The sequence below is a fragment of the Malus domestica genome, chromosome 04 (genome assembly GCF_042453785.1).
Source record: "Malus domestica chromosome 04, GDT2T_hap1".
In the NCBI taxonomy this organism is placed as follows: domain Eukaryota; kingdom Viridiplantae; phylum Streptophyta; class Magnoliopsida; order Rosales; family Rosaceae; genus Malus; species Malus domestica.
Window position 1 is genome coordinate 17,168,463 of NC_091664.1, and position 72,089 is coordinate 17,240,551.

Genomic DNA, 72,089 nt, shown 5'->3' on the forward strand with positions numbered 1-72,089 from the left:
CTTCAAATATGGATACTACACCTTCTGAGATTTTGGGAAATCCGAAGTACGACCCATGGTTTCAGGTAACATATTTATAAAGTACATTTTATTATTTAGTTAGATCATGACTATTATTTTTCTACAAAACCTAGAAAGATACATGTTTAAAGCTCTAGAATAACAACTTAGGTTGAAGTAAACTATATTTTGTGTACTAACATGTTATGATTTGAACTATAAAATGGTAGAATTGCATTGGTGCTATTGATGGAACACATATCAGTGCATGGGCTCCTTCATCAAAACAAATTTCATACCGAGGTAGAAAAGTTAGTGTGACACAAAATATTATGTTGGCGTGTTCATTTAACATGATGTTCACATATGTCTACACCGAATGGGAAGGAACGGCTAATGACTCGAGAGTGTTGATGGATGCAATAACAAGAGAAGAGAATAGGTTTCCAATGCCTCAAGAAGGTACGAAGTCATTGAAACGTATCAAATTATTTGTAATTTTTTTCTTATTGTATTTGGCTCAAGTGAAATACTTATATGCATTGTTATTGGAATAGGAAAATATTATGTTGTTGATTCCGGCTATGCCAACATGAGTGGGTTTCTCGTACCATATCGCAAAGTGCGTTATCACTTGCGTGATTTTAGAGGAAGAGGTAAACGTCTAAGAGGAGCAATGGAATTGTTCAACTTTAGGCACTCATCACTACGTAATGTTGTTGAACGATGCATTGGAGTGCTTAAGAATCGTTTTCCTATTCTAAAGTTGATGCCAAATTATCCAATTAGGAAGCAAAGACGCATTCCTGTTGCATGTTGTGCCGTGCACAATTTCATTAGAATGCAATCAAGGAATGATACTTTGTTTCAACAATTTGAAGATAATGATGTTGATGTGGTAGATGAAGAAAGCTCGGGGGCGAATCAAGAAGGGGAAAATATGCATTTGAATGACGACAATGTTATGAATGATGTTAGAGACCACATAGCCAGATCAATGTGGCTTGATTATGTCAATAACAATTAGTCTCAAAGTTTATTGGTTTTCTATAATGTTTTGACGTAATATTTATTGTCTAAGACTTGAAGTTTAATTTGATTATCGAGCATATATTTGTTGTATTAGCACATGGATATCAAAATGGTATGTTTAACTTTTAATTTCATATGTTTTGTATATCTTAAAACAAATACATAATTGAAAAAAAAAAAAAAAAAAAAAAAAAAAAAAACCTGTTTTCAAGAGTTAAACCAAACAAGTTTTTAAATTTTTAGATTCAAAAATAGTTTTTAAGTTCAATGCCAAACACATTTTTGAAACCTTAAAAAAACTGTTTTTAAGAGATGTTTTTAAAAGTTAGTTCAATGCCAAACAAATTCTTGCCATACATACATTGCTTACTTATACATTGCCATCCCAAACTCTCGCAGACACTGGCTTGATATTGTCATGCTTTTAGTCTTGGAGAGGAGATAATTTATTTTCTGATTGTTCAATTTCTGAGGTAACAGCTGAGTTTTTCACCACTGCTCGTTCTATGCTGGAGCAAGCCCAGGCACGCAACGCTGAGGTTCTTGAGGCTTCTCGGGCGTTCAAAGGACATACATATTCAAATTCCATCTATTATTTAGAGCCTTGGAGTATGCCCGGATTTGTAAGAATTCCTTTCAACCATAGTCCTAATTTATGCTTTCAGTCGATGCGTACACTTTATTCTAATTTGAGCCTCCCTCCTTGCATGTGACCCGGGAGAAGGCTCAAAGAGAGGAAACTGCTGTGGCTTCCGGGATGGCTATGTTGAAGGCTAAGATTGACAGGGGCGAAATTCCTGGCATTGTTAAGGGGCAGGGGAGGTTGGTTGCCATTTCCCTTGTGCACTAGCTTTCTTTATTTTTTGCACCGCTTCAGCAGAACAAGATTTTGCTATATTTAATTGTATTTCTTCCTAAGCGGTTTCAGGATTTTCCTTAAGAAGCGCAGATGCGAGTTCCCAATTCCAGGAGCTGGGGAACTGAGGGAGAGGCGTCCAGATTATGTACCAGTAAGAATGCCACCACGTCAAACATGTTTTAGTTCCTTGCCGTGCATTCATTCAGTGGATATACTACACGTATATAATATGTTCCAAATTGAACCTTCATGTAGGTCACTGTGGAGAAAGATGCAAGGAGTAATGGCATTCCTGGCATTAGCATGAAGAAGTTAGTTTCCAATTCCCTTTTAATTAATTTGTTTCGTTTTTCATTTATGCCTTTCGGTATGCGTTTGTTTTATCGTGCAATTTAAGATTACATGCAGGCCATAGCCATTGGCACACAGATAGGATGTGGTCATGTGTGTTGTTCACTTGTTCGTTTAGATGTATGCATGAATGTATGCGTGTGTTGAAGGCTTCCTGCCAAGTAATTATTGTATGCCATATCAGTGTGAAAGATTTGCACACACAAAGCAAAACTTATATAACTCCAAAGTGAAGGTTCATTTGTCTGCACCTCTCTTCTCACATCATTTTGGTTGGACCATCTTGGTTTAATTTCCGACTGCAGATATCATGTCCCTGGTGAGATGCCAGTTGGGGAATTTGTTATTTTTATTCGGCAGCAGATCGCGCTCCCCCTGTCCAAGCCTCTGTCTGTCTTCTTCAAAAACACTGAACCTCCTGCTGGTGAGCCACAAACTCATTTTTATTTTAGGCATAACAATATCGCCTTGTCGCACAGTTAAAGTTGTGGTGGTGATGGTTGTAATGATTCTAACAAATGTAAATGTTACAGATGCCTTGATGTCAGAAGTGGATGGGGAAAATAGGGATGAAGATGGGTTTCTTCACATGTCCTACAGTGGAGAAGCGAATGCCTCTGGATCCATCAATCACGAGCAAGAATGGATGGACAAGGCACTGCCTGGATATCGCCGGTTGCACATGCAAGGTGCTTAGTCATCAAACTTTGATATCCAGAAATCTGTTCCTCTCGTGCCCCCTCCGCAACCTTCGTCTTCAACCTCCACTCTTCCCCTTGTCTCACTTCCCAACATTCCATTTTTCCTTCACTTCCAAGCAACCCATTTGCTCCCTTCTTTCTTCTGGGTCCATCAAACTCAAGAATTTTAGGATCTTAGACCATGTGCAATGGTGTGTGTGTCTCAAAACCTAACCGAGAAACAGCTTTTATCCTCCGATGATTTTGGCTTCAAATTTTAGGCCTGCACGATTAAAGAATATTTGTAGTCTATTTTTCTTTAGGTAACTTTCTTAAATGTAAATTATTATTTTTGAAAGCTATTCGTTGAATGTTCATTACGTCCGGCAATGTACTTGCCAAAGTCACTATTTTCCGCGCCTTCCAATTTCTAGAAAACTAACCTACGGACTATAAACATAGTCTCAGTGTGTGGCTTAATCTCATGAAGCTGCCACCAGATTTTGTTGTGGCAATTGTGCCTTCTTTTCCCCCATGTTTTCATTCTGTCGCCTAGCAGAGCAATGGAGATTCCGGTGCTAATGTGAAGCGCCTTGAAAGATCAGTCACCTCTCAGCAGAGCGCTCAAGGATTTCGAATGATGTTGTGCAGTTGCTTCTGAAGCAAGTGACTGACAGTTGAGTGAAATTTCAAACTCTTGCAACCATTGTATTCTTGTTGCCTGCAGACTCGTCCTATTCCATAAACTTGTGGTGCTGTGGTTGGTATCCATTTCAGATGAAAGAAAATTATGTTGCAGGAATTGTTCGGCCAATTGAGTGGAATTTGGTACTAGTTGCGTCTTGTTTTAGTCGTTCAAGTCGGGCTTCATTTGGCACAACTCTTGCACTTTTTAAGATTTTTCGAGGATTGGAATTGCGATTTTTACAGTTTATGAAGTTTGGCTGCAAGTCTTTTTTCACAAATTGTTTGCATTGTTCCTTGGATTTGAACTTGTTCCAAAGAAAATTTAAGATCCTGTGCTAATATTACTCTTCAAGCTGCCCTAAGTGTAAAGAAATGCAGTGTCATCTCTTCCTATCTTTTACATGCAACCAAGCTCCCTCTCTTTCTTACTCACCTCAACAATACCTCCTCATGTATACTCTCTACATTCCTAATCATTACTGGCAGCTTCAAACAAGTTCCAAATCAAAAGCCAAGAAATTATAGTGAGTGCCACTGAAGAATGATATGGCGAATCAAAGCTACTAAAAATTTTTTTGCCAGCAATCAAACAAACACTTGGACAACCCATATGAGCTCGTGTGCCCCTTAGGCTTCAGACGTGGATGAAAGAAGGTTGAGATTCAACTGTAAAAGCAATTGCTCTTTGATTTTAAGACCAAAACGGACTTGTCCTCCCAATATTTTCTCTTCCATTTTCTAAAGAGAACGACTCTTCATTTTGACCATATTCAAGGGATCTGACTAGATTATGGGGTTATTTCATACACACAAATTAAGAAGCAAATATAATATTTGCTATATTATTTGATTGTTAGTTTAAGCAATGCTATGCATGCGAGGAAACGTGGAGGTTTGAATCCCACGTTCAATTTTTTCCTTTTTTTTTTCTTTTCTCCTTTATCATACTAGTCTTTATGCACGCGCCTTGCGGGTGCAAAAGGTTTTTTTAACATAACAGCGCACTACGCGCGACATACAGAGTTTTAAGGAAGCTAATAATTTTGAATACACTAAATACCCAGGGCCAGATTTCCATACGCAACATATGTCAACATAGCGCATTCTATCAAGGACTTACAGAGAACTTTTCCATTGTAAGAACTCAATATAAAATTCACTAAACGGTTACCACAAATTGATCTTGGACTACATTGTCTCTGAAATTTGATGGTTAAATAGTAACAGTGAAAACTGAAATGCATGAAAACTCATCAACCAAAAGCAGGAGGCACATCGGGGTCCTCATCATTACCATCACGTGCTCGCTTGTGCTCCATTTCCGTAGACATGCCAGGTTTCAGTTTGTTATCATCGGTGGATGTTGGCATCAAATGAAACCTTTCTCATCTGACCAACTGTTGAAATCAATTGTCCAACATCGGACAGAGGAAAGGAGAAAGAGTACTTTAAATAGAATTACCGCACTCTAACTAACACCGAGGCCTTTTGTGATAAAACCCCACACCTGAGGATTGTACGGGTGGTTAATTGGGGACAATATCGGTGTTTTTGGAGTGGGCCCTCAGCCCGTCGACCTGAAAAATTCTACATGGTATCAGAGCCAGAGGACGGGCTCGTACTGCCACGTGCTTGGGTGGGTACTCGTTTGGCCTCGCGCGATGGGTGAGTCCCGACATGGCTCCACATAGGTCAAAGATGCCACGTGATTGGGTGGGTCCCCATTTGGCCCCGTGCGATGGATGAGCCCCGACATGGCTCCACGTGGTTGCCGATGTGCGGGGGAGTGTTGAAATCAATTGTCCCACATCGGACAGAGGGAAGGAGAAAGAGTACTTTAAATAGAATTACCCCACTCTAACTAACATCGAGGCTTTTTGTGATAAAACCCCACACCCGAGGATTGTGCAGGTGGTTAAGTGGGGACAGTATCAGTGTTGTTGGAGTTAGCCATTGGCCCGTCGACCTGAAAAATTCTACACCAACAAAGTACATTACACATTATATGCCATCATCATGGCTGCAAAAACCTTTTCGGTTAACACTCATAAATATGAAACAAACTCCAGAAAGTAAAGATTTCAAAAATAGTCAAATAGGTTAAAAAAATTTGAACTTTCAGTCAAATAGTCTACCTTGTCAATTTTTTTTTTTTTTTTGCATTACTGAAGGGGGAGATTTTTCTGTTTCTTTTGTCCTTTGCAGTGTTTGTTGGAATAAGAGTGTGTGCACCTAATGGAATCTGAGCAGGTTTTGTAACCTGCCTCTGGCCATTCTTTCTACCGCATCTTTCCTTCAACCTTAAGCCATGGCTGAAGAAGATTCAGTAAATATTGGGGGTGACATCTCGCATACCTCTCCTTCAAATTTCTCAGACGTCGAGATTAACACCAATCAACGCTTGTGCTCAATTATCTTCAATGAGTTTAATTATCTTCCTTAGTCTCGAGTTGTGTCACTAGCTTTCGGAGGCAAAGGGAAATTAGGGTTTGTAAATGGAAGTGTGGAAGCTCCAGTCAGCTTCTCCTCTACATACGGTGCATGGCTTTGCAAAGATCAACTTGTCATGTCTTTGTTGCTTAACACCATGGAGAAACATGTTGCTGAGATTTTTAGCTACTACAATTCTTCATGTGAGCTTTGGAAAGCCTTGCAAGATATGTATGGAAATCAAAACAACTATGCACATGTCTTTCAACTTAAGGATATTGTTAGTGCCCAACAAGAAGGGAAATCATTTGTTCAACATCTTGGAAGCCTCAAGGCCATGTGGAATGAGTTGGATGTATACCTTCCACATACCACAAATCCTACCATTCTCCTAAAATGAGCCGGGGAAGACTGAATCTACCAGCTGTTGAGGAGTTTGAACTTCGAGTACGAGGATCTAAGGAGTCACATCTTGATGAGTCAAGAGCTTCCCACATTCAACAATGTTTGTGCAACTATCCAACGAGAAGAAGCAAGGAAGAAAGTGATGAATGTTGAGCACAGCTCGAGATTAACTGAGACTCGTGCATATGCCTCAAACTAAAAGACCTCAGAGGCTAAAGTGTACAAGGGTAGAAATATACTTTTGAAATGCAAATATTGCAATGGCGTTGGCCATGTGGAAGACAAGTGTTGGGAACTTCATCCTGAACTCAAGCCTAAGTTCAGCAAAGATGGAAAAATGATACCAAGGTCCTCACAGCAATTTCAACCTCATTACAAGGCTCAACTTGTTAATGCTCATCCTTCTACTATCTCACAAGGATCCATGGAGTTCACTACCAACCCATTGTCACTTATCACTGAGTTTGCAGCTTACCTTCAAAGTAAGGGACATGGAGGAGGTTCACAAGCTCAAGGCAACGAAGAGAGCAGTCACACAGCCATGTTGGGATAGTTTGCCGGCTTTTTTGCTGGCAATGAGCAAGTTCCAAGGGATGAAGCACCAAGTATACTTAAAGCCTTCACTACTGTCCTATTAACTAGTACTGAAAGTGATTGTTGGATAATTTATTTAGGAGCCACTGATGATATGACAAACAAAGTCACAAATTTGCATCATTTTAAAAGTTTTTCAAGTCCCCACATGTGTCTGTTGCGAATGGAAAAAATGTCTTAGTTTTGGGAAAAGGAGAAATAAACTTACTCTCACACAAAACACCTTCCACTGCCTTATATGTACCAACTTTTCCTTTCCAACTTTTGTCAATTGGAAAGATCACAAACACCCTAAATTGCCATGCCATTTTCTCACCAGATAATGTGATGTTTCAGGATGTTCTCACCATGAAGATGATTGGTGAAGGGGTCTTCATAAATGGACTTTACTACCTATGCAAGAATGCCTATTTTACTTAAGCCCTTCAAGCTCAATCAAAGTCCATAGATGAAAACCAACTTTGGCATAAGAGATTAGCTCACCCCTCTGAAGTTATCTTATCTAAATTGTTTCCAAACTTTTGTAAATCTCATGTTCCTTGTGATACTTGTCAATTTTCTAAGTTTACTATACTACCTTTTGGTAATTCAATGTCTAGGACAAGTAAACTTTTTGAAATGGTGCACACCGATGTATGGGGACCAGCAAATGAATCAATAGAAGGGTTTAAGTACTTTGTACTATTATATATATATATATATATATATATATATATATATATAATAACATAAAGTTAAAGTAATTGCACTGAAATAAAAAAAAAACGAACATAGAAAGATTTCACCTATGCTCTCATAAACGGACCTAGTTGTCCACTTGCTTAATGAACCCAACAATAAGTTATTGATATTACAGTCTGCAGCCCGCAATACCAATAACTCACTGTCGTCTTAACAAACAAGTAAGGAATTCCCGATGGTGCAATATTACCATTTTGCCCCTCATTGGGAAATACACATACATCGCCTGAACAAAGCCTCGATCGTGCTCACGCACTACCTTCTCAGGCAACATCTTCAACATCATAAAATTTCTATGTCACAATCTCGATCATTCAATACCTGTTTGCAATACTCTTCTGTAAATGACATACTGCGCATATATATTTATACCATTTCTCAAACGATGCTATGCTCATAACCAGGAATGTAACCGCAGTTACACATAACTCTAACAAGATCTAAGTAACTTGTTTCAGACTAATCCTTAGTCTTAGGGTGGCAATGTGATACTAGACAAAATCTAGTACTTATGACCCTTGGAAAGGCTTCCCAAGGCTTGGAAGTGAAACGTGTAACACAGTGAAATAACAATACATCAAGATGATAATCTGGTCGGGTTTCTGTTTGCCTGAACTCATATAGAAGTCTGGAAGCATCTCTCACATAATGCCATCATTCTCCTAAAGCAAACAGATAAGAAACTGTGGTTGTCCAGGAAGTTTGGACTTTATTTCCTCAAACATCCTTTCTACTCTAACCAAAGGCGGGGCACGCCTAGACTGAGAATTCTCTTCAACCACATCAAATGGAGCCTCAATTTTAATTCCTTTCATATCTCCACATTTTATTAGATCACAAACAAGGGCTTTTAGATCACAGGGTGCCGAGAAATTAATAACAACTCACTTTTCTGGCTTAGTTGGTTTCACAAGTGTCTTGTTGTTGAAATTCCAGCGCCAATTTTAAGGAAAGAAATCATCACCATTTTCGACTTTAAGCTTTGGGGCTAGAAGAACACTGCCTTCCATTTGAGTAAAGCTACCACCAATTAAAACACCACATAAGAGTAACATTGGTTCAACATCATGGCTATTGATTTTCACATTCCCTACATGTACAAAATAGCTCAAATAAGGAGCTTACAGTGATGATTCCCCATCTCCAGTCGGATACAAAAAGTGATTATAATCATTCGAACAATTCTTGATAATTCAGGAGTAATGCTAAATCAATGCTGATGAACTCCAGCTGAAATAGTATAGGAATGGCTGGGAATGTTCAAGGGTAATTATATCTTTTGCGGTGGTAAACAGTAACTAAGTTTGCACAAACGGGATGATATACAATAGTGTAAGAGTAGACGTCTACCGTCTTGGTCAGAAATCTAATTCTATTCAGATGAATATGTGCTTGAGAAATCTAAAGTTGATAAAGATTTTGAACACGTTCTCCACAGAGAAATGTCATTCGATTTTTAAACAAAGATGATAAATGTTGACTCTAAGTCATGAATAGGATGGTTCATTTCAAACGGTTCTAACCATTGAGAGATATAGGCAATTACTCCATCTTGCTACCTCTACATAACTGAAACATCCAAGGAGCCCGTCATCGAAGAGTGTAAAGCGATGGTGAGATGAGACAACAGTTCGGTTGCTAGAAACTTTATTCATATCCAACTTTCCAACTAAGCTAACTTTCCTCGGCCAAAAGTGAAGAAGGATACTACATTCGAAAAATCTCTAACCAATTGTCGATAAAACTGACAAGACCAAAGATATCTCGTAATTCCACAATACTTTGTAAGAATTTCAACTTTCTTCCGCTACAACCTTTTTGGGAAAAGAAAATAATCTTGTCCACTGAGATCACGTCTCCCAAGAAGAGTATCAATTTAATCAAAGTTTACAATTGAGGAATCTGGTATAAAGCTGACTAACAGAGCTTAAAGAATTTGGTCTCACTGTCAAGGTAGATAAGAAGATCACCGATAAGACCACTATGAATTCGTCAGACCATGGAAGCAACTCGGGTTACAAAGGTTAGTTGACTAAACCATCAGTTCGAACACCCGATCAAGTTGCTAAAATCTAGGTACAAATCTAGGGTTCAATCTTTCGCCTTCGCAAATAGGTTTGAAGTTCTCTAATCGGTAAGCCGTAATGACTAAGTTCTCTCAATAAGGTAGGACTCGATCGAAAAGTCACAAGGAAACTTATATAGAAGTTGTTCGATAAGAAATAGGGAGAATAGATGTGGTGTTAACAAGGTAAATCATTGATGTATACTACTTCTCGCACTCGGTGGCATCCCAAGTAGAACTTTGAGAAATGATGCCAAAGATATACATCCTCGAAACATACTAAACTACTAACCAACTCTACGACATGAACTAAAAGATCTTTACAATTTTCTCGACACACAAAACATTCTAACAGTGAGATGTCATTTCGTATTTCGATACCACTGTCTGCCTGTGGAAGTGAACGAGAGGTGGCTAGTCGAAGAAGTTTTAATTGCCTAAATAGGTAATATGGTTAACATACTCGTGAGTTTACCGTCTTAAAAGAAGGTCTGCTACTAAGTTTCCACAATTTAGTTTCTCCGACTCAAGTAGTCACTGTTAATCAGCCCATCAGTTGCGCCTCTAATTAACGCATATACGATAACTTTAATATTGTTCGCTACTCTGAAACTGTAAACCAGCATTTTGGCACAAGGGTATCACTTCCAGATACTAGCATGTGTCCGATATTAGAAATCATACTGCCTAAATACTGGTTGACAGTTCCAAGATATCAAACAGTATTGTCAATTAATAACGCCACCATAGGCTAATTACAGGCTAGAGCCTGCTCGGATAGTTGGTCTTGGACGATTGGTAAGGAATTGATCTTGTGAGGTTGTTCATTAATTCTAGGGAAAAATACTTTCTACTTCGGGGATTTCTACTAACCATAAGTGTAACAACTCGTACACCTCTGCCTATACTCATCGAAATGACGAGTACAACACTAAAAGAAAACTCGGAAACTAGCATTGGCTGGAACGTCCTAAGACCAGAGAAAGAATTTTCTAACATTTTACTAGGGTTTGGAGGGAGGCATATGGGCTAACAGAGGGACTGTGGATATTAGAGCATATGGAAATGTGCTTGACATGGAGGCCGATATGGTCGCTCATGTTTATCCAGGTTTCGCGGAATTCCCTGCACACACATTCCAGTATTGGGTTGACGGGATATACATGACCACACAACAGATTTTAGGTTTGCAGTGGAATGTCATAGATAGGTACTAGCAAAAATGCCCGCGCGTTGCTGCGGGACTTGAATGCACCAACCTTAACCACATGCATAATTTCTACACACAATAATTTAAAAGACGGTGTAGCACCTAAGAACCAATGAAGTGAAATTTTGAAGCAAAAGAAAAAATCCAAAACAAATAAGATGCGATTTTGACACCATAAAACCCTAAAGCGTTGACCGAATGAATGAACGTGTTCTTTCATCATGAATCTGCAAGATAAAAAGGGATGAATATGCAAGATAAAAAAGGATAATTACCCAATGTAGGAGCGATTGGGAGAACCAAAACAAAAATCAAAAGGAATTATTTGCTGACGGCTTATATAACCGTTCCGCTCTGTTTGCAAGAGAGACTTTTCAATGTGACCGGAATACGGGGTGGTACACCATGTGTCACTAAAAAAGTTCTCTGTTTGCAAAGCCAAAGACGTAGAGGAAATACTGATGTGGGAGTAGGAAGTTAGGGGAAAAAGCAATGCTATGCGTGCGAGGAAACGTGCAGGTTTGAATCCCACATTCAATTTTTTCCTTTTTTTTCCTTTTCTCCTTTATCATACTAGTTTTTCTGCACACGCCCTGTGGGTGCAAAAGGTTTTTTTAACATAACGGCACACTACGCGCGACATACAGAGTTTTAAGGAAGCTAATAATTTTGAATACACTAAATACCTAGGGCCAGATTCCCATACGCAACATATATCAATATAGCGCATTCTATGAAGGAATTACAAAGAACTTTTCCATTGTAAGAACTCAATATAAAATTCATTAAGCGGTTACCACAAATTGATCCTGGACTACATTGTCTCTAAAATTTGATGGTTAAATAGTAACAGTGAAAACTGAAATGCATGAAAACTCATCAACCAAAAGCAAAAAGCATATCGGGGTCCTCATCACTACAATCACGTGCTCGCTTGTGCTCCATTTCCGTAGACATACCAGGTTCCAGTTTGTTATCATCAGGGGATGTTGGCATCAAATGAAACCTTTCTCATCTGACCAATTGTTGAAACCAAACAGCGGACAGAGGGAAGGAGAAAGAGTACTTTAATTAGAATTACCCCACTCTAACTAACACCGAGGCATTTTGTGATAAAACCCCACACCTGAGGATTGTGCAGGTGGTTAAGTGGGGACAGTATCTATGTTGTTGGAGTGAGCCCTTGACCTGTCGACCTGAAAAATTATACATAGTATCAGAGCTAGGGGACGGGCCCGTACTGCCACGTGCTTGGGTGGGTACCCGTTTGGCCCCGCACGATGGGTGAATCCTGACATGGCTCCACGTAGGCCAAAGATGCCACGTGATTGGGTGGGTCCTCATTTAGCCCCACGCGATGGGTGAGCCCCGACATGTCTCCACATGGTTGCCAATGTGCGGGGGAGTGTTGAAACCAATTGTCCCACATCGGACAGAGGGAAGGAGAAAGAGTACTTTAAATAGAATTACCCCACTCTAACTAACATCGGGGCCTTTTGCAATAAAACCCCACACCGGAGGATTGTGCAGGTGGTTAAGTGGGGACAACATCGGTGTTGTTGGAGTGGGCCCTCAGCCTGTCGACCTGAAAAATTATACACCAACAAAGTACATTACACATTATGTGTCATCATCATGGCTGCAAAAACCTTTTCAGTTAACACTCATAAATATGAAACAAACTCTAGAAAGTAAAGATTTCAAAAATAATCAAATGGGTTAAAAAAATTTGAACTTTCAGTCAAATAGTCTACCTTGTCAAATTTTTTTTCTTTTTGCATTACTGAAGGGGGAGATTTTTCTGTTTCTTTTGTCATTTGCAGTGTTTCTTGGAATAAGAGTGTGTGCACCTAATGGAATCTGAGCAGGTTTTGTAACCTGCCTTTGGCCATTCTTTCTGCTGCATCTTTCCTTCAACCTTAAGTCATGGCTGAAGAAGATTCAGTAAATATTGGGGGTGACATCTAGCTTACCTCTCCTTCAAATTTCTCAGACGTCGAGGTTAACACCAATCAACACTTGTGCTCAGTTCTCTTGAATGAGTTTAATTATCTTCCTTTGTCTCGAGCTGTGTCACTAGCTCTCGGAGGCAAAGGGAAATTAGGGTTTGTAAATGGAAGTGTGGAAGCTCCAGTTAGCTCGTCCTCTACATAAGGTGCATGCCTTTGCAAGGATCAAGTTGTCATGTCTTTGCTGCTCAACACCATGGAGAAACATGTTGCTGAGATTTTTAGCTACTACAATTCTACATGTGAGTTTTAGAAAACCTTGCAGGATATGTATGGAAATCAAAACAACTATGCACGTGTCTTTCAACTTAAGAAGGACATTGTCAGTGCCCAGCAAGAAGGGAAAGCATTTGTTCAACATCTTGGAAGCCTCAAGGCCATGTGGAATGAGTTGGATGTATACCTTCCACATACCACAAATCCTACCATTCTCCTAAAACCAGCCGAGGAAGACAGAATCTACCAACTGTTGAGGAGTTTGAACTCCGAGTATGAGGATCTAAGGAGTCACATCTTGATGAGTCAAGAGCTTCCCACATTCAACAATGTTTGTGCAACTATCCAACAAGAAGAAGCAATGAAGAAAGTGATGAATGCTGAGCACAGCTCGAGATTGACTAAGACTTGTGCATATGTCTCAAACTACAAGACCTCAGAGGCTAAAGTGTACAAGGGTAGAAATATACATCTGAAATGCAAATATTGCAATGGCGTTAACCATGTGGAAGACAAGTGTTGGAAACTTCATCCTGAACTTAAGCCTAAGTTCAGCAAAGATGGAAAAATGATACCAAGTCCTCACAGCAATTTCAACCTCATTACAAGGCTCAACTTGCTAATGCTCATCCTTCTACTATCTCACAACGATCCATGGAGTTCACTGCCAACCCATTGTCACTTATCAATGAGTTTGCAACTTACCTTCAAAGTAAGGGACATGAAAGAGGTTCACAAGCTCAAGGCAATGAAGTGAGCAGTTACACAACCATGTTGGGACAGTTTGCCGGCTTTCTTGCTGGAAATGAGCAAGTTCCAAGGGATGAAGCACCAGGTATACTCAAAGCTTTCACTACTGCCCTATTAACTAGTACTGAAAGTGATTGTTGGATAATTGATTCAGGAGCCACATATCATATGACAAACAAAATCACAAATTTGCATCATTTTAAACGTTTTTTAAGTCCCTCACATGTGTCTATTACAAGTGGAAAAAATGTCTTAGTTTTGGGAAAAGGAGAAATAAACTTACTCTCACACAAAACACCTTCCACTGCCTTATATGTACCAACTTTTCCTTTCCAACTTTTGTCAATTGGAAAGATCACAAACACCCTAAATTGCCTTGCCATTTTCTCACCAGATAATGTGATGTTTTAGGATGTTCTCACCATGAAGATGATTGGTCAAGGGGTTTTCATAAATGGACTTTACTACCTATGCAAGAATGCCTATTTTACTCAAGCCTTTCAAGCTCAATCAAAGTCCATAGATGAAAACCAACTTTGGCATAAAAGATTAGCTCACCCCTCTAAAGTAATCTTGTCTAAACTGTTTCCAAACTTTTGTAAATTTAATGTTACTTGTGATATTTGTCAATTTTCTAAGTTTACTATACTACCTTTTGGTAATTCAATGTCTAGGACAAGTAAACTTTTTGAAATGGTGCACACCGATGTATGGGGACCAGCAACTGAATCAATAGAAGGGTTTAAGTACTTTGTCTTATTTGTTGATGACTTCTCTCGAATGAGTTTTGTGTACCTTATGAAATCAAGGAGTGAAGTTCAAACTATTTTCAAAGACTTTCATATGCATGTTAAAACACAATTTCAATGAGACATTAAGGTGTTAAGATCCGATAATGGCACTGAATTTCTATCCAACAACATGCTTCAATACATAAGTTCTCAGGGCATAATACAACAAACCAGCTGTGTAGGGACTCCCCAACAAAATGGAGTAGTCGAGAGAAAAAATAAAGATCTCTTGGAGAAGACTCGTGCCCTCATGCTTGACATGCATGTTCCAAAGAAATTTTGGTCATTTTCCATCCTCACTGCCACTTACCTCATCAACCAACTCCCAAGTCGTGTGCTAGCGTTTAAATCTCCTTATGAAGTACTCAAGGGTAGAAAAATTAATTTGACACACCTCAAGGTATTTGGATGTGTTTGCTTTGTTCACATTCAAGCATTGAACTGTGACAAATTAGATGCCAGGGTAACCGAGTGTGTGTTTGTGGGGTATTCTTCCACCCAAAAGGGATACAAGTGCTACAATCCAGCCACTAAGAAGTTCATTGTGTCAAGGGATGTGAAGTTTGAAGAAGATTGCCCTTATTTTAGTCACAAGGGGAATACTACAAGTCAGGGGAGGAACTATTTGAAATGTTTCCACTCCCTCCGAGCATTAATAATCCAGTGTTAGAAGAAAGCTCAGTTACTGTGATACCAGATATTTAAGAGGTACAAACTGACTCAATCACTACTAGCCCTATTCATGCCAATGAGAGAGACGATGAGTCTCATTCTGATCATTTACAATCCCCTACAGAGTCTCAAGTGATTAGAAGAAATCATCCTCGAACCAGAAAACCTCCAACTAGGTTGCAGGACTATGTTACTTATGCCTCACGGTATCCTATCACTGAATGTATCAGACTTGGTGAGTTCTCAACTTCTCATGCTGCATTTCTCTGTGAATTTGATAAACACAGTGAACTAATAAGCTTTCAAGAGGCATATATCCTCCCACAATGGAATCAAGCCATGGCAGATGAGCTCCGTGGTTTAGAAGAAAATAAAACTTGGAGCTTGGTCCAATTACCACCAGGAAAAAAGGCTGTTGGAAGTCGTTGGATCTACAAGATTAAATTCAAGGCTGATGGTTCTGTTGAAAGATACAAGGCCAGGCTTGTTGCTCGAGGTTTCACACAAACATTTGGGGTAGCTTACAAGGAAACATTTGCACCTGTTGCCAAGATGAATTCAGTGAAGGTTCTACTCTCAATTGTAGTCAATTGTGGGTGGACCCTTTATCAAATGGATGTGAAGAATGCTTTCCTTCAAGGAGAGTTACAAGAAGAAGTGTATATACAGCCTCCTCCAGGTTCTAATGGTATTCAAGGAAGCATGGTTTGTAAGCTGCACAAGGCAATCTATAGATTGAAACAATCCGGAAGAGCTTGGTATGCCAAGCTCAGTTCAGTTCTAGAGAAGGCTGGATTTCTACGAAGTAATGCTGATTCCTCATTGTTTGTAAGAACTAGTACCAGTGGAAAGTTGGTGGTGTTCATTTATGTGGACGATCTCATCATCACAGAAGATAGTGCTACTGAAATTGAGCACTAAAGCTCTCACTACGTCAAACATTTGTTATCAAAGATCTCGGAAGGCTAAAGTATTTTTTGGGCATCGAAATGGCAACCTCTTCAAATGGGATGTTTCCACATCAACGGAAATATGTTTTAGGCCTTCTTTAGGAAGCAAAAATGCTTGATTACAAACCTGCCATCACTCCCATAGATTGTAAACTAAGGCTCAACACAAATGGAGAAGCCATGCATGATGTGAGCTACTATCAACGATTGGTGGGTAAGCTTATATATCTCACCATCACACGTCCAGATATCACTTATGCAGTGAGCTTGGCAAGTCAATTTATGCATTCTCCCACTGTTGATCATCTTAACATGGTTAAGAGAGTCATGCGTTATCTCAAGGGTTCGATAGGGCAAGGAATCATCATGCGTAACAATAAGTCCACTGCCATACGTGGCTGCACAGATGCAGATTGGGCAGGAAATGCACTTGATAGGAAATCTACCACGGGCTATTTGAAGGATTATTTTGTGAAAACATGTTCATTTGAGCAACATCATATAGCATGCAATTAACAATTAAAGGCGGAATCATGCTTACATGCACTCAAAAACAAAACATTACCCATGAAATTCAAAGCCTAGTAGATTGGTGAACCAAGACTCAACTCAAATCAAAGTGAGTTGAGAAATATATACCTTTGTAGATTCCTCTTTGCATAAGCAAAGGCTAATCAACCAAAGAGAGGGCCTTCATTCCTTGCATCTAAAATCTATGGATTTGGATGGATGAAAAGGTTTCTCCAAGTTCCCAAAATTGAGAACCTCTAAGTCTCCACACCAAGGAGAGATTGGAGAAGAAAATGAGTGACCTTGGAGGAGTAGTATTGCTAGCTACACCCTCCAAGGGGGCCGGCCTCCTAGAGAGAAAAATGAGAGAAATGTTCTCACCAATTTCCTCAAAAGAAACCTTAAATGAATTTTGGCTATAAAGTCATATTTATACCTTAATTCATTGGAGTGGCAAACTTGTAAATAAGTCCAAAACCCACTCCAAAACCAAATGGCCGGCCATGGGATATTATTGGCCTAATTGGGCCTTTGTGAATCATTATTCATTAAGTTGTCATACAACTTAAGTCAATGGACTTGACGTTCGAAGCCCATTGGGCCTTAAGGTCCAAAACTATCCCGAGGTCTTTAACGAACTTTATTTATTTGATTAATTAACATATTAATTAATCCTTGCCATAAATAATTAAACCATTTAATTATTCTTACTCATCTCCGTTGTTTCTTCAATCTCTACCTTACACGGTGTACGATCCATTAGGTTCCTTTTAGCGAGGCAGTGGGCGATTCAAACTCTTTCAAATCGATTGTGAATTGAAACTTACTTTCAATTCTCCCTTTAGTGTTTTTACACGTCTAGGGCTTCCACAAACCATGAGTGACACCTAGCAGCATATCATGGTTACCCAAGCTAATCAGAAGAGGTGGAGAACCTATTCAGTTTAGGATTACAAATGCAATACGGTCTTTCTCTAATACAATACTCTTGACCACATTGTTTGGTTTGATAGTTTATTTATTCATGTCTACTATCCAATGTGATTCATGTGCTTATATGATCACCTTGAATGTGATTTGGAACGCTTTCCTAAATCTCATTCATACTCTGGCCAAAGGTTCTAAATCATATCATAGAGTATTCTCCCTCAAACGGTTTGAAGGTTAGAGATCCCTTATTGCGCATTCACTTGTCTCCATGACTAAGTGGCTTAACCCCAATGATGCCGTGGACACCCTCCTAATGGAGTGACTTTGACATAATCAAAGATCAAGGACTTAACCACAAGACAACTATGATGCCTCAGGTCAAAGGACTACTTTGCATTATCCCAACCATGAGTTCTCATGTGACATGAATATGAGAACTCTTCGTTGATCGTGTTCAGTGAACTCATTCTCTATTGAGCACCTACATACTTGTCTTGATGTCACACACACCAATGACTCAAGACTAGTCACTCTCCCTGAGAGAAGATACAGTACGTACTGATCTTAACGGACTGTCAATGCCCAATTGGCAATCCTATGATCAGGAACGTTTAGGATGTCTACGAAAGAATGGTCTCATGAATCTAACTTCTTTAGATCGTATTCTCCCAACCACATATTCCTTGGACTTTATCGTTTAAGCATATAACATTTATATGAGACGGCTCAAACAATAATCTATGCCCTTTATAGTTAAACTAGATTAGTTTAACATGTGAAATGTCCGTACAGTATCATCATATGATTGGTTTTAGGGCACATTTCCAACACTATTACACGTTTGTTGGTGGAAATCTTGTCACTTGGAAGAACAATAAGCAACATGTAATTGCTCGCTCCAGCGCAGAGGCTGAATATCGAGCCATGATAGCCACTGCCTGTGAACTTATTTAGCTTAAAGGGCTTCTTTCAGATTTAGGGCTTCCCATTACTACTCTCATGTCTCTTATGTACGATAATCAAGCAGCCATGCACATCGAGGCAAATCCTATGTTCCATGAAAGAACGAAACATATTGAAATAGACTGTCATTTCGTTAGAGCTCAAGTGCAAACTCAAGTCATTAGAACCATCTTCACACGAAGCTATGATCAACTAGCAGATCTGTTTACCAAGGCTTTTGCATTCGCTTCATTTCATCGTTTTTTGGGTAAGCTTGGCTTAATTAATCTCCTCGATCCAGCTTGAGGGGGAGTGTTGTTGAAGTGTTCCTTACCGGTCTCTAGAGTTAGCTATCCCTAGGGTAAATCTCTAGGGTAAGGCTCAATGTATTATTGTAAATCAGCTATCCCTTGAATTAAGGGAGGTGACTGATTAGGTGTAATGTCTTTGTGTAAGATTTAGATAAGGTAGGCAACATGCCTTCTTTCTTCTTGTCGGCTGCTTGCAGCAGCCAACCCTCTCATCTCTCATTCCTCTATTTCTTCTCATATATAGGCGGTCTCTTGTACATGGAACATTACCATGAAATATACATGAAAACTTTAAACCAGAAAATCTACATGGTATCTGAGCCAGGGGACGGGCCCGTACTACCACGTTATTGGGTGGGTCCCCGTTTGGCCCCACACGATGAGTGAGTCCCTACATGGCTCCACGTAGGCCAAAGATGCCTTGGATGGGTCCCCATTTGGCCCCGCGCGATGGGTGAGCCCCGACATGGCTCCACGTGGTTGCCAATGTGTGGATCTCCACATGTGACCCATAAAATTGAGGGTCTCACGTGCGGGGTAGTGTTGAAACCAATTGTCCCACATCGGACAGAGGGAAGGAGAAAGAGTACTTTAAATAGAATTACCCCACTCTAACTAACACCGAGGCCTTTTGTAATAAAACCTCACACCTGAGGATTGTGCAGGTGGTTAAGTGGGGATAGTATCGGTGTTGTTGGAGTGGGCCCTCAGCCCGTCGACCAAAAAAATTCTACACCAACAAAGTACATTACACATTATATGCCATCACATGGCTGCAAAAACCTTTTCGGTTAACACTCATAAACATGAAACAAACTCCAGAAAGTGAAGATTTCAAAAATAGTCAAATAGGTTAAAAAAATTTGAACTTTCAGTCAAATAGTGTACCTTGTCAATTTTTTTTTGCATTACTGAAGGGGGAGATTTTTCTGTTTCTTTTGTCCTTTGCAGTGTTTCTTGGAATAAGAGTGTGTGCACCTAATGGAATCACCAACAAAGTGATTCAAACTTTTACAGAGCCTGCAGTTACTCTCTAGAGGCCCCATCATTGTTCGTAATTCTACAAAGAAAGAAGAAAATGAGGATGGTGATTGAAGTACACACATGGACCTTCAGAAAAGTTAGATGGTGATTGAAGCTACACATGAGAACTAAAAGATAGACCACCAAATTATCAAAATCCAGTCAAACATAAATGAGCAAAATAGAATAAAGAAACGAACTCCATCATCAAAATTAAATCCTACCTTTGCATCGCCTACTCATCCACAGGAACAGCGCATAGAAACCTTGCATTGGAATTTTTAGAAGGCATCCTCATCCACCGGAACAACACATAGAACACTCGCGGAAACTATGGGAGTCGCGGGTCGGGTTGCGGGTCTTCAAGAGGACCCGATTCCCTCATTTTCTCCTTCCTCCTTTCCCCTCCTTGCTTTCCTCTCCCATTGGCCGGTTCTATCATTTTTTCTCTCCCGCATTCTCCTCTTCTTTTCATCTCAGCCACACACGTGTCTCATGATCAAAGCTCCAACAAATCTGGAGCCTTCCAGATTAACAACCAATTTACCATTTTGTCCCTAATTTTAAACGTTAATGTCTCCTTCGTTAGAACCCCAAATTACGTTCCGTTTGCGCCCACACATCCGTAGCGATGAGTACTACAAGGATATGACAAGAAAACGAATCTTGCGTGACACGACACAACATTTAACAAAAGTCAACGCCTTTGCCTCGAAGGGCACTTTTGTAAATTCACTTATTAAAATTATAAAAACTACAATTTTTAGGGACGGGTCGTTACATAAAATAAGGAAAATTTGATGTTAAAAACATGAACTAGAAGAAAAATGGGAATAAAAACATAAATCGACACTAATATCCACCCTCCAAACCTTCATCCCTACTAATTAGACACCCTCAATTTCACCGGAAACCGCCAGGTCTCGGGTTCCAGCAGTTGGTACCCGAGACCTTATCGGAGACATTTTGCGATTATTTTTAGGAGCTTCCAAATTCTTGGAGAGATGGTCCTCCCCATCAGCAAGACGACGGCACCGTCGAGACCAGATGGGCTGTTCTGATCGCCTGCTCCAATGGATAATGGAATTATAGACACCAGGTTATAGTTCCCCTCGATGTCATCATAGTTCTTTAAACCTTAATTTAGTTTTGAGTGAAAATATTACCAGAATTTTTTTTTAAATACATAAAAACAGTTAAATTAATAGTGCCCAATAAGTCAGAGCGCTTACGCCATGAATCATGCAATGCCACACCATCAAATTAACCATTTCATCTGGTAAAGTCTCCAGCTTGCAACAAAACCCTACAAACACAAAAATTATGACCGCGATTCACAGAGAGAGAGAGAGGTGTGTATGGACATGAGGGTGGTTCTTATAAATGCCCATTGATTCAGCAAACCACTTTTGTAGTTGACGTTGATCAATTTTGTAAAATCTACATGGGCAGACCGTGGGATGAGAATGTGCATGTCTCTGTTATTTATTTTCTTTATTTGTTTTGATAGTATCCGATCTCTTTTCCAATATTTTTTTTGTTTTAGTTTTTTTTGTATCTATTTTTTTATGATAAAATTATCCCTGCAAATTTTGTTCTATTATTTTCAGTAAGGTTTGAACTTTTTTTGTTTTAGGGACATTTATATCCAGTTATTTTTGGCGAAGTCTTGAGACACCAAAACTCACTTTTGGCTTTCTAATATTAGAGATTTGTAATTAGTACTATATAACTCGTTGAAATGTGGGGACTGATAGGATTGGATTGCATGTTATTCCTTATCCAAAATCCTTCAATTTTCATCGATCATCATGCGGACATTGTATTGGAATTTTAGCTTGATCTATTGCCTTCAAGAGTTATGTTGATGATGTTTTCAGTAAAGTTTTCCACATCAGAACTCTCTTCCACATAAACTAAGTATAGAAAGACCAAACATTAAAAACCATTCAAATTATGTGAAGTTTAGCAAAATAATTATGAAAAGAAATAAAACAATAGTACTATACCATATAAAAATATATTACCTCCTTTTCCAAATAGCCAATCTCGTGTGCACCCTTTTCCAAATAGCCAATCTCGTGTGCATAACAAAGCTTGAACTGTTTCTAGCAACACTGAACTACGATATTGATCTAGTACTCTACCCCCAATACTAAATAAAGATTTTGATGCAACAGTTGAAGATATTCTCTCTAAGTCTGGAGAGATCAAGAGTGAATGAGAGAGAAGGATAGTCTGGGCTCCAACCTAATGTACAATGGACGGCTGAGATTTAATCTTAGCCGATCCAATGGTCATCAATTTTCTAAATTTAATTATATATATATAGATAACTACATTAATAAAACCAAAAGAGGGTGAAAAGACATCTTTGTCTTCTATCACAACAAAAAAGTTAAGGACAGTAACGTAATTTCACTAGACAAAATTTTGCTGTTTTTTTTAAACCTCACCTACATGTAATTTAATCATCTCTAATTTAAAAATAACAAAATAAAAAAACCTCTCTCCCTCTCTCCTCACTCCACGCTCTCTTCGACTCTCTTCCTCTCTCCTTCAATTTTAACAACAAAAATAAAAAAATTCACAGACTTTGTGTGTGGGCATATACTAATATATATAATTATTATAATATTTTTAGGGGCATAAAATTATGAAATTAATATATATAATTATTATAGTATTTTAAGGGGTATATAATTATTAAATGGGACACTTTGGATGCGGTCCCTAGTTATCAATATTTTTTTACTGAAACCTTGTCTGTTTTTAGTTTTTTATTGAGGTCCCTGACATTAATGTAATAGTGTAAGTTACTATATTTTTTAAATTAAAAGTTAAAATTTGAAATTTGTTTTTGTTTATATTAATGAGATTTTAAATATAACCCATAATGTCACATCCCGGCCCGGGGTCCACCACATCCCAGGCCTGCTCCACCACCGTAACACGATATTGTCCTCTTTGGGCCCCGACTACGCCCTCACGATTTTGTTTCTGAGAACTCACACGAGAACTTCCCAATGGGTCACCCATCATGAGATTACTCTCGTGTGCTACTCGCTTAACTTCGAAGTTCCAATGGAACCTGAAGCCAGTGAGCTCCCAAAAGGCCTCGTACTAGGTAAAGATGAGAATATACATATAAGGCTTAGAGGATCCACACCCCTGGGCGATGTGGGATGTTACAATCCACCCCTCTTAGGGGCCCGACGTCCTTGTCGGCACACCACAGCCAGGGTTAGGCTCTGATATCAAATTGTCACATCCCGGCCCGGGTCCACCACATCCCGGGCCTGTTCCACCACCGTAGCACAATATTGTCCACTTTGGGCTTACCATTCCCTTACGGTTTTGTTTTTGGGAACTCACGAGCAACTTCCCAGTGGGTCACCCATCCTGGGAGTGCTTTGGCTTCCTTCTTGCTTAACTTCGGAGTTCCTACGGAACCCGAAGCCAATGAGCTCCTACTAGATAGGGATGAGAATATACATATAAGGATCACTCCCTTGGGTGATGTGGGATCTTAACATAATTTGTGGGATTAAAAATAATAAAATATAAATTATACTCTCTATTATATTGTGTGTGTATGTGTGTGTGTGTGTGCAAATATTAACATTTGAAGACATGTGCTTGCAAATAGAAACATGGCAAGAGAGACAGAGACAGAACCGGTGGGCAATTTCTACCAATGCATGTGACAACACAACCAACAAATTGCCCTTTTACCTTGACAATATCAATGGTAGCGATCATCTTCTCTAGGATTGTTATGCTTGTTCTGATATTCCCCATTACAGAGGAGATAAGATACAAGTTGATTTGCTTTTATTACTACAAGACTCAAGAAGAATGCTAAGGTCAGTTGTTTATGTGTGCGACATTGATAAAATACAAAAAACCCTGAACCGAAACCAAACCAAACAAACCAAGCTCCCTCCCTTTCTTACGCACCTCAAAAATACCTCCTCATATATACTCTCTACATTCCGAATCATTACGGGCAGCTTCAAACAAGTTCCAAATCAAAAGCTATTATGAATTTTTTTGCCAACATTCAAACGAAACATATGGACAAAACATATGAGCTCGTGTGCCAGTTAGGCTTCGGACGTGGACGAAAGAAGGTTGAGATTCAACTGTAAAAGCAATTGCTCTTTGATTTTAAGACCAAAACGAACTTCTCCCAATCTTTTCTCTTCCATTTTCTAAAGGGAACGACTCTTTATTGAGACCATGTTCAAGGGGTCTGACTAGATTATGGGGTTATTTCATACACACACACACACATTAAAAAGAAAATATAATATTTGCTATATTATTTGATAGGTAATGCTAGGGAGGCTACAATTTTAAACTAAATTTGTAAACTAAATGATGTGCCACCAATAAGAAATAAACACGTTAATCAACGTTTAAGTAATAATCCAATCATCAACAACCACATCATTTGGTTTAAAAAATTTGGTCTTCCGCATTATCCTTATTTGATTGTTAGTTTAAGTGATATTTATTGTAAATGCATGATTTGGTACCTCTTATTAACTTCAACATTTCAACTTCTTGTGACTTATGCGTTATATGCATTTGTAATTAGTGCTATGTAAGTCGTTTAAATGTGGGACGGATATGATGGGATGCCTATTTTGGACTGGTTAAGATTGAATTGGTTAGGTTGAGCTTTTCTTGTATTGCTTGGTGTACTGCTTTGGATTGGATTGAAAAGAGCCTTAACCCACCGACTCATAAACAAACCCACGACCGACTCCCTCACTTGCAACCCATGAACCACGACCCACGACCCACTTGCTCATGCTGCAAATCCATCTAGTCGCGTCAAACCCGAATTCGATCTACACCTGTGTTAAGAAAATTGTCGGTCACGATCCGCACTCAATGCTGCTCAAGACCCGAACACGGCGTTGCTTGTGATGACCTACTTAGGGTTGGTTTGGTATTACTGTGTTTTGAAAAAAAAACTACTTTTGCTGAGTTGTGAGAATAAGCTGCTGTGAAATAAAGCAGTAGAGTGTTTGGTAAAATTTTTTGTAAAAGTGATTTTGGAAAAAAAAGCAGTATTACTTTTATGTAAAACAGCTGTGACTGTGTGAAATGACCGAAAAATGTATAATACTATATGTGCCATTAATTTAATATTCTTAAGTCTTCCCCCTTTATTTTCTCCATTTGCATCGAGAAGTCTCTACTACCTCACTACTGAACCAGACTTTTCAAAAACCAAAAACATCTTTCTAGAAGTCTCCCCCACAACCCCAATTTTCTCAGTTTTTATGTTTTTTTACTCCGTCTTCTTCTTTTTTATTTTCTGCTCCGCTCGAGGGGTTCATTATATACATCAGGCGGGGCCAACGCTCCAGGATGCTGGTTTCTTTCTTCTTCTGGGACTAATCACTTTTTCTTTTTGAAACTGTATAGTGTGAATTTGATCATACGAAGTAGTTTCCTATATTTAATTTTGGATATTTGGAATAATTGAGTTTTGGTGTTCGTTTGGGCAATCTGGGCTTTCCTAATTTGCAGAAATACGAAGATCAGTCGCTTATAAGCGGTGCAATCTGGGAAATACGGGCAAATCTGCGATGCCAAAACCGAATCTAGTCCTCGCCGAAAAAGATGGTGGTATTTCTTGGCGCGATTTTGTTAGCAATGGACAAGAGATGGGAGAAGTGGCGGATTCAGGAAATAATATTAGGGGGTCAGTAAGAATAGCGCGCAAATTTTTTTTAACAGAAATTACATGCATATCGTCATTTCATCGAGTCTTGGTAGGCCTGAAGTCATTTGGAAAGGCATATTGCACACATGTTAATGCCTCATTTGCGTGGGTAACTAACATGTTCCAAGACTGCTCCTACATGAATACTTAACAAAGAAACACACTTATCTTGAACACACTAACAATGTTTGATATCATTGCATCCCATTAATATGTTTGTCCAAGAATGATGATGCTTTGTTATTCTCTGATATCACCATTTCATTTACTTTGCATTTTTGGATAGTTTTTTACTTGGTTCTTTTTTTCTGCCTACAATTGTAATCACAACCAACAAACAAGCCATAGGTAAATAACAATGTTTGATATCATTTACTGAAGTTTGGACGGTCAGCACTCAAGTTATCCATGAACATTTACTGAAGTTCGGAGGGGGGGTCAGCTGTCCCATCTGCCACTCAATGCATGGGAGGAAGGGCAGAGGCAGAAACAACATCCTAGACATATATTTTTAGAGTTGTAAGTGAGAAGAGAAAAATGTATAATACTATATGTGCCATTAATTTAATTTTCTTAAGTCTTCCCCCTTTATTTTCTCCATTTGCATCGAGAAGTCTCTCCCACTACCCCACTACTGAACCAGACTTTTCAAAAACCAAAAACATCTTTCTAGAAGTCTCCCCCACAACCCCAATTTTCTCAGTTTTTATGTTTTTTTGCTCCGTCTTCTTCCTTTTTATTTTCTGCTCCGTTCCTCAATCTCTCATCTGTCATCTAATTTGCAGTACATACATGGTCTAGCTGCTCGAGGAGTTCATTATATACATCAGGCGGGGCCAACGCTCCAGGATGCTGGTTTCTTTCTTCTTCCGGGACTAATCACTTTTTCTTTTTGAAACTATATAGTGTGAATTTGATCATATGAAGTAGTTTCCTATATTTAATTTTGGATATTTGGAATAATAGAATTTTGGTGTTCGTTTGGGCAATCTGGGCTTTCCTAATTTGCAGAAATACGAAGATCAGTCGCTTATAAGCGGTGCAATCTGGGAAATACGGGCAAATCTGCGATGCCAAAACCGAATCTAGTCATCGCCGAAAAAGATGGTGGTATTTCTCGGCGTGATTTTGTTACCAATTGACAAGAGATGGGAGTAGTGACGGATTCAGGAAATAATATTAGGGGGTCAGTAAGAATAGCGCACAAATTTTTTTTAACAGAAATTACATGCATATCATCATTTCATCGAGTCTTGGTAGGCCTGAAGTCATTTGGAAAGGCATACTACACACTTGTTTGAGGTGCTCAAAAGAAAGTCCCAAGATAAAGTACAAGATAGGATATAGGGGTAACCTAGCACTCCAAATCTCTGATAACTGTACCGCTACCCCACCTACGAACCTCTCGAAGCTACTCAGACTTGTTACATGTAAGATCAGTGCCTATACCATCGAAATGGTGCACCGGCAAACAACAACCCGGATAAGCTACGAACTTATGTGAGCGACAAATAATTCAAAGTATATGATACTAATAAAAAAAACAGTCACCATTCACAATTTATAAACCTTGAATATAAATCATTCATAAGAAATCGCTACCAAACCTTACCACCTCCAAAGGAGTCACACATACATCCAACAAGTTTTCTAAATCAAAAATTAGAGTTCTCAAAGTCACATTCACATATATATTCAAAACTAGAGTTAGAGAGACGTCGTTCGGCTGAAGCCTACGCAAGTAACCAAATAGGAAATGGCCCCCCAAAGCGGATCAACCAAGCAGAGCCACCCCTGAGAAAGTAACCAAGTAGGTAGTGACCCTCCAATGCGGATTAACCAAGCAGAGTCACCCCTGAGAAAATAACCAAGTAGGTAGTGACCCTCCAATGTGGATTAACCAAGCAGAGTCACCCCTAAGAAAATAACCAAATAGGTAGTGACCCCCCAATACGGATTAACCAAGTAGACTCACTCCTATAACTATTGGAATGTGATCACCCAATGCGGATTAACCAAGCATGATCACCTTTAAACGTTTATGGCCATACCTAGGCTATAAGGATCGCCCAACGCGGATTAACCAAGCGCGATCCACAAATAGTATGGTCCCCTAACGCGGATAAACCAAGCAGGACCATCCAGGACCATTGCTACGTGGTGCAAACTTAATGTCACCTAACCCCATGACACTAGGGTAATGGTCCTTCACAATCCATCATTTTTATCATCCATCACATATATATCCCAAAACACAATCCATAACAGTTCAAATATCCAAGTCACCTAATGTTGCATAAGTAGATCGACGACAATTTACTAGAAACAATTATTTAGCATCAGAACTATTTTAAGAATCCATAGTGTAACCACAAAGTTTATTAGCACAAAAGATTTCAAAGCAATAACCATAACACATAGATTAGAATCACTCACCTGAGAACCACACTAAAGCACTCAAACACGAGAGTCAAGGCATCACGTTCTATCACCGCCTAACAAGGTACAAACCACATTTAGATTTCCTTCGATAATTCACATACTTAAAACTCTTATATATTTCCCACAACAACATTTAATGAGGAATCGAACTGTCATTCTAAGGTAGGGTCCATGATCTTACGTCACTTATTCCGTAATATCCAATCATTAGATTTTCACTTGTAAGTCCCTAAGGTCCTTAAACATTAACTACCATAGCATACTAAAAGTGGTGTCAATTCAATGGTAAGATCATCAATCGCTAAAGTAATCAAGTGGCGGAGCTTATCGATAAAATACTTAACCAACAACATTTTTATAAATCGAATGTCACACACCAGAAAATTTGACTTTCTCCAAAAATTCTCAAATTTTACATGAATAAAGATTTCAACAAGTAGAGTAAACTTTATACCTGTGGCCGAGTCCAATTTGGCCAAGAAGGCCCTCAAATTGGCTCGCACCCAACGAAACCCTAAGGTGGGTGTCCTTAAATTCGGCTTCCTTGGTGTTCCAACGCCCCAACCACCAGTTGGGTCTTGTTCCTGGGTCCAAGGGAAGTTGATTAAGGATTATGGTTAGTGGTGATACTCTCCTGAACGACAATTCGTCGTCGAGAACCCCTCGGGTTCTCCTATGGAGTTATACCCGAATTGGACCTTAAAAACCCTTCATTTTTTATAGAGAGGGAAGGGAGAAGATATTTAAGCAAGTTACAGGTGAAGAAGATAGGAGAATCAGCTGAGAATTGGAGAAACTTACCTGAAATGGCCGGTTTGAAATGGTTTGGTGGTGCTCACGGTTCACCAAGGGGAAGAAAGAAAAATGTCCCCTTTTTCCCTTAGTTTGCCTTTTCTAGCCTCCCCCCCCCAAAAACCATCTGATTGTTCTTTTTTATTTTTTATATTATTATTATTTTAAACTAACTTAACTTTTAATTCACATGTGGAAATTAAACAATTCCCACAATCTATAGTTCACAACTTCAAACGTCCGTAACTATACCGTTATAATTCGGATTCACAAACGGCTTTCGCCTAAGCGCTCAGGGGTTCGATATCTATTTAAAAACACTAGTTGTAACTTCGAAATATCAACGAAAGATAAAGATTGATTATGAAATTTTCAACTCGATAACTAAACAATTACTAAACTTAAAATTAATGGAATTAAAGATAACTAATAAAGTTAACATAAGCGCAAAATACGAGTTTTAAAATACGAAATACGTAATAATTGGTGAAATTCTGGGGATGGAATTTCACAACAATTGTAATCACAACCAACAAACAAGCCATAGATAAATAACAATGTTTGATATCATTTACTGAAGTTCGGATGGTCAGCACTCAAGTTATCCCTGGACATTTACTGAAGTTCGGGGGGTCAGCTGACCCCCCTGCCACTCAATGCATCCGCACCTGGATGGGAGGAAGGGCAGAGGCAGAAACAACATCCTAGACATATATTTTTAGAGTTGTAAGTGAGAAGAGAATAAGGGTTTGTTTGGTATTGCTGTACTTTGAAAAAAAACTGCTTCTGCTGTACTGTGAGAATAAGCGGCTGTGAAATAAAATTGTAGAGTGTTTAGTAAACTTTGTTGTAAAAATGCTTTTGAAAAAAAAAAGCAGTATTATAGTGTTTGATAAATTTTTATGTAAAACAGATGTGAAAAAAAACCGGTTTTTCAAAGTTAGGTTTTGCAGCTTCTTATTTTTGGTTTTTTTTTCACCCAAAACTGTGAAAAAAAAGCTAAAGCTGAATATTTACCAAACACAAAAAAACTCCCAGCTTTTCTTGATACCAACTTTTTTTCAGAATCACATCAGTACCAAACCAGGTCTAAAAATGATGCGACGAATACATGTAAAAAAAAAAAAAAAAAAAAAAATAGACGCTGAGATATAATATAAATAGGGAGCCGGAGCCGAAGCAAAACGATTAAAAGAAGTCGGCGCTGGAAAATCAAACTCGGTCAAAAGTAACAGGTCTGTTCGTTCGCTGATATCAAATCCTGAATATGATTTCCGCAAAAATTGAATTGGGAATTTTTCAATTAACGAAAACCCTAATCGATCCCTCTTTTTCGTATTTGCTGTTTTATCTTTGTGGACCTTTAAATCTTTTGAATTCTAGCCATACATTGCTTACTTATAATCATGTTGTTGTTCTCATGTTTGTTTGGTGGGTTTGAATTTTCGCAGACAACAGGCGTAGCCATGGAAGGAAGATTTTCCAGGACTCGCAGACCTTCTGCTCCTCCGGGTAGGGATTTTTTTTTTTTTTTTAATTTTGTGGTATTTTTTCGGAATTGGAAGTTGCTTTGTTAATATTTTGCAGTAACACTGTGTTTGGATTCGTTAAAATAACTCAGGAATTGAGTAAAACTCGGTAATTGAGCATAGAAATTGTGTTTTCCCTTGTTTTGCAACTATAGTTTTGCCCTCTTTGAATATATAACCCAAAAAATTGAAGCGGACAATTATATTTTCCCGTGCCCCAAACCCTCCCTCCTAATGTTTTAATGGCGTCGAGTAACCGACCCCACTTAGTAGCCGACCCCACTTAGTGGGAAAAGGCTTTGTTGTTGTTGTTGTTTGAGTAAGTGATCACCAAGTCCATGCAGTTGAAAGACATTGCAGGACAAAGCACATAACCGAATCTCCCAAATGGGGTAATAGAAAATTTAAAGACAAAAATCGAGGAAGGTGTAAAGCTCGTTTACGAGTGCTTGAAGATACTTAAGGTTCATGGAGTAAGGGATGGGAAGGAGAAATTGATCTTCACAAGGAAGAGAGATTTGCAGCTATTATTTTCCTGAAGATTCTTTTCTGAATTTGGTTTCCTATCCTCTAGTAAATGGGTTTCTATCTCGGTTTATGTTAGATGTTGGTCCATTTGGTTCACATTAAAATTCGAATTTATTACAATTTGTTAATCTGTTCTTTCTCTGTTCGGTGATATTACAATAGTGAAATGGGACCTCTGACGGGACACGCATCTGCTTTTATTTGGTTAAAATCTTTTTGCTGGACAATGTCAGTGCTAACTTAGAGCAATTTTTATGTCATATTTCATTCAAAACATCCCATCAATAGAATTTCTAATGTATTTTATTTTCAAATTCCACATGCATATCTCCTAACAATGGGATTTGTAATTGTCTGAGTTTTAAATGATGGGAATCTAATTTCCGTATTGTTTTGCAATTTCATCATCCAAACGTAGTGTGAGGGTTTTTGGCGTGTAGATATCTTTCTTCTCTAGGATAAAAGCCGGTTGGTCTCTGTAGTTTAAACTTTTTTTTTTTACTTCAAACTCTCGCAGACACTGGCTTGATATTGTCATGCTTTTAGTCTTGGAGAGGAGATAATTTATTTTCTGATTGTTCAATTTCTGAGGTAACAGCTGAGTTTTTCACCACTGCTCGTTCTATGCTGGAGCAAGCGCAGGCACGCAACGCTGAGGTTCTTGAGGCTTCTCGGGCGTTCAAAGGACATGCATATTCAAATTCCATCTATTATTTAGAGCCTTGGAGTATGCCCGGATTTGTAAGAATTCCTTTCAACCATAGTCCTAATTTATGCTTTCAGTCGATGCGTACACTTTATTCTAATTTGAGCCTCCCTCCTTGCATGTGACCCGGGAGAAGGCTCAAAGAGAGGAAACTGCTGTGGCTTCCGGGATGGCTATGTTGAAGGCTAAGATTGACAGGGGCGAAATTCCTGGCATTGTTAAGGGGCAGGGGAGGTTGGTTGCCATTTCCCTTGTGCACTAGCTTTCTTTATTTTTTGCACCGCTTCAGCAGAACAAGATTTTGCTATATTTAATTGTATTTCTTCATAAGCGGTTTCAGGATTTTCGTTAAGAAGCGCAGATGGGAGTTCCCAATTCCAGGAGCTGGGGAACTGAGGAAGAGGCGTCCAGATTATGTACCAGTAAGAATGCCACCACGTCAAACATGTTTTAGTTCCTTGCCGTGCATTCATTCAGTGGATATACTACACGTATATAATATGTTCCAAATTGAACCTTCATGTAGGTGACTGTGGAGAAAGATGCAAGGAGTAATGGCATTCCTGGCATTAGCATGAAGAAGTTAGTTTCCAATTCCCTTTTAATTAATTTGTTTCGTTTTTCATTTATGCCTTTCGGTATGTGTTTGCAAATCCGACAGAAAAGAGAGAGAAGAAGAGCGAAGATATATGCACAGAAAGCCCCACATGCCTGCTACATTTGTTTTATCGTGCAATTTAAGATTACATGCAGGCCATAGCCTTAGGCACACAGATAGGATGTGGTCATGTGTGTTGTTCACTTGTTCGTTTAGATGTATGCATGAATGTATGCGTGTGTTGAAGGCTTCCTGCCAAGTAATTATTGTATGCCATATCAGTGTGTAAGATTTGCACACAGAAAGCAAAACTTATATAACTCCAAAGTGAAGGTTCATTTGTCTGCAGCTCTCTTCTCACATCATTTTGGTTGGACCATCTTGGTTTAATTTCCGACTGCAGATATCATGTCCATGGTGAGATGCCAGTTGGGGAATTTGTTTATTTTATTCGGCATCAGATCGAGCTCCCCATGTCCAAGCCTCTGTTTGTCTTCTTCAAAAACACTGAACCTGCTGCTGGTGAGCCACAAACTCATTTTTATTTTAGGCATAACAATATCGCCTTGTCGCACAGTTAAAGTTGTGGTGGTGATGGTTGTAATGATTCTAACAAATGTAAATGTTACAGATGCCTTGATGTCAGAAGTGGATGGGGAAAATAGGGATGAAGATGGGTTTCTTCACATGTCCTACAGTGGAGAAGCGAATGCCTCTGGATCCATCAATCACGAGCAAGAATGGATGGACAAGGCACTGCCTGGATATCGCCGGTTGTACATGCAAGGTGCTTAGTCATCAAACTTTGATATCCAGAAATGGGAGGGGATCAACAGTACTGGAACTATATTGAAGTTTATGGCATTCCATTCCATGGTTGGAGACTTTAATGCATGTACTTGAAGTATATTTTGAGGACTATGCGTCGGACGGCGTAAATATGATAAACTTTCTTCTGTGTCTAAATAGGGATTTTGTGTGTCTGCATTTTCATGCACTTGGGAATTCCTCATCAATAACGCCTTTTATTCCCATAAAAAAATGCTTAAATTTGAAATTTAGATGTGGGTTTGTTGATGGATTAATTTCGGGAATTCATTTGTTAAAGTATCACATTGAATTTTAAAGAGTGGACTTGAATTGGATTTTGACAGCTAGTGGTATTCCTCTTCACTGATAAGTGAGACGTCTTACGTTCGATTATTGCCAAAGGCGAATTTGAACTGCATTATTGCTAGACTTGGCAGTCTTTGACACGACACGGTGACACGATACGAAAATAATGGGTTTCGGGTCAACACGATAACTTATCGGGTCACTAACGGGTTCTTAACAGGTATACACGCGGGTAACACGTGGGTAACCCGTTTCGACCCGTTAAGAAAAAAATTATTTTAATAATTTTAATGTTTAATTACTAAAAGATTTATTATAAAATACAATAGTCATATTAATATATACAATATATTCTATATTAAATATATAGTTTTGTATTATCGTTCTATATAAATTATAAAAAAATAAAAAAAAAGTTTTAGTCATTATTTATTTTTATTATGAGAGTTCCTTATTATCATTACTAGGATAAATTTTACATAACATATTCTTGTCCAAAATTAAAATATACTAGTATAGTATTTGTATATGCAAGAACTAAGAAGACATACATACAAGTATGAAAAATGTGAAAGAATATATAAACACTTGTGATTTATCATTATTCCTCTACGAATAGATAATTGTTACACTTATATTATCGTTTAGATTTTTAAAATCCTTCAAACCCTCATGAATAATGTTTTTTATTTGAGGGAAAAATTAATAAAATTAATAATAATTATTGTAGAAGTGTAAAAAATGTAAAAATATATATATACGACTCATATATAAAAAAATGTAAATGCTTTAAATTAAAAATCAAATTTATTCATTACATTCTTATAGGGTCGAAGAGTGTATATGTACAAAATCATCAAAATCGAAGCTAAAATAACCGTTAAATTGTAATTTTTCGTTTATAACCGTCGAAAACTTTTGTTCCGTTACGTAATCTCTTAGGATTACATCAAGGCTCATCCTTAAGTCCTTACCTTTTTGCGTTGGTAATGGATGAGTTAACAGGACATATTCAAGGTGATATTCCTTGGTGTATGCTTTTCGCAGACGATATAGTGTTGATAGATGAAACTCAAGAAGGGGTAAATGCAAAGCTTAACCTTTGGAGAGAAGTGTTGGAATCTAAAGGTCTTCGCCTAAGCCGATCAAAGACAGAATATATGGAGTGCAAGTTCAGTGCAAATGGAGGCCAAAACGAGTTAGGGGTGAGGATCGGAGATCAAGAAATACCAAAGAGCGACCGTTTTCGTTACCTAGGATCTATCTTGCAAAAGAACGGAGAATTAAATGGAGATCTCAACCATAGAATACAAGCTGGATGGATGAAGTGGAAGAGTGCATCCGGCGTGTTGTGTGACCGCCGTATGCCACTGAAGCTCAAGGGAAAATTTTATAGGACGGCAATAAGGCCGGCGATACTGTATGGCACAGAATGTTGGGCGGTGAAGCATCAACACGTACACAAAATGGGTGTAGCGGAGATGAGGATGCTTCGTTGGATGTGTGGGCACACGAGAAAGGATAAGATTAGGAATGAGGATATCCGGGGTAAAGTAGGAGTAGCCGAAATTGAAGGAAAGATGAGAGAAAATCGGTTACAGTGGTTTGGACATGTGCAAAGAAGGCCTACTGACGCTCCGATTAGAAGATGCGACTATGGGATAGAGGTTCAGGGCCGAAGGGGCAGAGGAAGACCTAGGAAAACTTTGGAAGAGACCCTAAGAAAAGACTTAGAGTACTTGGATCTAACGGAGGACATGACACAGGACAGAACACAATGGCGTTCTAAAATTCATATAGCCGATCCCACTCAGTGACTTGGATTTTCCAAGTCTCCAACCAAGAAGTTTTCCTCACTCGGGAAATTAAGGGAACACTACCTCAACCTATATGCTCCACTCACAAAGCTTCAACGTACAAGCTTCAACAAAAGAAAATTCAAAGAACTTAGCGAAGAAGGCTTTGGTGTATTTAACACACTACGTTGAAATGAAGGAAAGCTTATTTATTGATATCCCCGATAAGTTACAAATATGTACATATACTTGAGTCAAAATAAACAAACAAGAGGGAACCTTCACAAAGGTTGCTTAGGAGAAGTCTCAGCAGGCGGTAGAGCCCCAGAAAGAGAAGGCACCGGAGGAGGATCATTCGGAGCCTCAGTACTGGACAAAACCCTAGAAGGAGGAGGCATCAGAGGTTGATCATTTGGAGCTTCATTACGCGGTACAGCCCCAGAAGACGAAGGCAATAAATGCCTTTGGAACAAACCCACAAATCTCTGATGATCAAGTAAAACCTGACCATCATATTCCTTCATCTGGTCAAGCTTCCTCTTCATGTTTGTAGCATAGTCATGTGCGAGCCGGTGCAACTGTTTATTCTCATGCTTGAGCCCTCTAATCTCCTGTTTGAGACTCATCACTTCAGCCCCCAATGATTCAACTTGGCGGGTTCGAGCAAATAGGCGTTGGGCCATATTAGACACAGAACCTGCACACTGAACACTGAGAGCCAGAGAATCCTTAACAGCCAACTCATCAGACCGTTTGGAAAGTAGTCTGTTATCTTTGGGAGTGAGAAGGTTCATGGCCACTACCGCAGCGGTCATATCATTCTTCATCACGGAATCCCCAACGGTAAGAGGACCAGTAGGGGAGACGAAGGATGGGCGCCATATGTTGTCTGGAGAAGGCGGGGCTGCCTCTTCAACAAGGTTCAAGTCAAAACGACGGTCGGAGGGGCCAGACATTTTCAAAGGTGTTGAAGAGAGAACAGGTCGGACAAATCAAGATCTTAGAAGTGTAAGAATGGAGCTTCTACTGGTGGATATTCAAGTGTGCTTTGGAACTTAATGTCAGCCCCTATAAAAATCTGCACTCGACGAAGCTTTAGAAATCGAAGAGGCGCCTGCTCAGAAATCGAAGAGGCGTTTGCTTTCTCAAAAGCTGGGCTGCTCAGAGACCACGAGGGTCGATCTCAGAAATCGAAGAGGCGTTTGCTTTCTCAAAAGCTGGGCTGCTCAAAGACCACGAAGGCCGATCTCAGAAATCGAAGAGGCTTGCTTTCTCAAAAGCTGGGATGCTCAGAGAACACGAGGGCCGATCTCAGAAATCGAAGAGGCACCTACTTTTCCAGCCTTGTCAGCACCTGTCACACGCACACTCAGCTTTGCAGAAATTATGGGCATTCTGTCGAAGATTTCTGACGAAGTAGAACGCACATGAATCGTACTGTTCAATCACCCACTTCCCACATGCAACAGTAGCTCATGGGTACCACAGATAACTTTGCCAAAGTTCTCTGACAAAGTTGAGACACGTGAAGCTTGCAGCTCCCACTACATTGCTCTGACCAAGAAGGGTAAAAGAATTGCAAATAAACAACACTAACAAAGTTTAAACACATAAATTTTGAAGGTTTAGCTACCATATTATTACCCACAAGGGTAAAGGAACAGTACCACTGCTGGATAATTGGAAAGTCCCGGTGTGTCAACCTCTGTGCTTCGTGGCAAGGTAGACTAGCAAACATGCCCAACCTGTACTCACATTCGAGAAAACACTCCCAACAAGATTGCTTGCTCCAAAATCGAAGAGGCACCGCCCTCCGAATCTCGAGAGCCAGACTCCCAACATGATTACTTTCTCAAAAATCGAAGAGAGGGTAAAGGAACAGTACCACTGCTGGATAATTGGAAAGTCCCTGTGTGTCAACCTTTGTGCTTCGTGGCAAGGTAGACTAGCAAACATGCCCAACCTTTACTCATATTCGAGAAAACACTCCCAACAAGATTGCTTGCTCCAAAATCGAAGAGGCACCGCCCTCCGAATCTCGAGAGCCAGACTCCCAACATGATTACTTTCTCAAAAATCGAAGAGACACCGCTCTCCGAATCTCGAGAGCCAGACCCCCAGCAGGATTGCTTTCTCAAAAATCGAAGAGGCATCGTTCTCCGAATCTCGAGAGCCACATCCCCGACAGGATTGCTTGTTCGAAAATCGAAGAGGCACCACTTTCCCAACTTCAAGAGCTGGATCTCCTTGGATAAAGCTTGTCTGTAATCTTCACACGCAACATCAGCTTTCCAGATACCACAGACCACTTTTTCAAAGTGCTCTGACAGGGTTAAAACATGTGAAGCTGGCAGCTCCCACTACCGTGCTATAACCAAGCAGGGTAAAGGAATAGCATTATTACTTGATGTTAGGGAGACTCCTATATATGTCGACCTCCATCCCTAACGGACAGGCAGACCTGCAAAAATGCTCAACCCTTTCTCTTATCTGAGAGGGCACTCCCAACGAAGCCTTTCGAAATATTTAGCTTTCTTTCCCCCCGATAATACCTCTGTAAACAAGCTATACTAGAGCAAGAATATCTCATATCATCAGGGTTAAAAGCAAGAGTATCCCATATCATGCTTTTTCCCTATCTTTTCCTTTGGCTTTGTTCTTACCTGCAAGACAAGGAGAAAGAGAGTAATCAGTCAGCACTTGGAATCAAGCTTCCAGCCAGGAACTGACTGCCTGGAACCCCTTACCTGATTACTTACCTGGCATTGCTCTCGAGTACTCATCTTCAACATCTTATGCTTCCAGGGAAGATACCGCATCTGCCTGAGGAACAAATAGGGCAAGTGAGAAGGATACAAGGAAGCATGTGGAGACAAGCGTAACAGCACACGTGCCGATACATCCATTACTCTGTCAAAAGCAAAAGTATCCCATATCAGCAGGGTCGAACGTACTCTAGATTTGATGGACTTGTTTTGACCCTCAAATTCTTCAGTTGGCCTTATACTCTGGAGGAAACCAGAAAACCCTCCAGCCCAGTTCAAGAATAAGCCTGTGGAAAGTTACTTCTTCAAAAGCAAAAGTATCCCATATCATCTCTCCTCATTTTTCTTCTCTTTATCCTTCATGCTGCCTGCAAGATAGGGAGAATGTGAACAATCAGCCGAAGCTCTGATTGCTTACCTTGTCTGTCACCTCTTTCAGCAGATCCCCTAGCTCGACGACTTGGGGGACTCCTACTACATGGTTTGTATCGCGCTTGACCAAGCATGAAACTACAAGTAAGCTTCAAGTGAAATTGATACATTACCTTGTGCATCTCCACCAGTTACAGATACCACCCCTGGATGGAGGAAGAGTACTTCCAGAGAAGATGCCACATCTACCTATGAGACAGATAAGGCAAGTCAAGACGATACCACACTCCGGTACTTAGAAGTTTCGTGGCTACGAGATCATTCTCCCACAATATTTCCTAATGTCATTTGTACTAAATCATTCACTTGTACTCACTAAAGGAGAGCTTGAACCTATGTACTTGTGTAAACCCTTCACAATTAATGAGAACTCCTCTATTCCGTGGACGTAGCCAATCTGGGTGAACCACGTACATCTTGTGTTTGCTTTTGTGTAAACCCTTCACAATTAATGAGAACTCCTCTATTGCGTGGACGTAGCCAATCTGGGTGAACCACGTACATCTTGTGTTTGCTTTCCTATCTCTATCCATTTATATACTTATCCACACCAATGACCGGAGCAATCTAGCGAAGATCACAAAAAGTGACCGTTTTCGCTACCTAGGATCTATCTTGCAAGAGAACGGAGAATTAGATGGAGATCTCAACCATAGAATACAAGCTGGATGGATGAAGTGTAAGAGTGCATCCGGCGTATTGTGTGACCGTCGTAGGCCACTGAAGTTTAAGGAAAAATTTTATAGGACGGCAATAAGGCCAGCGATGTTGTATGGCACAGAATGTTGGGCAGTGAAGCATCAACGTACACAAAATGGGTGTAGCGGAGATGAGGATGCTTCGTGGGATGTATGGGCACACGAGAAAGGATAAGATTGGGAATGAGGTTATCCGAGGTAAAGTAGGAGTAGCCAAAATTGAAGGAAATATGAGAGAAAATCGGTTCCGGTGGTTTGGACATGTGCAAAGAAGGCCTACTGACGCTCCGGTTCGAAAATGTGACTACGGGACAGAGGTTCAGGGCCGAAGGGGTAGAGGAAGACCTAGGAAAACTTTGGAAGAGACCCTAAGAAAAGACTTGAGTACTTGGATCTAACGGAGGACATGACACAAAACCGAGCGCAATGGCGTTCTAGGATTCATATAGCCGACCCCACTTAGTGGGAAAAGGCTTTGTTGTTGTTGTTGTTGCAATCTCGGAATGTGTACAAATAAGTTTGACGGTTGGATCGTTGAAAAAAGTTTCGTAGAATGCATATTGCGTCAAAACGGTATATTAAACAAACACTTAGAGTTAATATTATACTTCTATTAAGTATAAAATAAGTTTTTGTGGTATCCACTAGTGTAAATACTTTAAATTAAAGATCAAATTTATTCATTACATTCTTATAGGGTCGAGGAGTGTATCTGTAAAAAATCATCAAAATCGGAGCTAAAATAACAGTTAAATTGTGATTTTTCGTTTATAATCGTCGAAAACTTTTGTTCCATTACCTAATCTCTGAATGTTTGTTTTTTACGATTTTTTACATATATGATCTTGGAATGTTTACAAATAAGTTTGACGGTTGGATCGTTGAAATTTTTTTTGTAGAATCCATATTGCGTCAAAACGATAGATTAAACAAACACTTGGAGTTAATATTATACTTTTATTAAGTATAAAATAAGTTTTTGTGGTATCCACTAGTGTAAATACTTTAAATTAAAGATCAAATTTATTCATTACATTCTTATAGGGTCGAGGAGTGTATCTATAAAAAATCATCAAAATCGGAGCTAAAATAACCGTTAAATTGTGATTTTTCGTTTATAATCGTCGAAAACTTTTGTTCCATTACGTAATCTCTGAATGTTTGTTTTTTATGATTTTTTACGTATGCTATCTCGGAATGTGTACAAATAAGTTTGATGGTTGGATCATTGAAAAAAGTTTTGTAGAATGCATATTGCGTCAAAACAGTAAATTAAACAAACACTTAGAGTTAATATTATACTTCTATTAAGTATAAAATAAGTTTTTGTGGTATCCACTAGTGTAAATACTTTAAATTAAAGATCAAATTTATTCATTACATTCTTATAGGTCGAGGAGTCTATCTGTAAAAAATCATCAAAATCAGAGATAAAATAACCGTTAAATTGTGATTTTTCGTTTATAACCGTCGAAAACTTTTGTTCCATTACGTAATCTCTGAACGTTATTTTTTTTACGATTTTTTACGTATGCGATCTCGGAATGTGTACAAATAAGTTTGATGGTTGGATCGTTGAAAAAAGTTTCGTAGAATGCATATTGCGTCAAAACAGTAGATTAAACAAACACTTAGAGTTAATATTATACTTCTATTAAGTATAAAATAAGTTTTTGTAGTATCCACTAGTGTAAATACTTTAAATTAAAGATCAATTTTATTCATTACATTCTTATAGGGTCGAGGAGTGTATCTGTAAAAAATCATCAAAATCAGAGATAAAATAACCGTTAAATTGTGATTTTTCATTTATAACCGTCGAAAGGTTGTGTTTCATTACGTAATCTCTGAATGTTTGTTTTTTATTATTTTTTACGTATGCGATCTTGGAATATGTACAAATACGTTTGATGGTTGGATCGTTGAAAAAAAATTTGTAGAATGCATATTGCATCAAAACAGTAGATTAAACAAACACTTAGAGTTAATATTATACTTCTATTAAGTATAAAATAAGTTTTTGTGGTATCCACTTGTGTAAATACTTTAAATTAAAGATCAAATTTATTCATTACATTCTTATAGGGTCGAGGAGTGTATCTGTAAAAAATCATCAAAATCGGAGATAAAATAACCGTTAAATTGTGATTTTTTTCGTTTATAACCGTCGAAAACTTTTGTTCCATTACGTAATCTCTGAATGTTTGTTTTTTACGATTTTTTACGTATGCGATCTCGGAATGTGTACAAATACGTTTGATGGTTGGATCGTTGAAAAAAGGTTCGTAGAATGCATATTGTGTCAAAACGGTGATTAAACAAACACTTAGGGTTAATATTATAATTCTATTAAGTATAAAATAAGTTTTTGTGGTATCCACTAGTGTAAATAATTTAAATTAAAGATCAAATTTATTCATTACATTCTTATAGGGTCGAGGAGTGTATTTGTAAAAAATCATCAAAATCGGAGCTAAAATAACCGTTAAATTGTGATTTTTCATTTATAACTGTCGAAAACTTTTGTTCTGTTACGTAATCTCTGAATGTTTGTTTTTTATGATTTTTTATGTATGTGATCTCGGAATGTGTACAAATACGTTTGACGGTTGGATCGTTGAAATTTTTTTTGTAGAATGCATATTGCGTCAAAACAGTAAATTAAACAAACACTTAGAGTTAATATTATACTTCTATTAAGTATAAAATAAGTTTTTATGGTATCCACTAGTGTACATACTTTAAATTAAAGATCAAATTTATTCATTACATTCTTATAGGTCGAGGAGTCTATCCGTAAAAAAGTATCAAAATCGGAGATAAAATAACTGTTAAATTGTGATTTTTCGTTTATAACCGTCGAAAACTTTTGTTCCATTACGTAATCTCCGAATGTTTGTTTTTTATGATTTTTTACGTATGCGATCTCGGAATGTGTACAAATAAGTTTGACGGTTGGATTGTTGAAAAAAAATTCGTAGAATGCATATTGTGTCAAAACGGTAGATTAAACAAACACTTAGAGTTAATATTATACTTCTATTAAGTATAAAATAAGTTTTTATGGTATCCACTATTGTAAATACTTTAAATTAAAGATCAAATTTATTCATTACATTCTTATAGGGTCGAGGAGTGTATATGTAAAAATTCATCAAAATCGGAGCTAAAATAACCGTTAAATTGTGATTTTTCGTTTATAACCGTCGAAAACTTTTATTCCGTTACGTAATCTCTGAATGTTTGTTTTTTACGATTTTTTACGTATGCAATCTTGGAATGTGTACAAATAAGTTTGACGGTTGGATCGTTGAAAAATTTTTTTAGACCGCCAGCAATAGATAATTTTGTAGTAGTGAAACCTTGAATTTATTTAACCGTCGATTGTCATTTACGCTTTATTCTTCTTACTGAATTTCATTTTTAAAATTTTATTTTTTGAAAACATGATCATCTGGCGGATGTAAGAAGATGATATCACGTTTCGATATTTACGGTTAACTGAAATATGAGTCAATGTCATATAATTTGTAGAAACTTTATAAACATCAAGCAATATTTTCACTAACCGTAAAACTCTAAATATAATATCAACGATCCAAACAGTTCATCTACCTGCACCCTTTAATAGATCATGTTTTCAAAAAAGAAAATCTTAAAAAACGAAATTTGATGAGAACAATGAAGCATAAATGTAAACAACAATCAACGGTTAAATTTTGATCTATGAATTATATGACTATAGTGGCGAATTTTGAAGTTAAGCTCTTTATGAAAGTTATAAAGCTTGTCATTACAAGTGTTTATATATTTTTTTCTATATTTTTTTACACTTCTACATTAATTAAAAAACTATTAAAAACTTTAGGTAAGCGAAAATATACTTAAAACAAAATTGTGTTTTAATGTTTTGGATGTGATAATATGGAATGTATATACTTATTTAGTATTGTGGATGCAAATTTCTTCCTCCTCGATCTTGGACGATTTTGCACCTACAAAACAATTAACACCTTAGGTTAAGGTCAAGAGCCTCACGCGCCCACGATGAATGGGGGGGGCTTTGGCCGAAGAACCTCTGATGCCAAAGTTAGAATTTAGAGAGAAAGAGTGTTTAGAGAATTTTGGAATTTTTGCCAAAGTGTTGGAATTAGCTTTTTGGTGAGAATGGGAGTATATTTATAGGGATAGGAGGTGGCTAGGGTTTTTAGGTTTAATTAGCCAATTTATTTGGGTATTAAACATAAGATGAATGTTTTGGTGGTTTTTGAATTTATTGGGTAATAAAAAGGAAGAAATGGTGAAAAAGGTAGAAAAAAGTGATGGATTAGGTTTTGAAATGGGGATAGCCGGCCATGTGGTGTTTTAGGGTTGAATTGGATGTATTTTGTAGTTATTTGGATATAATGGATGGTTTAATTGACAATTAATGGGTTAATTAGGCAATAAACCCATTAATTAGCCAATTAACATAATTTAAAAGGAATGTGTTTGGGAATTACCTTGTAGAAAGGATTTGATGAGATGGACTTTGAATTGTTACCTATTTTGGGCACTTCTGTCTTGGTTGAAAGAGGGTTGCCCGCTGCTTGCGCGTAGGAACCTCATTGTACTGCAAAGGTATTTTTGTCATTTTTGTCCAAAAATCCACGTGTCGCCCTGTGAATATTTTTGGCTCCACAAATGCCCCCACACCTATTGGGCTGCTCGCAGAAAAGGGTAGCAGGTGTAGAGATCTTCTTGCTTTAGGAAACTTAAGACTGCTTCCTATTTTGATGTAGATTCTCTCTTTAATAGGAAATTAGATCCTTCTAGGAAAGGGAAATAAATTTCTCTCAAAGCCTATTTAAATCCACCTTAAGTGGGTTATTAAATCAACTTTGGAAAGCGATTTATTCTACCCTACAAGAGAGAGATAGCTTAGAGGATATTTGTTCCCCCTCCTCTAGCAATCTTCTACATCTTGCCCGTGCAAAGGACCGTCTTTCGTTGATTTCTTCGTCTTCTTCGTGGATAGTGCTACCGCGGGGCAGCCGTCGGGGTGGTGCGGCACGTCGGCTGGCATGGGCCAGGAGTCGACTCGGCATGGGCCGATGAGGTATTGTGGCAGGGACCACTGCTTTAAGCTGCTCGACTTGGCTAGAACCAAGGGCAGCTTGTGTGGCTGGGACCTCGGATTGTGGCACTGGGGCGCAGTGTTAGGCAAGTCACATGGCTCATGTCTTTTTAGGCTTTTGGACATGACTCGAGCTAGGCTGGTGATTGAGAGAAATGAAGAGGTTGCGAACCTCATAAACTACTGGAATGTTGGGTTGAACTTCCCTGCTAGGTACCACGAATGACGTTGGCTACTTTAACTCTTTTTGTCAGGAGAAACGTGGGCTATTCCCAAAAGATGAGGGGAATAGGATCAAAGCGGATGCACTGGCTCGTCCAATCACTGTTGTGGATCCTGCTGCAAGTGAAGGTGGGAAAATGGATCTTCTCTGCTTGCTCAAGAGATGCCGCCTGAGAAAAAACCAAAGACTTCTTTCGCTGCTCATGAGGGTCCGCTTGCTACCAAGAGGTATGTGATTGACATGACTTCTTCCAATGGGGAGAAATGTAAGGCTGCTAGATCTGAGCATGTGGCGTCTTCCATGTTGAGAATGGCTAGTACAATTGTGGATAAGATTACTCAGTGTAAAGGTTTTATCATGCCCCTAGTGCCGAAGTCTGTACCAGGACGTTCTTTGGGAGCCAAGTCCGGTTCACCTTTGTAGAGACTTGCTATTATGAGGAGTGGTAAGGTGGACTCTGCTGCTAAAGTGGCGCCAAAGCCTGCTCCCTTTGCTGCTGAGATTGATTCGCCTCAGATTCAAGATCTTAAGCTTGCAATTTCTGAGCTTCGTTTCGCTACTTATGCTAAGATGAGAGTGGATGAGCTGCAGCGTGTCCGTGTTAGTCTGCTTAAGAAGAATGAGCAACTGAAGGGTGAGAAGGATGGGCTTGAGGTTTTAAGACCTTCTCTATTTCTCCGGAAGACTTGCTTGCTTTTACTTTTAAGGCTTCCATTGGTGAAGTAGTTGGAGAAGTTAGTGCCCAGACTGGAGCAGCCAGGGGTGAAGCGTCGGATGATGCCGCTGCTAAGAGCGTTACGGCTGTTGAAGGTGTGGCGACCGAGTAGTCGTGGGATGTCCAAGTTGCTGTAGTGTAGTATTTTAGGTAGCCTTTAGGATTTTCTTTGTTTTTCCTTGTATCTTTTGTTTTGCTTGAACTCCTTCGGCCTTTGCTAGTTGTTTATAAACATGTTTTCCTTCGTTTTTCTTCATCTTCACTTCTTTTGTTCATGCCCTAACCTTTAGACTTGATAGACCAGTGGCAGGCATGTTACTTTTTTATAAGCAGACAAACTCGCGTAGCCTATGCAGCCGTAAGTGTTGGTGTAGAACTTTGCAAAGTTGTTAGCCATAGGGTTGGCAGCCGGATGCCTTTCTTACAGAAGCAGACAAGTCCGCGTAAGCACTAGGCTGTTAACCTTGACTTTCTTCAATTCCGTAGGTTGCGTAGCAAGTATCACAACACTTTAGGACTTGGTGTAGGTTGTTCCGCGCTTGGCAGAGGTGAAGCTTATCGACTACGTAGCATGTCGGCAGTGGATAAAACTTCGTATATGCGCGCTAGCTTGTTTAACCTTTCACAATAATGTGCGGTTGTATAAGTCTAGTGCGGCTTCACTGCTCGAAGGGCAAGCCGTAGGCAGTCTTCCGGAATCCGTAGGCTACCTTAGTGCACTCGGTAGCAGCTTTAGAATTCCAGGGCAGCCGTCCATCTGATGTACTGCGTAATGTGCCCTCTCCGTCTCTAGGGCCTGGTTCCCCACGGATTAGGCCAAGAGACCCAAAATCCTTCAGTTAGCTAAGCCTTGAAAAAGACCATTGCGGCTACTTCTAGGAATCCCGGCGCAAGCTATCGTGCATCTAGTTATACTAGGGCAGCCAGGCTCATCCACGTCTGAATATTCGGAGTGTAAAGTTTATCCTCCCGTCTTGGAGAGCTGACCCATATGGGTGTTGGAGAATTGGTTTACCCTCTCGCACTGGAGAGCATGGTTGGTCCCTCGGGGGGCGCAATTCCTGCGATGAGTCCCTAAGAAGGGCGCAGTCTTCTTTTGAAGTGTAGGAGTGATTAGTTGTTGTAAGCATGCAGCCAAGCCAAGTTGTGATTACTTCTAAATTCCTCATTGAAAAACGAGTGAAACGAACGAGAACTTGAGCTGTAAGGTAGGAACTGCATAACAACTGGATAGTCCTCAGCTTGTGAGGTGGTGCCCGTCGAGCTTATTGAGCCTTCGGGTTTTGATGTAGCGGGAGGTCACACATGGTACTTCTTCAGATTGTAGGCCATCCATTTCTTTTCAATCTTTTTGCCGCTTCATGGTGGTGAAGGTGTAATTACTCTTGCCCCCTACTCTGCTGATCTTGTACAGACCTTCCCAGATGGGATCCATCTTTTTGGAGCCTTCTCTGCCGGCAGTGATGAAGGCTTTTCTGCGTCGTCGACATGCAAATGCCAGAAGTCTCCATCGGGTGGAGTAGGCGCAGCTAGAGTGTGCTCGGCTACTTCTGAGGCATCGTTGGGCCGCTCTGTTGCGTCACCTAGGCTCGGCGTGAAGACGCAGTAGGGAGCTGTGGAGATTGGGCCATGTCATACGCAACAGGAGATGTTCAACTGCCGGTATTGGGCCACTCTAGAGTTGAATCATTGAGCAAGGGTCGGCTAGGGCCGTGTGATGCGCAGCAAGAAATGGTACTCAACTGCCGGTACATGTTGCTTCTATGTAGAATCTTTTAGGGTGACGAGGACAAAACTTGCTTTCGAGTGTGTCCTTCCAGTGTTGCGTTCGTCAGAAAACTTTACATCCGCCAGGGTCTACGCCTTTATCGTCGCGCGTCTGGATTGGGCAGAGTAGTACGTCATTAGGATGATTGCATGCGTTTGAAAGTAAAACTTGTGCTTCTGGGTTGCAACAACTATTGCCAAAGTTAGCTTTTGAATTTTTAATAACATCGAGGAGAGCTTTTGAATTGTAGAATACAGGTAACTGTGGAATACAGGTAGTCGGGCCCCCATATCTTCTCGCATGATGGTAGAGCTTATTGCTACTTTAGATACCGTCAAACATGTGAATATGTCATCCGCTGCTTCTAGGGAGGTGATGTCGGGTACTTCTTCAAGTCCTTGAATGTGCATTGGCGAGCCTCATCCCAAAGTGCATACTTCTCTGCCAAAGCAAAAGAGTCTGCCAGAGTTAGATCTTCTTTCATGATCAATTTTCCGAATAGCGGGTGGTCTGCTGGAAGTCCTTTTTGGAAGGCTGCTCTAGCTATCGAGTCGTTGCATCCGACTATTTTTGCCTTCTCTACTTTGAACATCCTCACATAGTCGCGAAGTGACTCCCTTGGGTTCTTCTTGACATTGACAAATGATCAGATTTCTTTTTTATCGAGCGATATGATGAATATTCTTTGGTGAAAACCAAAGAAAGTTCGTAGAAATTCCTGATGGATTGTGGCGGCAGGGTGTAGAACCAATCTTGCGCCTCGCCTTGTAGAGTGGTGGCGAATATCTTGCACATAAGCTCATCGTTGTTTCGATAAAGGATCATTGTGCTTCGGTAGCGCTTTAAGTGTCTCTTCGGGTCTTCATCCCTTTTGAAAGATGTGAAATGTGGCATGCTGAACTCTCGTGGAGGTTCTGCCTGCTCGATCTCGTCCGTGAAGGGTGACCTGCTTATGTTGGTCATGTTCCCTCGTAGTGTCTCGTCGGTGACCTCGTTGCGTTGGAAATCATGCAATCGCTTGGTCAAGAGTCTCTCTACTTCTTCCTGAATTTGCCTTTGTTGGGGTAGCGGAGCTCTTGGCTGCCCCCAGCCATGACTTGCTGGTCTAGGCTGCTCTTCCATGTGCTTGGCTCGTCTACGCCGCAGATGCAGTGCATGTGGTGCGTTCCTAGTAGGCGAGCGAGTTCTTCGCAGGCTGCTGGTTGAACTTGAGCTGGATTGAGTGACTGCTTCTCTCCGTCCGTCGTGCTGCCTACTCTGATGTGAGGTGGATGATGCTCCTTGTGGGCTTAGCCGCGAATGAACACTTTGTCCGGAAGGTTGCTCATGTTGACTATCGGAGTGTGACCCCAACCGTGAATGTATGCTCATCCGCGGGCCTAGTCGAGAGTACACGCTCCTCCGCGCGCTAAGACGGGAGTATACGCTATCTCGGGGGCCCAATCGGGAATGTACACTGCCTGAACATTCGGCTCGTGGCTGGTCGAATGGCTGCTTGCCGGGATGCTGCTGGAAAGGTTCGTCTGCCCTTGTCCTACTTTAGGATACCTCGTCCGGGGCACGTTGGATCCCGATGCGTTGCAAAAGTTGATTCACCAAAGTTGTCTGTTGTGTAAGGGCGCTCGTCAACTCTATGACTTGTCGAGACAAGTGTTGTTCGCCATTTGGATTGGAAGAGCTTGGAAGGAATGCGCCTCCTTGGGCAGTGGAAATGTGGTAGACTCCGGGCGCGAGATTTGAATTGGGAAATGTCAAATCTGCGAAAAAATATGGTGAGAATGCCCCCAGCTCGATGGTAGGTCCGGATGGTTGAGATAGTCTTGGGTCGACTTGGGCTGCTTGGAAAGCCACTGGACCATGATGGGCCGTGAGAGTGGGCTGCTTGTCGGGAGCAGGCTGGGTCACGAGAACAGGCTGCTCGGCAGGAGCAGGTTGGGCCGTGAGAGTGGGCTGCTCGACGGAAGCAGGCTGGACCACGGGAGTGAGCTACTCGTTGGGAGCAGGCTGGGTCACGAGAGCAGGTTACTTGGCAGGAGCAGGCTGGGCCACATGAGTGGGTTGCTCGACGGAAGCAGGCTGGACCACGGGAGTGGGCTGCTCGTCGGGAGCAGGCTGGGTCACGAGAGCAGGCTGGACCACGGGAGTGGGCTGCTCGTGTGGAGCAGGCTAGGTCACGAGAGCAGGCTGCTTGGCAGGAGCAGGCTGGGCCACGGGAGTGGGCTGCTCGACGGAAGCAGGCTGGACCACGGGAGTGGGCTGCTCGTTGGGAGCAGGCTGGGTCACGAGAGCAGGCTGTTTGGCAGAAGCAGGCTGGGCTACGGGAGTGGGCTGTTCAACAGAAGCAGGCTGCTCAACGCGCGGTGCATGTGAATGCGAGGCTTGGGCTTGGGTCCATGTAAACTTGGATGGCACGGCTTGGATCGTGGTCTTGGTACCGTGAGCCTTGGATGGCACGGCTCGGGCCGTGGTGAAAGCTCCATGGACCTCGCCACGAATGGCTACCGAAGTAGCCACCGCGGTGGTTCCCATGGTGGCCGTGGTGAAGGCACCATGGACCTCGCCGTGGGTGGCTACCGAGGTAGCCACCGCGGTGGTTCCCATGGTGGAAACTCGTGGTGGTGATGCTACTCCCCTTATTGTTGCATTTTGCCTCACGGATCTCCGCACTCCCATTTCTTGAACACTAGAATTTTCACTTATGGAATTTTCTAAATTTCTAGCCATTATATTTTGCTTATACGTTTTATCAAAGAACCTTTGCAAATAAAAAATTCTAATAATAAGAACGTATGAAAAATATTCAAATGGACTAGAAAATAAAGAAAAAACCTTTTTTGTGCGAGAGTCTTCTACGAGTATGGATTTCAACTCTCAATGAAAGCACCAATTTGTGGATGCAAATTTCTTCCTTCTCGATCTTGGACGATTTTGCACCTACAAAACAATTAACACCTTAGGTTAAGGCCAAGAGCCTCACGCGCCCACGATGAATGGGGGGGGCTTTGGCCAAAGAACCTCCGATGCCAAAGTTAGAATTTAGAGAGAAAGAGTGTTTAGAGAATTTTGGGATTTTTGCCAAAGTGTTGGAATTAGCTTTTTGGTGAGAATGGGAGTATATTTATAGGGATAGGAGGTGGCTAGGGTTTTTAGGTTTAATTAGCCAATTTATTTGGGTATTAAACATAAGATGAATGTTTTGGTGGTTTTTGAATTTATTGGGTAATAAAAAGGAAGAAATGGTGAAAAAGGTAGAAAAAAGTGATGGATTAGGTTTTGAAATGGGGATAGCCGGCCATGTGGTGTTTTAGGGTTGAATTGGATGTATTTTGTAGTTATTTGGATATAATGGATGATTTAATTGACAATTAATGGGTTAATTAGGCAATAAACCCATTAATTAGCCAATTAACATAATTTAAAAGGAATGTGTTTGGGAATTACCTTGTAGAAAGGATTTGATGAGATGGATTTTGAATTGTTACCTATTTTGGGCACTTCTGTCTTGGTTGAAAGAGGGTTGCCCGCTGCTTGCGCGTAGGAACCTCGTTGTACTGCAAGGGTATTTTTGTCATTTTTGTCCAAAAATCCACGTGTCGCCCTGTGAATATTTTTGGCTCCACAAGTATTATGTTTTTCATTTGATTATTTATTGGTTTAAAATATATTTTCCTTAACGGGTAACAGGTCGGGTCATATTACCTGTTAATATTATCGGGTCGATTTCGGGTCGGGTCATTTTACCCGTTTATTTTAACGGGTGTTACACGACACGACCCGTTAAGATATCAGGTATGACACGAAAACGACACGAACACGAAAAACACGACACGAGTGCCAAGTCTAATTATTGCTAGCCCATTGTAAATAAATCACCGAGCTATTAGTTGTGCGAGATTAAATATAGGAATAGGGACAGGCCTAAAAACAGTACCGGAGTGTTTTGTTAAAACTCTCAATATAATAAGGTTTAGGGTGTGAATAAATCATGAATTTACTAGTAAATAAAGACAGGCCTAACGAGCCACGGAGGCCCAATGTTGGAACAGTAGGCCCTTTTCTCCAAACCATACCGGCCGAATTAGGACCCAAGTAAAAAATAAGGAAAGAGAAAAAAAATAAAGCACGGAACCGACGTCGTTCCTAGTCTCGCGCGATTTGTCCGTCCACAATTTCATTCCGTACAACACAAACAAGTTCAGCAGCCTCGGACAAAACTCTCCGACTCGACGACTAGACAATGGCGTTTTCCACCACCCCCAAAACCCAAATGCCGCTGCCGCCTCCACCGACGCCACCACCACTACCTCCACCTCCACCTCCGGCAGACCATCTGACGGGAGTAGAAGTTGCAGTTCGTCTCTGCCGTGACGCCCAAGGTAACTAAAACGTCACAAACCCCAACTCTCTTCTTATCTTCTTGCTTGTGGGTGCTTGTAGTTTTGATTAGATTCTTTTGGTAAATGTGATGTTTCTTTGGATTATTTTCGTGAGTTTACTTGATGAATAGCCGTTTAAACTAATTTTTGATATTTTTTGAATGGGTTTATTTTCTTGGTTAATGCAATTGTTGTGCTTTTGATTTTCTTTCTTCTTGGTTAATGCGTGTGTGTGTGTTTCTTTATTTGTTGCTGGATTTTGTGAACGCACAGGTTTATTTCTTAGTTCTGATCTTATTTGGTACTTTCAGGGTATCATCTTCCAAGAAAAACTGGTTCTGGGAATGTCTCGGTGAAGAATTCAATCATCAGCACTCACTTGCAGCGCTTTTGCAACGCGCTCAAAGAAAATGGGAAAAGTAAAGGTTTCGAGGAGTCATCCATTACCACTATCAATGCTCTGAATGATACAATCGTTAACGGGAAGAAGCTGTGAGCCCTCTGTTTCACTTGTTCTCTGTCTTTTTATTTGTCAAACTGTCTTCTCCTCTAATGTTCTTTACTTGGGAGGTTGGATTATATCCATTCCGGACAATGGACATGCATGTTTCTGACCTTTTTGAAATAAGTAAAACCTGTGGAGCTTTTGGACAGATAATTCGCATGTTCATTACATTAGCTAAAACTTATTTGTTCTCCTTCATTCCTATCACAACAAGATGGACCTTACCGATGGACCAACTATTGAATCTTGGATGGAAATTTCTTTTACCTATTGCTCTCGGTGATCTATTTTTACCAACCTCTTTCCAACTCTTTTCGCTGTACAGTTGCATTCTATATTCACAACTTGTCTCAAAAAGTTATTCTTAACCGAATAAACTTCAATAGCTGATTTTTACAGATGTTAGATTCTGTATAACCTCCCCTTTCATGTCTTTAGTTGTTCGATTCTGTATAGTTGTTGATACTTACATTTGCTTATATTTCTAACCTGTCATTTCTCTCAGATATGTGTCAAATTTTATCAAGAAAACTGACAAGATACATTCCCATGACAAACCATTATGTGCGACTGTGTGCGTGAAAAATTTGGACCCAAATGCCTCTGAGGATCTGCTGCTGCTGCTAGGTAAATGTCCCAACTTTCTTCATCTCCTAGAATCTAAATGTGCATCGCGATTAGAATATTTGTTTGTTGCATGGGCTCAAAATAGAGCTCATAGTGTTTCATTTGCTGCTACTTTTTCTTCTGTTAAGGCTACATTTTGCCCACATCTGTCTGACTTGAGTTTGTTTATGTTAGAAACAAATTCCGAAGCCAGACTAACGTCTCTGGAACCTCCAAAGTGGGCTGTCCTCCGCCCAATCCAGTGCAGTGTTTCTCCTAGGCCTCCTCCTCATCCTATGTTTACCATCCGACAGCCTGTCAATCGTTCCATCTCACAAAACGACCTGCGCCACTTGTCCTCATGCGTAAGAACTCCAAGTTCTCACCTAATCAGTCTTTTGCCCTGCGTCTCTACATTTGCGTGTTTTGTACGTTTGTAGTGCTAGGATTGCGAATTTCCAAAAAGAATGCAGGCTCAGTTTTTCTTTCTTTCCCTTTTTATTATACGACAAGACGAAGAAAAGTGCGTCTAGTTTCCATCGTATAGTATTGTTTTAAAGTTGAATTCATACAACTCCTAAGGCACGTTATGGACATACAAACTTAAGCTTGAGAATTTTCAATTCACTCATGAAGGTGGGACTTGGTGTTGCACAGGTGGGTGAAATTGTAAAGAATCGTGGATTGATGGTATGCATAACCATAGGATCAGCTCAATCTCAAATGTTGGAACTTTCAGAAAAATGGCAAACAGAGGTGTGTCGCATACTTTATTAGTTCTATGCACTTGCAGTTTCCATCAATTTTATGTTCACATATACTCCACACATTATGTTTGATACTTTTAGTGTTCTTCCAGTTGACACTTTGCTAACGGTTCTCATTATGCTTTCTTTGGTTGTACAGGCCACGCCCTATGACTATGACAACCCTGGAGCCGGAGGGGGCGGAGGGGGTGATCTTTTAGACGCAGTTGTGGGTAATGCCCTAGCCTTGGCTCTAGTTCCAGTTCCAGTTCCAGCTCCAGCTCCACCTCATCAGGTTGTGGATGGAGGAGCTATCATCCCAGTAGTTGGTGATGGGGATGGTGGAGGTGGACCAGGGGCTGAAGGAGGAGTTTTGCCCAGAGATCCAGTACTCTCGGTCTATGGGAGTATGTTGGGATGGCAGAACCCATTCAACTTTAATTCTCGATTTCAGTTCTCCCTGAATCTTGACATAGTCCATGGTGTGCACGAGGTGGAGCATTTCATCAGGGGAGCATACACCTCTCTTTTTCTTAATGCTGGTTTTTTGGTTCCGGACCGTTTTATTTGCACCTATTGGCTCGATTTTGGAGAAGGTGGAGGTCAGGTGATGGCATCCGAGCAGGCCATGGCTCTCACATGGCAGCAGTTCTACGAGAGCGCTGATTGCGTGCTGGCCTTACCGCATATGGATGGGAAGTCTGTCAATCTTTCTAGGGTGTTGGAGGGAGGCATATGGGCTAACAGAGGGACTGTGAATATTAGAGCATATGGAAATGTGCTTGACATGGAGGCCGATATGGTCGCTCTTGTTTATCCGGGTTTCGCGGAATTCCCTGCACACACATTCCAGTATTGGGTTGACGGGATATGCATGACCACACAACAGATTTTAGGTTTGCAGTGGAATGTCATAGATAGGTATTTGACAGCAGTTGATTGTTGGGATTTTTCGGCCCGTCAGGCTGCAGTTATGGGTGCTGTTGCTGCAGAAATGCCTCAGGATGAGATTGGCAACGACATGATGGGGATACCACCGGAATTGGTTAACGAGTGACCGCCGCTATCTAGCTATATGGATGCTTTAGCTTTTATGTTGTTTTTATCTTCTTGAGAATATATGGATGCTTTAGCTTTGTTGTACAGCTTCCTTATGGAGCTTCAGAGCATGTCAAATATTTTTTGTTTTTACCTTTCACCATTATACAGAGTAGAACAGTTGTCATGTTCACTTGTAACACCGCCACACGTGGCGTCACAATTTCATTCAAATTGTAATACAATGTATTTGGCTCTGCCTCCAAACTGGCTCCTCAGCCTCATGTGTTCCCTTCCTTCCAACCACAAAGCTGAGCGTAAGAGTGGTGATCTTGATGAGCTATAATCTGTTCCTCTCGTGCCCCCTCCGCAACCTTCGTCTTCAACCTCCACTCTTCCCCTTGTCTCACTTCCCAACATTCCATTTTTCCTTCACTTCCAAGCAACCCATTTGCTCCCTTCTTTCTTCTGGGTCCATCAAACTCAAGAATTTTAGGATCTTAGACCATGTGCAATGGTGTGTGTGTCTCAAAACCTAACCGAGAAACAGCTTTTATCCTCCGATGATTTTGGCTTCAAATTTTAGGCCTGCACGATTAAAGAATATTTGTAGTCTATTTTTCTTTAGGTAACTTTCTTAAATGTAAATTATTATTTTTGAAAGCTATTCGTTGAATGTTCATTACGTCCAGCAATGTACTTGCCAATGTCACTATTTTCCGCGCCTTCCAATTTCTAGAAAACTAACCTACGGACTATAAACATAGACTCAGTGTGTGGCTTAATCTCTTGAAGCTGCCACCAGATTTTGTTGTGGCAATTGTGCCTTCTTTTCCCCCATGTTTTCATTCTGTCGCCTAGCAGAGCAATGGAGATTCCGGTGCTAATGTGAAGCGCCTTGAAAGATCAGTCACCTCTCAGCAGAGCGCTCAAGGATTTCGAATGATGTTGTGCAGTTGCTTCTGAAGCAAGTGACTGACAGTTGAGTGAAATTTCAAACTCTTGCAACCATTGTATTCTTGTTGCCTGCAGACTCGTCCTATTCCATAAACTTGTGGTGCTGTGGTTGGTATCCATTTCAGATGAAAGAAAATTATGTTGCAGGAATTGTTCGGCCAATTGAGTGGAATTTGGTACTAGTTGCGTCTTGTTTTAGTCGTTCAAGTCGGGCTTCATTTGGCACAACTCTTGCACTTTTTAAGATTTTTCGAGGATTGGAATTGCGATTTTTACAGTTTATGAAGTTTGGCTGCAAGTCTTTTTTCACAAATTGTTTGCATTGTTCCTTGGATTTGAACTTGTTCCAAAGAAAATTTAAGATGCTGTGCTAATATTACTCTTCAAGCTGCCCTAAGTGTAAAGAAATGCAGTGTCATCTCTTCCTATCTTTTACATGCAACCAAGCTCCCCTCTCTTTCTTACTCACCTCAACAATACCTCCTCATGTATACTCTCTACATTCCTAATCATTACGGGCAGCTTCAAACAAGTTCCAAATCAAAAGCCAAGAGATTATAGTGAGTGCCACTGAAGAATGATATGGCGAATCGAAGCTACTATGAATTTTTTTGCCAACAATCAAACAAACACTTGGACAACCCATATGAGCTCGTGTGCCCATTAGGCTTCGGACGTGGATGAAAGGAGGTTGAGATTCAACTGTAAAAGCAATTGCTCTTTGATTTTAAGACCAAAACAGACTTGTCCTCCCAATATTTTCTCTTCCATTTTCTAAAGAGAACGACTCTTCATTCTGACCATATTCAAGGGATCTGACTAGATTATGGGAGAGAGAAAAGATATATTACACACAGTGCACGAATATTACAGCCCTTTGAAGCGGATTTAAATAAAAAAAAGTATACCACATTGTACAACCACATGACAATAAAGAAGAAATATTACAGCCCTTTGAAGCGGATTTACACACAGTGCACGAATGAAGAAATACACATAAAAAAATGCCACCTCCGTCGAATGACCTGAGAGAGAGAAAAGATCAACTACAAAAACAGACAGAAAAGAGAGCGGGGAGGGGGAAAATGTAGGAACAGCTTTGAAATCAACACACAGCCCGCACAGAGAGAGAGAGAGAGAGAGAGAGAGAGAGAGAGAGAGAGAGAGAGAGAGAGAGAGAGAGAGAGAGAGAGAGCTCTTAGGACATAAACCTTAACAAATTTACCTGCAAGCCCACTGTCTAAGATAAAAAGGTCGTACCCAGTGCACAAGGCTCCCGCTTTACGCAGGGTCTGGGAGAGGTGAATGTCGGCTAGCCTTACCCCCATTTATGGAGAGGCTGCTCCCAAGTCTCGAACCCGAGACCTACCGCTCATGGGCGAAGGCACTTGCCATCGCACCAAATCATTGTACCCTTGAGAAATATAACATGATGCTTCACCTTGACCCAATGACTAATGATGCTGGGCAATAACACGTATTTATTAGAGAGAAAAATACAATCATTACAACCCCTCTGGCTCTAAATCATTGAAGAATAAATACCTGCAGTATTTTGGAAGCATGAAACTCCACGCAGAAACTAGATTAACGTGTTAGACCAAGTCATAGTCCGCGTGAGGTTTCAAGAGTTCGTGATCAAGTCCAACTGTTATCCAACAAGAGTTAGTTTAGGTTAAAACTCTTTCAAATATTCCTTTCCGTGTAAATCCCAGTGTGATCTTTCTGTTGTATCTTTGATTTTCAACTATCCTTGTAAATAGGGATTTCAGTTCCCTGATGTAATCTGAAATACATTATAAATACATGCAACCCATCACTGATTGGGATATGCAATTGAAGTGAAACTGTGAGTGTTGTAAGTTTTACATGGTATACGAGCCCTAGCAGTCTAACGACACATATCAGTTTTTTTTCTTCTTCTTCCATGGCCGATTCTAGCAACGGTGCTGCAACCCAAACCTCCAACCCCGCCAATTCCACCATGAACCCCTTCTCGTCGTTGACCACAGTGGTGAATATTAAGCTGGATCGGACCAATTATCCTCTATGGTTGGCTCAGATCTTACCTGTTCTCAAAAGTCGGGACCTGATGGGTTACGTCGATGGGACGGTTGTTTGCCCTCCCAAACAACTTTCTGGCAGTACAACTACCAATCCTGCGTACACAACATGGGTGCAGTACGATCAAATGATACTCAGCTGGATTAATGGATCGCTCACGCCGTTTGTGCTCTCGGTCGTGGCCAGCAAGAGGACCTCTCGTGCTACCTGGGAGGCTCTTGAGAAACGATATGCCTCTACGTCCCAGAATCGCATCTTGTTTCTGAGGAATGAACTACTACAAACAAAAAAAGGTGATTTGTCGATTGCTGATTATCTTGATAAGATGAATGCTATTTCTGATAACCTTGCCCTAGCTGGCAAACCTGTGGATGATGATGAACTTGTCCAGATTATTTTGAACAATCTTGGGCCTGCTTATGAGATGACAGTGAACGCTGCTCAGGCACGTGATACTCCAATCACGTACCCTACGCTTGAGGCGCTCTTACTGACAACCGAGAGGAGGATGACTGAGCAAGCTGCTCCCCTCATGGAGGCTGCTCCTGTTAATGCCTTTGTCACAACCAGAGGTCGTGGTGGACGATCTCGTGGAACTGGACGAGGAATGGCTCCAGCTGGACGTGGTGGTGTTGCTGGAAACCAGCGCGGCGCCAATCCCCGCAACAATTATTTCAATAACAGTGTAAGACCTAATTTTGCATGCAATGGTGAAAAGTTCAATAGTGCAGGCGAACGGATTACTTGCCAAATTTGTGGAAAACAAGGGCATCCTGCCCTTGATTGTTACCAAAGAATGAATACTGCGTATGAAGGAAGGATCCCAGCCAAGAACCTCACTGCCATGGCCACCTCTCAAATCCCTCTTAACCGACAAAACAATGGTCAGTGGCTGCTTGATACTGGAGCCAATGCCCATGTCACTCCCGATCTTAAGAATTTGGTTAATCCAAAAGAGTATCACGGTAATGAGAATGTGGGTGGAGTAGGTAATGATTCTGGAATTTCTATTTCTCATCTTGGTTCAAATACTTTACAAACTAAATCTTGCTCATTTGAATTGAAAAATATCCTAAGATGTCCCACTGCTTCCACACATATTATTTCTGCCCACAGATTTACCCTAGACAATCATTGCTATATACTTATTTTCCCTCATTTTTTCCTTGTCAAGGACCTCAAGACCCGGAAGACGCTTTTCCACGGGAGATGTGAGAATGGCTTATACCCATTTTCAGGTGGCGGTGGACAGTTTAATTACCCTATTTCAGTGTGTGTCGGCGTTCGAGTCTCGGCTCATAAATGGCATTCACGCCTTGGGCATCCTGCCTCGTCTATTGTCCAGTTTTTAATTTCAAATAAGAAAGTTCCAATTCTTGGTGCTTCCAATGTTAAGTTTTGTCAGTCATGTCCCTTAGGCAAGAGTACTAAATTACCTTTCAGTAGCTCGGAGTCTGTTTCCCAATTCCCTTTACAACTTTTGCATTCTGATGTTTGGTGTTCGCCCGTTAATTCAGTTGAAGGTTTTTGCTATTATGTGTTATTTGTGGATGATTATTCTCGGTATTCTTGGGTTTTTCCAATGAAAACTAAATGTGAGGTCTTTGAAATCTTTGTGAAGTTTAAAGCACAGGTTGAAAATATGTTTAACAGGTCTATCAAAACTCTTCAATGTGATGAAGGTGGTGAATATAAAAGTCATGTATTTCAAACCTATCTTGCCACTCATGGCATTTCCCAAAGATTTTCGTGTCCAAAACATCCTGAACAAAATGGCATTGCCGAAAGAAAACATCGTCACATTATTGAGACTAGTATTGTCATGCTTTCTCATGCACATATTCCAAATAAATATTGGGTGGATGCTTGTTTAACAGCTACTTATTTAATTAATAGGTTGCCAAGTCGTGCCTTGTCTCACAAGTCTCCCTATGAACAACTGTATGCCAAAATGCCAAAATATGAAACTCTTAAAGTGTTTGGCTGTCAATGTTATCCCTGGTTAGTGCCTTACGCACAAAATAAACTCCAACCAAAGTCAAAACCCTGTGTGTTTTTAGGTTACTCACTGAATCATCAAGGGTACAAATGCTTAGATTTGTCCACGAGACGAATATATTTGTCTCGCCATGTTCTATTCGATGAGGACACTTTTCCATTTAAGGAACTCACATCTTCCTTGGGGAGCGTTGGATACACAGGTAATATGACTTCCCCTGACTTATTATTTACGTTTCCGCTTTTATCTCCATCACCACAGTCCACTTTGTTGCTTCCTAGTCCGCCTTCATAGGTCCAACCCCAACCAAATCCCATATCTTCTGCTATTCCTCAGTCAAATAACCTCATCCCAACCTCTAGTTTACCTGCTCCTAGTGACCCACCAGCCCTACTGCCTTTAGAATCCTCTAGGTCTGCCACCCCATCTTCAAATGAGCAAGAGGCGTTACCAGTTCCTGAACTGAACCAATCTGTGTCAGTTGATGATCACGGTCCTACTTCCTCCACCCAACAGTCTGTGCCACCCGCAAGAATGATTACTCGTTCACAGTCTGGCATTCAAAAGCGTAATCCCAAATATGCTTTGCATGTTACTATTAATCCTTCTCTTGTTGAACCAACATGTTTTAGTCAGGCCATCAAGAATCAGGAATGGAGGAATGCCATGGTTCAAGAGTTCAATGCCTTACAGCGGTGTGGTACCTGGAAGCTTGTTCCGTATCATTCACGCATGAACTTGTTGCCTAACAAATGGGTTTTCAAGCTCAAACAACGTGCAGATGGCTCCGTTGAACGGCATAAGGCGAGGCTCGTTGCAAATGGCTTTCATCAGAAGCCTGGCATTGATTATACAGAAACTTTTAGTCCCGTGGTGAAGCACAGTACTATAAGGCTTGTTCTTAGTCTTGCGGTTTCACACCGATGGCCCATCCGACAGTTGGATGTACAGAATGCGTTCTTGCATGGATTTTTGAATGAGGATGTGTATATGCGGCAACCGGCCGGTTTTGTTGATCCGCAGTATCCTAATTATGTTTGCAAATTGCACAGGAGTATCTATGGCTTGAAACAAGCTCCTCGAGCTTGGTTTCATCGGTTCTCGGAATTTTTGCTTCAATTAGGGTTTCAAGCGTCCACTTGTGATTATAGTTTGTTTGTTTATAATCACAACGGTGTTTACTTGATTCTCTTGATATATGTGGACGATATTTTGTTGACAGGGAATAGCTCACGGCAAATGACTTGCTTAATCAAAAAGCTGGGCACTTTGTTTTCCATGAAGGATTTGGGTCCATTACATTATTTTCTCGGAGTTGAAGTCAAATATGTGGATGATCAGAGGCATTTGAGTCAAGCTAAGTATGCGTTGGATTTGTTGCAGCGTACCAAATTCTTGGATGCCAAACCGATTTCCACTCCAGTTTCTTGTGGCCAGAAATTGAGTGCTTATGATGGTGAGGCACATGACAGTCCAGACGTATATCGAAGTGTTGTTGGCGCACTTCAATATCTTACCATCACCAGACCCGATCTTTCGTATGCTGTGAACCAGGTTTGTCAGTTCATGCACTCTCCAAAGACTACACATTGGACGGCCGTCAAGAGGATCATTCGTTATGTTAAGGCCACGTACAATCATGGTCTTCTGTACAAACCTGGTACTACACATCTCACGGCGTTTTCCGATGCTGATTATGCTGGAAATCCTGATACTCGGCATTCCACTGGAGGTTTCTGCATTTACTTAGGCTCCAATCTTGTGTCCTGGAGTTCTAAGAAACAAAAAACGGTGTCTCGCTCGAGTTCCGAAGCTGAGTACAGGCAGCTGGCTTACACCGCGGCGGAACTGTCATGGCTACGGTCACTTTTTCGTGATTTACAGTTACATCTTGTCTGTCCAACGATTTGGTGTGACAATATCTCGTCCATTGCTTTAGCTTCGATTTGGTGGGTCAACTACATCTTCATGGTGCCAAGAAACAACTACAATGGTATTGCTATTCATAGGAATATGGAACGCTACATAACACTCCTTTGTACAATATACGACCCCTTAAGATTGATTCAGTCAATTTTGAAGCAAAAGAAAAAATCCAAAACAAATAAGATGCGATTTTGACACCATAAAACCCTAAAGCGTTGACCGAATGAATGAACGTGTTCTTTCATCATGAATCTGCAAGATAAAAAGGGATGAATTTGGAAAATAAAAAAGGATAATTACCCACTGTAGGAGCGATTGGGAGAACCAAAACAAAAATCAAAAGGAATTATTAACTTATGAATTCAGAAGTAAACCCAAAATAAAAAATAAAAATCCAAAACCACTACTCCATTTTTGTATTGAAAATTCATTTGCTCTTCTCTTGAAAGCTTATAGTTGAGTTTATGAAGCCACGTCATTGGGCTTTTGTACCCTTTTTTTTGCTGACCGCTTATATAACCGTTCCGCTCTGTTTGCAAGAGAGACTTTTCAATGTGACCGGAATACGGGGTGATACACCATGTGTCACTAAAAAAGTTTTCTGTTTGCAAAGCCAGAGACGTAGAGGAAATATTGATGTGGGAGTGGGAAGTTAGGGGAAAAAGCAATGCTATGCGTGCGAGGAAACGTGGAGGTTTGAATCCCATGTTCAATTTTTTTCCTTTTTTTTTCTTTTCTCCTTTATTATACTAGTCTTTCTGCACACGCCTTGTGGGTGTAAAAGGTTTTTTTAACATAACGGCACGCTACGCATGACATACAGAGTTTTAAGGAAGCTAATAATTTTGAATACACTAAATACCCAGGCCAGATTCCCATATGCAACATATGTCAACATAGCACATTCTATGGAGGAATTACAAAGAACTTTTCCATTGTAAGAACTCAATATAAAATTCATTAAGTGGTTACCACAAATTGATCCTGGACTACATTGTCTCTAAAATTTGATGGTTAAATAGTAACAGTGAAAACTGAAATGCATGAAAACTCATCAACCAAAAGTAGGAAGCACATCGGGGTCCTCATCACTACCATCACGTGCTCGCTTGTGCTCCATTTCCGTAGACATGCCAGGTTCCAGTTTGTTATCATCAGGGGATGTTGGCATCAAATGAAACCTTTCTCATCTGACCAATTGTTGAAACCAAACATTGGACAGAGGGAAGGAGAAAGAGTACTTTAAATAGAATTACCCCACTCTAATTAACACCGAGGCCTTTTGTGATAAAACCCCACACCTGAGTATTGTGTAGGTGGTTAAGTGGGGACAGTATCGGTGTTGTTGGAGTGGGCCCTTGGCCTGTCGACCTGAAAAATTATACATGGTAGTAGAGCTAAGGGATGGGCCTGTATTGCCACGTGCTTGGGTGGGTACCCGTTTGGCCCCGCACGATGGGTGAATCCTGACATGGCTCCACGTAGGCCAAAGATGCCACGTGATTGGGTGGGTCCTCATTTGGCCCCGCGCGATGGTTGAGCCCCGACATGTCTCCACGTGGTTGCCGATGTGCAGGGGAGTGTTGCAACCAATTGTCCCACATCGGACAGAGGGAATGAGAAAGAGTACTTTAAATAGAATTACCCCACTCTAATTAAAATTGAGGCCTTTTGTGATAAAATCTCACACCCGAGGATTGTGGAGGTGGTTAAGTGAGGACAATATCAGTGTTGTTGGAGTGGGCCCTCGGCCCGTTGACCTGAAAAATTCTACACCAACAAAGTACATTACACATTATGTGTCATCATCATGCCTGCAAAAACCTTTTCATTAACACTCATAAACATGAAACAAACTCTAGAAAGTAAAGATTTCAAAAATAGTCAAATGGGTTAAAAAAATTTGAACTTTCAGTCAAATAGTCTACCTTGTCAATTTTTTTTTTTTTTTTTTTGCATTACTGAAGGGGGAGATTTTTTTGTTTCTTTTGTCCTTTGCATTGTTTGTTGGAATAAGAGTGTGTGCACCTAATGGAATCTAAGCAGGTTTTGTAACCTGCCTCTGGCCATTCTTTCTGCTGCATCTTTCCTTCAACCTTAAGCCATGGCTGAAGAAGATTCAGTAAATATTGGGGGTGACATCTAGCATACATCTCCTTCAAATTTCTCAGACATCGAGGTTAACACCAATCAACGCTTGTGCTCAGTTCTCTTGAATGAGTTTAATTATCTTCCTTTGTCTCGAGCTGTGTCACTAGCTCTCAGAGGCAAAAGGAAATTAGGTTTGTAAATGGAAGTGTGGAAGCTCCAGTCAGCTCGTCTTTTACATAAGGTGCATGCCTTTACAAGGATCAACTTGTCATGTCTTTGCTGCTCAACACCATGGAGAAACATGTTGCTGAGATTTTTAACTACTACAATTCTTCATGTGAGCTTTGGAAAACCTTGCAGGATATGTATGGAAATCAAAACAACTATGCACGTGTTTTTCAACTTAAGAAGGACATTGTCAGTGCCCAGCAAGAAGGGAAAGCATTTGTTCAACATCTTGGAAGCCTCAAGGCCATGTGGAATGAGTTGGATGTTGATCGGATCATATTTATATATATTTTTACTTCAAATTCACTCGTCTTTTCTTAGTTAGTTCCTTATATTTTTGAGCTATTTACGTTATTTTTGTGTTTATAGGATTTGTTATGCAAAGAAAATAAAAATAGAACAAGTGAAATTTTATGTAATAAATTCGTCAAAAGCAAATTTAAATTACAATATTGCCAACCCATTGTGACGCTAAATGATAAACCAATATTTAAACTATATATTTCATCCTTTTATATTTCTTTTCTTGTCTTGTCTAATTTAGTTAAAGCTTTAAGTATTTATGATACTTTTAATTTATTGTGTTTGTAGGAGAAGAAAGTGGAAAGCACTGAGAAATTAAATAGAAGAAGTGGAGAGAAAAGTGTGAGAATATATACGTGGGGGAGAAAGGTTAGACGGGGGGTCTTGGAGCGAGAGAAGGGAGCTGCCCTTTGGGCAGCTCGCAGAGACGCAGGAAGAGGACTGAGAGGAGAGTGCTGCCATTGGGCAGTTTGAGGAAGGGAAGTCAGTGGCGAGGAGGATAGGAGGTCAGCATGAAAATGCAGTTCAGAGTCCAAGCAGCATATCCTTTCTTTCGGTTTAATCTTTCCAAACTCCTATTTTATTTTTGTTTTAATAATGTGTAATTAATTTTATTTTGGCTAGAGGTTAATTCGAAACCATGAATATATTTGTAATATGAATTGATTACCTTCGGTTGTGATTTCATAAGTTGTGATTTCAATTTACTTATCCGTTCGTATAAAAACTGATTTGTGTATGTTGGTTGAGAGTGCACGCTTAATTTACATGCATGAATTTGATGCTAGAATATAAGTGAATTTCACCTAATCGTTATGAACTTATTTTCACAAGTAGTAAAGGTTGCTAGTCACAATCACGTTAAGTAAATTCTTGGCAAGAGTATCATGCTTTTCATAGTTACGAATGCCTCGTCAATGCTTATAGTTTTCACAAAGTTTAATGATCTTTGATTGTATCTCTATTGTGCTTTTCACGTAGGGGACTTTTGAAGAATGTTTTGAATTGTTGTATGCGTTTTTCCGTCCAATTCAATAACTTAAGGAAAACTTGAAGATTAAAAAAGTGCTATTCACGGTTAATCTGGAGTATTGAGATTCACAATTTATTGAAAGAACAACTGAAAATCAATTTAGGTTGCATATGTGTCATGTGTGGAGAAGAACCCTCTAGCTAGTCCGTCATTTATCATTTTACCTTAATTTTATGTTTTTATCAATTCTGTAATTTAATTAAGTTTAATTTACTTTTCATCAAAACCAAACACCCATCCATTATTAAATTATATTATTTAGTTAGTTTTCTTTATTGTTAGTCTTTTAATTTAATTTCCGTCCATTTCAGTTCCTAGTGTTTAATTTAATTGTTTTCATTATTTTGAGTCATTTTAAGTGTGTTTCGAGTTATTAGAGTTTTTAGCCTAATTTTGTGTCCTTGAGTCTTATTTAATATTTTTAAATTAATTTAGAATAGATTAGCAATCCCTCCTAATCCCCGGCCTAGAACGATACCCTACTTACATCTATACTACAATTGTCAAAAAGAGGGTTTAATTTGTGTGTCAAGTAATTTTTCACATCAGATGTATACCTTCCACATACCACAAATCCTACCATTCTCCTAAAACCAGCCGAGGAAGACAAAATCTACCAGCTGTTGGGGAGTTTGAACTCCGAGTATGAGGATCTAAGGAGTCACATCTTGATGAGTCAAGAGCTTCCGACATTCAACAATGTTTGTGCAACTATCCAACAAGAAGAAGCAAGGAAGAAAGTGATGAATGCTGACCACAGCTTGAGATTGACTGAGACTCGTGCATATGTCTCAAACTACAAGACCTCAGAGGCTAAACTGAAGATGTTACTAGTTGCCTTCACAGTGCTATTTATCCAAATTAAAGATGTGTTGGGGGTAGGAAAAAAGAAAATAAAAATCTCAAGGTGTTTGAGAGGTTGTTTTTGTGCAGGGTAGTGGTGTGTTAATTTGAAGGTACTTTGAATAATGCACTCCCTTTTTTATTTATAGTAGCAATTTCCTCGATGAACAAGTTGGAATTTCACTTGGACTAGAATTCCTCAACTTAATCTGATTAGGTCTCGACCAATCCTAACTCCTATAGGATTCTGAACCAAGCTTCTTAATCACTCAAATTCAACCCTTGACCTTTGACATCTTTTCTGATTCGAAGCATCTTTAGCTTCTGAAGAATCCTTATGGTACTAGGATTCAGCCACTTCACCCTTATCTAAGCGAAACCATCTTCTGATAGGATTCGATCGAACTCCACTAGGTCGAACCCAAAGTGGGGATATTCCTGATACTTTTTACTGGACCAAGGACAATCATAGACTCGGCCCAAAGTATTATTTTGGATCCAAACAGTACAGTAATATCAAACTAGCCCTTAATAAAGGTAAAAGGTAGCTCTGAGTTCTAACTCTTTGACTTCCTTTTTGACTTTTAAATGTCCATGCATTTAATAAGGGTAAAAGATAATTTTGACCTTGACTTCTTCCTATGCATTTATTTTACTCTGACGTCCTATGTGTTTAATATGTGTTTTTTTACTCCTGACTTCCTACATGTTTCTTTTATTCCCGACTTCCTATGCTTTTTTTTAACTCTGATTCCTTATGCGTTAATACACTTTTTTTACCCTGAGATTCTATGTGTTTACTAGCACATATAAAATTAAAGTTATAAGGCTCTCAAGTTAGAATTTATATTAAGAACTAAGTGTGTGTGTGTGTGTGTGTGTGTAATCTTCTCAAAGTTTAAGCAAACATATCATAATAAATACAAATTAAGCAAATTTGACATTGAGTTGTGTTATATTTAAATGGTCTTTAAATTTTTTCTAATCAATAATTTGATACTTGGAGCATATTAATTAGCACGAAGATATCATGGTAAACTGTTTAAAAATAAATATATAAAGAGTAATGAGAGCTAAATTAAATTTATAGGTAAGATTTTGTAAACTAAATAATATGGAAATTGATGATTGAATTATTACTTAAGTTTTGATAAATGTGTTCATTCTTATTAATGATACATCATTTAATTTATAAATTTTATCTACAAATTTAATCTTCATAATATTATCGTAATATAAATAAAATATATGGTCGGCTTTCACATGCTTCCATAACGTCGTCAAACGAGTCATAACGTGGATGACCACAATCGCCAACAACCCTGTTTAAATGTCGGCAACGGGTCCTCGTTGGCCGCAGCCACCTTTCTCTTACTTTCTTGGTACTAGTACTAGGGCTGGGCACGAACCCATTTTTGAAGGGACAGGATCGGACCCTAAATTAAAGGAGACGGGGCGGGCTGGGCCGGGCATTACAATTCTGAAAATAGGAACCGGACCTTACCCGGCCCGGTTGAAACGGGCCGGTTCGGTCCGGGTACATGGGTCCTTTTATTTTTTTATTTTTACTGTTTAAAAATGTTTGCTGCACAGATTGCACATATTGCACAGATTGTAGTTTGAAAAAACTGCACCGATTGCAGTTTTTAAATTGCACAGATTTGTGTCCTGCATAACATAAACATATTTTATTAGAAACAGGGAAAAAATGTCAAATTATCTGACAGGTTTCCGTAAGGATTCAAATTTGTGAATAACACATCATTAACATAACCTGAAGTGCAATGACTTAGGTAAGCTAGTGCATCCTATAAATCTAAAAATGGATGAATGCTGATGACGAAATCTAGGAGCACATCCAATAAAGTGTTACAATGATTGAACTATTTAGATTAGTGAAGTTGAATAGATAGTTGTTTACTTCAAAGTTTATTTTTTGTACTAACAGGGATTTAAAAAGGTGACTGGAACTCTTAACTTCCCACACTATGACATATACAAATTTTAAAGACAATATACGAGAGGACCAGTGACATGGAATTAACCAAAACCATGAATAACAAATATAACTCGGTAGCTTTGTTAAAACCACCAAGAGCCTTAGAAAAATGCAAATAGCTAAAGACTCAGAAATGCAATCTGAAAACAGCAATACAGAGTCTACAGACACGACAGCCAAATACCAATCTATTTCATGGAAGAAAAAAAGAAAAGAGAGATAACATTTCTTGTGTTTTTCCCCATGGTAAATGTAAGTCTAAACTAAATCACTTATTTTCAATTTAAAGAAGACCAATGCTGGCACCTATATTGTTAGCCAATCACCTTTACCAAGCTATGTAGTTAGTATGTTCCTCCTTAGTCCATGGAGTGCCTACAAGGAAAAAAAGGGAAAACAAAATCAGTTAAGACAAAAGGGAAAACATAATTTAACTTCTTAAATACGATCCTTGTGTTATACAAATCATCTTCATACATAAAAGAACAGAAGAATGGTAAATAAAAAACCGTATGATGAACACTGCCAAAACCAAACTAACTACCCATAAGTAGCTACGCCTAACCAAAGCATTTTGGTGCTGTCTTTTGGTAAATTTGCAAAACACTGCAAAAGATTTGCTAAATGTTTAGCTAAATCTAGTTGGTTTTGTATAAAATCTCTTCTGTTAAAACTGTTTAGCTAAATCAATCAGAACATAGCAGTATTTAAAAGCAAGTAGTAGAAGTCTTTAAACATTTTTTGAGATACATAAAGATCTGTATAATCCTCTTATCCAATGGTTAGTTAGCGGCTTGAGATTGATGGACGCTATCCCAAAACACGTATTGAGTCATGTTGGAACAAGCTCCGACTGAGTTTGTATTGCACAGCAGTGACGTTGTCTCTATCTACGATTCCCGTTCCACAGCAACCTCTTCTTGCTTCGGCAAATCCCTAAAATCCCTAAAATCCCTACACCAGAAATTCACATTAATAATAAAACCTAATTCAAAATTACCTAAATTTTAGTAGCAGTAGGTGGTCGCGACGGCGGTGGTGATGGGGTGATGATGGTGGTCGCGACGGCGGAGATGGTGCCGTTGTGTTGGCCGCGATAGCACTGTGAGAGTCTGAGAGTTGGAGCTTGATGGTGGTGATGGGGTGAGTGATGGTGGTCGCGACAGCGGAGTTGATGGTGCTGTTGTGTTGGTCCCGACGACGGTGAGCACTGTGAGAGTAAGTGTGTGAGTGAGACTGAGAGAGTATGAGAGTTGAAGTCTAGGGAAGGAAGGGAAAGGGAGAGGGAGTCGAGGGAGAGTCTGAGAATCTGAGAGACTGAAGTCTGAGAGGGTGCTTCTTGAACTCGAGAGGTGGAATTAGCTAGGTTGAAACTGACGGTTGAGATTGGATGGAGAGATGTATCTTAAATCTCGTCCGTCCATTGTATCACACACGGGCCGGTCCGAGTACCCGCGGTTCCTACACTTTTGGAACCGACCTGAATTGAATACTTCAATTACCTAGCCCGACCCGCCCCGATCTATTTTTACAAAATTAAGAACCGGCCCGTACCCGTCCCGAACCGCCATTACTCGTCCCGACCCGTGGTTCCTATACCCGTTTGCCCACCCCTAACTAGTACCACTAAAACATGCAGTACAAACAACAGAGAAGAAGAATCCAAATTTAAAATACCCTAACTGCCCCTAGTTCACACTCACTACTATCTATGTCATTGTCACTATTCTATTCATTATTTCCTACCATCTCCTCCTCCTCCATCTCTTCGTGTCGCTTTTTGGCACTTATGAGGCCTTTTGGTTTCGAACATTCCCACGAATTTCTCTATGGTCAGATCTCGGTGTCCCCGCTTGGCTACCTCCGAGTTCTACTAGATCTTCATTTTTTGTATTGTCGGTGAGATCACAGATCGGCAAGCTTTCAGCTGGCTAGGGTTTCCATGCTCATTGATGAGGTATTGTTTGCATTCCACTTTTTACTTTCTCTTTTGCTGCTGAGAAAACAAGCACTGAGTAGTAAAATTTTATGAAAATATGATTTTACTTCCTGAAATTTAATTTTTTGTAACTAAAACTCTACATAACTATTTTTTTCCTAACTAAAACTCAGTGACTAGGTTCTAACAAGTGGTTAGTACAACAATCTAATGGTATTTCTCTTCATTTTGAATGAGCGATTTTAAGTTTCATTCTCATCAAAAGTGAATTTCAACCACATTATTACTAGTCTGTTGTTTTGCTAAGACCACCTGTAAATAATATTGTTTGTTAAAAAAAAACTTAGTGACTAAACTCTCCCTAAGCAAATTTTTTAATAAAGTTTTACTTCACACATTTTATAGTTTTTGGATGCCCATAATATCACCAATTATTTATTTGTCACCTACAATTAATTGTGTGCATAGTATATGAATTAAGGACATAATGTTTTTTTTGTATCATTTAAGGAGGAGACAAAAGTTCAAACCCCAACAAGCTAAACCTCAAAACAATCAAACCAAAATTTATAAATTCTAGCCATGCCCCCAATAGACTTGTTACTTAGCCAAGCCAAAACTACAAACTAACATCATCTATAATAATTTATTTATGTGCACTTCTGCACGATCAGTTTCACAATTCATGCACTTCTACAAATACCCTAGATATGTAACAACAACAACAACAAAGCATTTTCCCACTAAATGGGATCGGCTATATAAATCCTAGAACGTCATTGCACTCGGTTCTGTGTCACGTCATCTGTTAGATCCAAGTACTCTAAATCTTTTCTTAGAGTCTCTTCCAAAGTTCTTTTAGGTTTTCCTCTACCTCTTCGGTCCTGAACCTCTGTCCTGTAATCGCATCTTCTAACTGGAGTGTCAATAGGCTTTCGTTTCACATGTCCAAATTTTCTCTCATATTTCTTTCAATTTTGGCTACTCCTACTTTACCTCGGATATCCTTATTCCTAATCTTATTATTTTTTGTGTGCCCACACATCTAACAAAACATTCTCATCTCCGCTACACCCATTTTATGTACGTGTTGATGCTTCACCGCCCAACATTCCGTGCCATAAAGTATTGTTGGCCTTATTGTCATCCTATAATTTTTTTTCTTGAGCTTCAGTGGTGTACGACGGTCACACAACATTTGAGCCTTCATTTGCATTGAACTTTCACTCCATATACTTTGTCTTTGACCGACTTAGGTGAAAATCTTTAGATTCTAACACTTCTCTCCAAAGGTTAAGCTTCACATTTACTCATTCTTGAGTTTCATCTATCAACACTATATCGTCTGCGAAAAACATATATCAAGGACTATCGTCTTGAATATGTCCCATTAACTCATCCATTACCAATGCAAAAAGGTAAGGACTTAAAGATGAGCCTTGATGTAACCTTACAGTTATGGGGAAGCTTTCGGTTTGTCCTTCATGAGTTCGTACAACAGTCCTTGCTCTGTCGTACATATCCTTTATAACTTGGATATATGCTACACGTACTCCTTTCTTCTCTAAAATCCTCCAAAGAATGTCTCTTGGGATCCTATCATACGCTTTTTCCAAATCTATAAAGACCATGTGCGAATCCTTTTTCATATCTCTATATCTCTCCATCAATGTTCGTAAGAGATAGATTGCCTCCATGATTGAGCGCCCTGACATGAACCTAAATTGGTTGTCCGACACCCATGTCTCTTGCCTCAGTCTATGCTCAATTACTCTCTCCCAGACCTTCATTGTATGACTGATTAACTTAATACCCTTATAGTTCATGCAATTTTGTACGTCGCCCTTATTCGTATAGATAGGCACCAAAGTGCTCTTTCGCCACTCATTTGGCATCTTCTTTGATTTCAAATCCTATTGAAAACATCTGTGAGCCATGCTATACCCATCTCTCCCAAGACTTTCCATACTTCCAACGGTATATCATCTGGGCCCACTACTTTTCTATGCTTCATCTTTTTCAAAGTTACAACCACTTATTCCTTTCAAAGCTTAACCTTAGATATGTAAAAAGAATTAAAATCTCTCAAAATACCAATTTAATACACCCCGTCGAGTGACAGCGAACAATTTCATATATTCTCGAATGGTGGTTCGAACTTAACTCGAATGTTAAGGAGACTGAACTTAGTAACGATATTCGATGTGTGGTTGTTTAGAATAGCTTTGAAGATAATTTCTGTTGTTGTATTAGTGTACTCCGCTGTTTAACGGAATCTGCATATTTTGTCTATCTTGGTTGTTTTTCGAGG

The 72,089-nt window shown here is 39.8% G+C and overlaps 3 protein-coding genes and 1 long non-coding RNA gene across 6 annotated transcripts; 3 read left to right on the top strand and 1 right to left on the bottom strand.

The window, feature by feature from the left end:
- Nucleotides 1-8: 8 nt before the first annotated feature.
- On the top strand, nucleotides 9-2,997 carry LOC103433215 (uncharacterized). Its single transcript, XM_017331962.3, has 10 exons — nucleotides 9-65; nucleotides 231-462; nucleotides 558-656; nucleotides 882-973; nucleotides 1,461-1,655; nucleotides 1,757-1,854; nucleotides 1,961-2,042; nucleotides 2,147-2,202; nucleotides 2,548-2,666; nucleotides 2,776-2,997. The coding sequence occupies exons 1-10, from the start codon at nucleotides 9-11 to the stop codon at nucleotides 2,937-2,939; spliced, it is 1,194 nt and encodes a 397-aa protein (XP_017187451.2). The 3' UTR covers nucleotides 2,940-2,997.
- A 27,242-nt stretch (nucleotides 2,998-30,239) lies between these two features.
- On the top strand, nucleotides 30,240-33,462 carry LOC103419281 (uncharacterized). 2 transcript variants are annotated; one of them, XM_008357396.4, is made up of 8 exons: nucleotides 30,240-30,370; nucleotides 30,587-30,647; nucleotides 31,791-31,933; nucleotides 32,035-32,132; nucleotides 32,239-32,320; nucleotides 32,425-32,480; nucleotides 32,900-33,018; nucleotides 33,128-33,462. In XM_008357396.4, the coding sequence occupies exons 2-8, from the start codon at nucleotides 30,602-30,604 to the stop codon at nucleotides 33,289-33,291; spliced, it is 708 nt and encodes a 235-aa protein (XP_008355618.3). In that variant the 5' UTR covers nucleotides 30,240-30,370; nucleotides 30,587-30,601; the 3' UTR covers nucleotides 33,292-33,462. The 2 variants fall into 2 exon arrangements, with proteins under 2 accessions (XP_008355618.3, XP_008355617.3); XM_008357395.4 differs by having other exon boundaries at nucleotides 30,260-30,370; nucleotides 32,230-32,320.
- Nucleotides 33,463-51,362: 17,900 nt separating this feature from the next.
- LOC114824561 (uncharacterized) lies at nucleotides 51,363-54,663 on the top strand. Its single transcript, XM_029101732.2, has 6 exons — nucleotides 51,363-51,501; nucleotides 51,813-51,993; nucleotides 52,512-52,633; nucleotides 52,808-52,977; nucleotides 53,270-53,368; nucleotides 53,519-54,663. The coding sequence occupies exons 1-6, from the start codon at nucleotides 51,363-51,365 to the stop codon at nucleotides 54,413-54,415; spliced, it is 1,608 nt and encodes a 535-aa protein (XP_028957565.2). The 3' UTR covers nucleotides 54,416-54,663.
- A 12,287-nt stretch (nucleotides 54,664-66,950) lies between these two features.
- LOC114824562 (uncharacterized) lies at nucleotides 66,951-69,271 on the bottom strand. Of its 2 annotated transcripts, none has more exons than XR_011579793.1 (3): nucleotides 68,384-69,271; nucleotides 68,166-68,214; nucleotides 66,951-67,508 (listed from the first exon to the last, which is right to left on the bottom strand). It is a non-coding gene; the product is annotated as an uncharacterized lncRNA (long non-coding RNA). The 2 variants fall into 2 exon arrangements; XR_003772847.2 differs by having other exon boundaries at nucleotides 68,840-69,258.
- Nucleotides 69,272-72,089: the final 2,818 nt, after the last annotated feature.

Coding starts and splice junctions, on each gene's coding strand:
- LOC103433215 (XM_017331962.3), top strand. CDS start 9: ATGGATACTACACCTTCTGAGATTTTGGGAAATCCGAAGTACGACCCA. Junction 657..881: donor GCGTGATTTTAGAGGAAGAG/GTAAACGTCTAA, acceptor AACAATTTGAAG/ATAATGATGTTGATGTGGTA. Junction 1,855..1,960: donor ATTGTTAAGGGGCAGGGGAG/GTTGGTTGCCAT, acceptor AAGCGGTTTCAG/GATTTTCCTTAAGAAGCGCA.
- LOC103419281 (XM_008357395.4), top strand. CDS start 30,602: ATGGAAGGAAGATTTTCCAGGACTCGCAGACCTTCTGCTCCTCCGG. Junction 30,648..31,790: donor CAGACCTTCTGCTCCTCCGG/GTAGGGATTTTT, acceptor CTGAGGTAACAG/CTGAGTTTTTCACCACTGCT. Junction 32,321..32,424: donor GGCGTCCAGATTATGTACCA/GTAAGAATGCCA, acceptor ACCTTCATGTAG/GTGACTGTGGAGAAAGATGC.
- LOC114824561 (XM_029101732.2), top strand. CDS start 51,363: ATGGCGTTTTCCACCACCCCCAAAACCCAAATGCCGCTGCCGCCTCCA. Junction 51,994..52,511: donor ATCGTTAACGGGAAGAAGCT/GTGAGCCCTCTG, acceptor CATTTCTCTCAG/ATATGTGTCAAATTTTATCA. Junction 52,978..53,269: donor TGCGCCACTTGTCCTCATGC/GTAAGAACTCCA, acceptor GGTGTTGCACAG/GTGGGTGAAATTGTAAAGAA.